This window comes from Cibotium barometz, chromosome 2, assembly GCF_041138505.1.
Source record: "Cibotium barometz isolate CiBa-2024 chromosome 2, ASM4113850v1, whole genome shotgun sequence".
Taxonomy (NCBI): domain Eukaryota; kingdom Viridiplantae; phylum Streptophyta; class Polypodiopsida; order Cyatheales; family Cibotiaceae; genus Cibotium; species Cibotium barometz.
Genome location: NC_141047.1, coordinates 74,517,762 through 74,589,850, shown reverse-complemented (window position 1 = coordinate 74,589,850; position 72,089 = coordinate 74,517,762). Strand labels below are relative to the sequence as shown.

The 72,089-nt window shown below is 40.4% G+C and overlaps 1 protein-coding gene across 1 annotated transcript; it reads left to right on the top strand.

Moving 5' to 3' along the window:
- The first annotated feature begins 32,164 nt into the window (after positions 1–32,164).
- Positions 32,165–53,849, top strand: LOC147641462 (NEDD8-specific protease 1-like). Its single transcript, XM_086821742.1, has 4 exons — positions 32,165–32,507; positions 52,858–52,940; positions 53,034–53,125; positions 53,221–53,849. The coding sequence occupies exons 1-4, from the start codon at positions 32,268–32,270 to the stop codon at positions 53,466–53,468; spliced, it is 663 nt and encodes a 220-aa protein (XP_086677868.1). The 5' UTR covers positions 32,165–32,267; the 3' UTR covers positions 53,469–53,849.
- The last annotated feature ends 18,240 nt before the right edge of the window (positions 53,850–72,089 follow it).

The window sequence follows — 72,089 nt, the reverse complement described above, 5'->3', positions numbered from 1 at the left end:
CACCTTCTCCACATAATTCATTACTATGAATTTAGTAGTTTCAAATTAATTGAAGCTCCCTTATTTATAGGAGCACATAGGTGTGGGGATTTGCCATCTATTGTATCACTTCAGTAATACAATATTCTTTTCTATCTGTTATTGTGCAATTTGAGTTTTAAAGTTCCGTGATGTGAAAGATTCTACTTCTTATGAATTCTTATGAATGTTCTCTTGTATACAATGCATGCGGTAATCTCTTACATGGACTTGATCCTGCTCTAAATCATACAAAAATAAAATAAAACTCAAACTAAGAGGAATGGGCTCTTTTAGGATCTATGAAATGACTACAAGAGGAGCAATCCGCTTAGAAACATTGAAGGGAGTCTAAATGAAAGGATTCCTCAATGGAGGTAAACTTAGAAATTTCTAGAGACCTCTGTCCTATGAGCAACTTGAAGCCATCCACCTGGCTGAAAAAACAAGAAAGAAGTAAATCAAAAAAAGAAAACAAACTCAACAACACATGTCTTATGAGGAAAAAGCTAAACACGAGAGAGGCATCCTGCTTATCCACATGGCTACTGTAAACAATGATGATAGTGATGAAGTAAAGCCTGCAAGACTTTTCCTGGATTTTCCAACATGTGTAAAAAGTATAGCCCAAACTTACTCTATTAGATATAGAAGAAGCTAGAAGAAACTTAATGTCCTATACAAGACTTGGATCTTGTTAGGATAAATGAGCCCTCGAGCCTACAAAGGAATTAGTGTTTGGGACTCAGTATAATGAATGTGAAGGTGTTATAAAGCTTGATTTTCCCATAAGCATATATCCCATGGAAGGTAGTTTCTTTGTCTTTGTCATGACTGTAGGGACTATGCTAGAAGAAATTATCCTTTGTCATGACTGTAGGGACTATGCTAGAAGAAATTATCCTTGGAAGAGGGTGGATTGCCAAACATGACTGCATGGACTATGCTAGAAGAAATCATCCATGGAAGGTAGTTTCTTTGTCATGACTGTAGGGACTATGCTAGAAGAAATTATCCTTGGAAGAGGGTGGATTGCCAAACATGACTGCATGGACTATGCTAGAAGAAATCATCCTTGGAAGTCGGTGGATTGCTAAATGTGATTGTAGCAATGATTGGAGGATAAGGACTGTGACCACCACATTTGAGCAACAACAAACCATGAATGCTCTTCTTGAAGTTCCCTCGAAGATCCAAAAATCACTTGTTTTATTGTAAATAGGTTCAATCGGACTAGTAAGTTCGATAATCTACAAGCTCCAAGCTTCATCAAAATAACCACAAAACTTCGCAACTCTATCTAAAGAGGGGCCAATAAGATAAAATCAAAACCTAAGGAGGTGAATCCCAAGCCAAAATCTAGAAACTGCAAAAGAAACAGAAAAACAGCGAAAGACACTTCAATCTCTGTGTCACATCCATTCCACCACCAATACCTAAAGGTAAATTTTGGCAAGTATGGGTACCAAATTCCCCCCTCCTAGCTAATGTACCCTATACTTTGCCTACAACCAAGGTCAAAAGGACAAAAATGTGTGGATCCCAAAAGCTAGTATACTAAGCCTACCGCGAACTGCATGTGACAAGCTAGTTTGGATCCCAAGGAGAGGGAGGAGGAGGATGTAGATGCTAGCCAACTCCTACAGAAAGTAGGCCTCCTGAACTTCTTCACACTTGGGGCATGGATTAATTGAGATGTTGAACCATGTAATGAGCTCCTACAATTGAACCACAAAATGTTTTCCTATCTAGGTCCAAGAATGGTAGATGGTCATTCTTAGACTAACCATGGTTGAAGTGTAGAACTCCCGAATACTGTCAAGAGTTAGCCATGCATGGATTAAGCGCAATGCATCAAAGGCAAAACAGACAACCATGTTTGGCCACACAATGGTCACAAATCCCCCTTAACCAAACACTAGGCTTTAATTTCTTGTTATCGTGAAGCTCTACTACTGGGAAAATCAATTTGCGCATAGTTGAAGCCCTACAGCACATGGAAGCCCTTCAATAGTTGAAGCCCTACAGCACATGGAAGCCCTAATAGTTCTAGAAACCCATGGAGAGACTAGTAGAAGGGTAGACCTCTATTTAAGGACAACTCCCCCACCTACATAATAGGAAGGAAATTGACTCCTCAAGGATAACTCCCCCACCTGCAAAGAAGCCCAAAGTGGAAGAGGCTATGTAGATAACTATTGAGAAGTCTCTTGAAGCCAAAGGCTACATGAAAAAGTTAAAACTTAGACATTGACTTGATCTCAGAAATAACACCCTCTCCACACATCCCACAACCACCACAAGGAAAGGGTAAGGGCAAGTACCGTAAGGGCCAATCAGTCAAACCTAGTGGCATTAAGGAGGGCACTACCAAAAAGAACTGGGAGCACAGTGCTTATGCCCAAGTGAGTTCGCTGATAACATAGATGATAGGACCTATGTCCATTAATCCCAAGAAAACGGCCAAGTAGAAGGCAAAAACCGCCGAGTAAAAGGCAAGAGATGTGTGATAGCATGGCTACCTTTTTAAGACACTAGTAAAATAGTGTAAGTATAGATGGGTTGGAAAAAAAAAATTATATTGGCCTAAAACTTTAGGAAACTTGGGCGAATCTTTGAAATTCTTATCTTATATAGAATTTGTCTCCATAACCCACTAAAAATAATAAATTTTAGGCAATTTTTCTTAAAAACGTTTTTGGTGAAATAGCCCAACAATATCAAAAGACCCCCTCTAAAATAGCCCGTAGGCTAAAAGTAGCCCTTAATTGTTTCCTTGTTTGAAATCCAATGCCTTGCTAATGGACTATCAAATATATCCAAGCTAGATGTATTGAGTTGATCCAGCTACACAGCTCTCACACATATGCGTTAACATTCACGAAATAAACCTAAATCAAATTGCACATAAACTAGACAAGCATCAAGGCTAGGAATGGTCCTTTGAAGTAGTACAAGTAACCCATATATGTGCAAATAAACTACACTTGGAAGCATTCAATCAAATGCTAAGTCCTTTTAAACCAAGAGTACAAATATATGAGAGAATCATCGATTAGATTTCGCCATGGCAAGACATTCATCAAGGCTAAGTTCCCGTAATTATTGCACTCAGTAGATCAGAGTTGAAGTAGAGCAACTAAATTCACATTGCAAATCATAAACCAATGCTTGTTAATTAGTCACATGTGTTACTGTGTAAATTCATGGTTGCCACATCAAAGCTAGGAACCCATCTTTATTGCCTAGAGCATGCTTGGCTAAGTCCTCTTAAACCTTGGTCATATGTATAGATTCACAGCAACCAAATTACCAATGCATCATTTAAGAGGACTTAGCCTAGGCTAGGCTAAGTCTTAGCCTAGCGTACGCTATGCTCGGCTTCTCTTAAACCAAACGTTTGTTTATCAGTCACATGTAAATTCGCAGGCAACCGATGCATCGCTTCAATGTAGCAATTAAGAGAAATACCAGCCTTATTAGCTATAGTAAAGGGTGAAGTTACATGTGTTCACATTGTACATTATATGGGTGTACAAGAGATGTTGCTCTCTCTCTCTCTCTCTCTCTCTCTCTCTCTCTCACACACACACACACACACACTCACAAGAGATGTTGCTCTCTCTCTCTCTCTCTCTCTCTCTCTCTCTCTCTCTCTCTCTCACACACACACACACACACACACACACCATAACAAAGTGATGTTTCTCCTTACATAATCTCCAGCATACATGAGGTCTCAAAATATCAGGTGAAAGTACATGACATTTCTCCACTTTGGAAAAATTATTAGGCATACCCTTAATCTCTCGAATGCTACTAAGAAACATGATGTACCTCAAAAAATAACAAGTGAAAAAACATGGAATTTCTTCACATTTCTGGCAATACCAATGGGAAATTAGCATAATAGTGAATATAAAACTCACAAGCAATTAAGCATAGATCTCGATGCTGTTAATTGCAACAAACTCAACATTTTCAAAATTTTCCTCAGTCAGCCCGTCGCTAGAAACCAAAATGACAACATAAAGGACATTGTGATCAGAAGCCAGCTTAGAAATGCAAAAAATATTCCAATCTGATCCCTAATACACATACCCTCAGCACAGTGGTGTAAGCCTTTATCCAAAAATATTGTAACTCCGGCGGCTGCACATGCTACTGCTAGGGAGTATGTTCCCAAAAACTATAAGCAAGGCATAAGTAAAAAGAAGTGTTAAGAAGAAAAGATATCAAGAGAGAAAAACCAACCGCACAAAGAGAGCTAGCTACTCACCCAATCACCAATCACAAACATGTGCACTATACGAAAATCCCACGGCCCTCTCCTTTTTGATAGCAAAGCATAAATGTCGAGAATCCCCATGACACAGCTCCATATGCAATCTATTCTCATTCCTTCTACCAAGAAGCTATAAACCACAAACACAAGACAGGAGTTGTGATATTCTCAAAACACACCCACCCACCCATGCACGAGTCTGAAACATTTGTTCACAGTAGAGAGACGCACAGTAGACAGAAGCTATCAAAATAAAATAAAATAAAACGGATCATCGTCGGGGTACCTGTACGCGCTATAATAGACGTAATTTGTGGTCTTGATCGTGACGATGAGCGCAACCATCGCCGACGCCAGCTGCCCAACCCGCAAAACCACGCTTCCGACTGTTCCAGGAGTCCCCGGTGGACCCTTCATGCTGGAGCTGCGTCCTCTTACTGTGTTGGTGTTGCTTGAAGAGATGGCCCGCCGTCTTCACGAGACCAAGTTTTGGAAACTTGGGGTTCGATGCATGCCAGTTTACCAAAATAGGCGACACTGCCAGGGGAGCAATTCAGACGCATCCGCCCGGAGGACAAGGATTCCTGGATGAATTTGTCCGCGCTCTCATCATCGATGCCCTTCACACATGTTCTTGAATCTTAGTCACTCTCCTGTATTAATTCATTTGATTTTCTAAGGTGCAACCTTATGAAAGAAGGAATATAAAAGTTAAGTTATCTCAATAGTAAATTCCAAAGATACATAAGAACCTTCATCAAGATAAGTATAATATATTGGGGTAAATTGCATAAACATCATAAAAATTTTCACATTTCATCGAGATTTCATCACACAAACATTATTCAAACAAACAAAACGTATCCATCATCGCTTCATCTAACAACTCCATAGAAAGGCTTTCTAGTACCAATGATCGCACATGGGCCGTTAGATTAGAAATGATTCTCATCCAAGATGAGTTATGGGATATGGAGATAGATCTATCTTATGTTCCGACTCTAACAATACCACCACAAGCCACACCACCCACTAATGTCATGGGCATCGCCACATGGTATTGTAAAAATGATTCCAATGCCCACCTGGATATAATTCTTAGTCTAGGAAATAGATGACTTCATTTAATTCATACCCTACGTACATCCAAATAAATTTGGGACAAACTTCAGGTCACATATGAATACTCTAATATAGCGTCCCAAATAACCGTCCACAAGAAAATCATGAACACTAAACGAGGCATCAGTTTTGGGTCTTTCTTTCACTAACACTTAATTAATCACCATGTTACTTAACGCTTTGCAGTGAATGTGGTGGGCATTTCTTACTGCACAAAGTAGCATTCCATAACTACAATTTTTCACTTTAATTGATAAAATAATTCAAGAAGATATCATGAAAAAGAGTTCTAATTCAACCAAGGAGGTTGAATTTACTCCACAACTACAGTTTTTTGCTTTAATTGGTAAAATAATTCAAGAAGATATCATGCAAAAGAGTTCTAATAATTCAACCAAGGAGGTTGAATTTACTCCAATGGAGTATGTAGGATCCTCAAGATTGCTAAGAACATTACCTCAAAATTTTAGGAAAGAAGTAAAATGGGAAGATCACTTTACAAGTGTTTATCTGCAAAGTTCACGGACCTTCCTTGCTAGTGATGATTAGATTGGGAAAGATTAGTATAATGTGGATATAAGGTAAAATTACAAATCTAACGGTTGGATTTTTGTAGATTTACTTTGAAAAATTTATTATGACTGTCAGAGGTCCATTAAATCAATAGTAATTTAATTCTAGAAAATTAAATATTAAATCTTTCAATCTAAAAACTCAAGGGATCAATACTCTTGTTGCCATGAATTTATTTAAAAAAAATTGGCTTGATTTGAGTATGGGAAGGTCCATTTTCAATCCTCCCAAGTGAAAATTCCCATATTGTGTCCACTCTCCCCTTTTCAAGTCTAAAACCAATCCTAGTTAGGTTTGGAAATCTAGGCTTGGTAAACTTCACAGCTTAGGTTTCATTCTATGTGTGAGGCTTGGGTAGGCACAAATCTTATATATGCATGTCCACATGAGCATCGAGAGGATCCACATAAGCAGCTTGCCACCTCCACCCTCCATGTCAACATGGTCAACCTAGTTGACTCCCCACCTCATCATCCTAGTCATCATTAATGCCACATCATCTTGCCACCTCGCACTTGGTGACATGGCATGCCACATCATGGAATTGCCACATCAACCATAATAGTGCCACATGTCAAGAGAATGCCACGTGTCATGCACGCATGTGACACGTGGCACCTCCTTCCCACCTCCCCTCTTTTTTTAAAAACATATTTTTGAAAAAGTTAATTTAGTAATTTAGAGAAATAGAATATAAAATTTTAAATAATATTATATATATATATAATTTATTAAATAAAAGAATTTAAAATCACTAATTTTAAAGGATTATATTTTGGAATTAGATCAATAATATTATTATTAAAGTTCATATTATTAATTTAAAAAAATTAAATTTTTTAATTTAATATTTCTTGAAAATTTTTTATGTAGAATAAACCTTTGAATAAAATTTTAAAAAAAATACTTTATTAAAAAAAGCAGTTATATAATTATAAAATAAAAGATATCTTTAAAGATATATTTATATATCTAGTAATAATATATATTTAGACTTGTTTAATAAATATTATTAATAATATTAATTTTTAAGTGGATAATAGTTTATCTTTAATTATCTTTATGTTTATCTTAGTTATCCAATCAATCTTAGATAGGAAATCCAATGAGATTTGAAGTGGATAACCTATTTTTCCTATATAATCACACATCTCTAGTACTATCCCACACTTATCTCTAGTACTATCCCATCATTGAGCCTTTATAATATTTTCTCTCTTAGCTTCCTTGAGAATGGGTTCTCAAAGTTGCAGGAGTCGGAAACGTGATAGGACTAGACTCCCCCCCGTCCACCAAGTTCAAGAGGAGGAGAGGAGAAGAGTAGCTCGTGAGAGAAAGAGAGAGTGGAGAGCACGTCAACGAGCAACACCTTCCGTTTTGGCGATGATCCAAGCCTTGCTCCTCCTCTTCCACTTCCTCTCCCTTCGCCCTCTTCCCCCCACTATCCCTTAGTTTAGATAATCCACATGAACCCGCCCTTCTTGAGTCCTCTCTTCTACAAGAACCCACCCCCCTCCTTTGGGCGCCCTTCGTGTGGATAGGAAAGAACTATCAAAGTCAAGGGCACATCGTCGTGCCCATGCAATCTTCCATTCCTATTCCAAAGACCTCACGCCTTCATCACAGGCATGTTGCTTGATGCTTTGATTGATCTACCCAACATGGCCAACTGCAGGGCGCTTTCCAACATTGGAGGTTGAAGAGAGAGGAGAGCTGGCATGGTGGTGCTACAAAGTGTTCGTCATTCCTATATAGTTAACAAGAAGAGGAACTCTGCGGACGCTTTGGCTGCTCGACGAGCTATTGTGGCAGCCATAAGTAGCTCCCAAATGAAGGGTAAGGTTAGTGTCACATCTCACATCCTTTCCATAGCACCACACGCACTTAGAGTTGGGTCTATTAGACGACAAAGTTTAGATGCCAATGAGGTTGGTGCTTTGTGGGCGAGTAGTGGCGTGTAGCTAGGCATGATCGCCTACTAGATGAAACCACTAGAACCTTGATAGAAAGTTTTTGGGAGGAGAATTGTCGTGCCTCGCCAATTTTCAAGAAAGCTTTGTGTAAGAGAGTGACAAGAGGAGTGTTCATTGAGCACGGTGCTTGCTTTCTTGAAATGACCCAAAGTGAGTTGTATTCTCAGTTTGCGGCTTCGTATCCAGAGCTTAAAATTGGGCAAAGGTCATTTGAGGGGTGTAAGCCTTGGTTTGTGAGGTACTCACGTCAGTGTGACACATGTTGTTGTCGCTACCATGTTGAGTTCAAACTTTTTTATGATGTGTTCCGTTCTCTTAGTGGGCAAAGAGAGTTGCCTCGTAGTCCACGTGATTTCATCCACTCTCTTTTGTGTGCACGCACGGAGGATGCCCAGTTCCATAGGATGCCTTGTGTGGAGAGCAATTGCACATCATGTGGTTCACTTGCACATCTACAGATGGTAGATCTTGATGCAAGTGACCAAGAGATAGTGGCATGGCAACGTTATGAGTATGTGACAGCTCCAGAGTGGTGGACAGTCCAGGAAGTTGTAGCTCGTGGACAAACATACACCACGTTGTCACTTCACAGCCACATTTAGGGAGCAGATCTACCCCTATATACGGCACAGTCATTGTGCCAAGTGGCAAGATCGTCAGTTCCGAGCATGCCTAGCAGAGTTTCCTATTGGTGTGGTCGTCTCTGTGATTGATTTTGCAGAGAACTACACCTTCACACCTTTTCAGGAGATACAATCTGAGTATTACTTCTCAGAGTAGGTAATGGTTATATTTTGTAATATTTGTTTTATGTTTGAGCTACATTACTTATTTGATTTTTTGTGTCCTAAACGTATGTATTGCTTACCTCACCAGGTTGCTATTATGGTCCACATTAGCTATCGACATGCATACGCCCATGTAGATGGGATAGCGAGTACCCCCGAGACCTGTGTCATTATTCGAGAGTATCATTTCTATATCAGTGATGATCGTTCACATGATGCACATTTTGTGCAACACTGTTTTCGTCTCCATGACGATTTTTTAGGAGATTGTGGGATCAGACGTGTCCAGCGATGGGTTCGATCGGATGGTTGTGGCGCACAGTTCAAGTCATCACGACAATTCTATTGGCTCTACAGGTAGTACTTATGGTTTTCTTACATTTACAATTAAACTAAATTCACTAGAACATCTTAAAGAAAACAATAACTAAGACTATCTTTTATGGATTTATAGGTGGCATGTGCAGTCTAGTATCCCAGTGATTTGGTCATTCTTTGAGACTGGTCACGGGAAGGGAGAGCATGATGGTGCAGTCGCGTGTGTGAAACGTGCCTTGAGGCGTCATCAGCTGCGGCAGGATGCTCAGCGGTTCAGAGATGCGGGCCATGTAGTCGAGTGGTGCTCCCAACATTTGTGTGGGAGTGCAGCATCATCGTACCCCAAACGTGATGCTCGGATTGTCAGGAGATTTTTTTGGCATGTGGATGGTGGCATGATTGACCGTAGAGCCTCCCATGATTGTGACACAGTACCTGGCACCTTGGGCTTACATTCCACCAGGAGCACGTGCATGGTGGCCCCCACGATTTACACACGACAGTTTGCATGCTTTTGTGGAGCATGTATGGATGGCGATTGGTCACATTGTGCCTCGAGAGGATGGGCAGATGCATGGATACAGACATTCCTCTCCCCCGAGCATCCCCTTCACATCCAGTGCTGTCTGATGAGCACACAGGTCCTACGTTCATGGTCAGTTATGATGACCTGATAGATTTGCTGCAGGAGGGTGATGTATTTGCTGTTATTGCCAGTGAGGGAAATAGCGAGGGAGTAGACTACTATCTGATGAGTTGCACTAGGCCAAAGTGCATCCTTGACCAGGATACATTGGATGATCATGGGTTTTCTTATGACGCCCATAGCATGATTGTGGCAGGCCGGTTCTACTAGCAGATTCGACTTCATCGGGGGAGTCTTGAGTTCCAGCAGTGGAAGTGGGAGTTAGAGGCATTTCAGTTCTCTCATCTAGTGGTTGCTACCAGGCTCACTCTTGTTCGAGTATACAGAGCCGAAAACACAGTTCTCACCCTCATTTTTAGCTTCGAGTGGATGACCATGAGAGCATTCTAGAGCAGTTGAGAGCGAGAGAGGGTGCTGCTGACTAGATCTCTATCTTGATAGTGACTAAACTCAGACTAGCTGGGTTATCTCACTTACATTGTACTTAGATTTTTGGGCAGTGACTAACCTCAGACTAGCTGGGATAGCTCATTTTCATTCTGATGTACTTATTTGATGTTTATATCATTATGAGTTTTTTAATTATTGAGGATCATTACATTTTAGTTGATGTTCTTGATTTATTATATTTTTAAACACTTTGGCTATCATATTGTTTGTTGAAAATCTCCTTGCTCCGATAGGGACCAAACTTTGCAAGCATGTGGCGGTGGGTCCCCCCCACATGCTTGCAAAGTTTGGTCCCCATCGGAGCATGTTTGGATTGGTAATTAGCGCCCAGTGCGGGTTTTTGAAGTCTCTTGGTGCTTAAGAGGCCAAGGAAAATCCGGGCCCCCCATACCATCGTACCCAAACATGCTCCGATGGGGACCAAAATTTACAAACATGTGGGGGGGACCCACCCCCACATGCTTGCAAAGTTTGGTCCCCATTGGAGCATGTTTGGATTGGTAATTAGCGCCCAGTCCAGATTTTTCAAGTCTCTTGGTGCTTAAGAGGCCATGGAAAATCCAAGCCTTCCCCATACCATCGTACCCAAACATGCTCCGATGGGGACCAAACTTTGCAAGAATGTGGGGGAGACCCACCCCCACATGCTTGCAAAGATTGGTCACAATCAGAGCATGTTTGGATTGGTAATTAGCGCCCAATCTGGATTTTTCAAGTCTCTTGGTGCTTAAGAGGCCAAGGAAAATCCAGGCCTTCCCCGTGCCATCGTACCCAAACATGCTCTGATTAAGACCAAACTTTGCAAGCATGTGGGGATGGATCCCCCCCCCCCCCATGCTTGCAAAGTTTGGTCCCCATCGGACCATGTTTGGGTACGATGGAATGGGGAAGGCCCGGATTTTCCATGGCCTCTTAAGCACCAAGAGACTTCAAAAACCCGCACTAGGCGCTAATTACCAATCCAAACATGCTCCGATGGGGACCAAACTTTGCACCCCCCATGCTTGCAAAGTTTGGTCCCCATTGGAGCATGTTTATGTACGATGGTATGGGGAAGGCCCGGATTTTCCTTGGCCTCTTAAGCACCAAGAGACTTCAAAAACCCGCACTGGGCGCTAATTACCAATCCAAACATGCTCCGATGGGGACCAAACTTTGCAAGCATGTGGGGGGGACCCACCCCCACATGCTTGCAAAGTTTGGTGCCCATCGGAGCATGTTTGTGTACGATGGTATGGGGAAGGCCCGGATTTTCCATGGCCTCTTAAGCACCAAGAGACTATAAAAATCCAGATTGGGCACTAATTACAAATCCAAACATGCTCCGATGGGACCAAACTTTTCAAGCATGTGGGGGGGACCCAGCCCCACATGCTTGCAAAGTTTGGTCCCCATTGGAGCATGTTTGTGTACGATAGTATGGGGAAGGCCCGGATTTTCCATGGCCTTTTAAGCACCAAGAGACTTGAAAAATCCAGACTGGGCGCTAATTACCAATCCAAACATGCTGCGATGGAGACCAAACTTTGCAAGCATGTGGGGGTGGGTCCCCCCCACATGCTTGCAAAGTTTGGTCCCCATCGGAGAAATCCAGACTGGGCGCTAATTACTAATCCAAACATGCTCCGATGGGGACCAAACTTTGTAAGCATGTGGGGGGGACCCACCCCCACATGCTTGCAAAGTTTGGTCCCCATCGGAGCATGTTTGGATACGATGGTATGGGGAAGGCCCGGATTTTCCATGGCCTCTTAAGCACCAAGAGACTTGAAAAATTCAGACTGGGCGCTAATTACCAATCCAAACATGCTCCAGTGGGGACCAAACTTTGCAAGCATGTGGGGGGGACCCACCCCCCACATGCTTGCAAAGTTTGGTCCCCATCGGAGCATGTTTGGGTACGATGGTATGGGGAAGGCCCGGATTTTCCATGGCCTCTTAAGCACTAAGAGACTTGAAAAATCCGGACTGGGCGCTAATTACCAATCCAAACATGCTCCGATGGAGACCAAACTTTGCAAGCATGCGGGGGTGGGTCCCCCCCGCATGCTTGCAAAGTTTGGTCCCCATCGGAGCATGTTTGGGTACGATGGTATGGGGAAGGCCCGGATTTTCCATGGCCTCTTAAGCACCAAGAGACTTGAAAAATCCGGACTGGGCACTAATTACCAATCCAAACATGCTCCGATGGGGACCAAACTTTGCAAGCATGTGGGGGGACCCACCCCCACATGCTTGCAAAGTTTGGTCCCCATCGGAGCATGTTTGGGTACGATGGTATGGGGAAGGCCCGGATTTTCCATGGCCTCTTAAGCACCAAGAGACTTCAAAAACCTGCACTGGGCGTTAATTACCAATCCAAACATGCTCTGATTGTGACCAAACTTTGCAAGCATGTGGGGGTGGGCCCCCCATGCTTGCAAAGTTTGGTCCCCATCGGAGCATGTTTGTGTACGATGGTATGGGGAAGGCCTGGATTTTCCTTGGCCTCTTAAGCACCAAGAGACTTCAAAAACCCGCACTGGGCGCTAATTACCAATCCAAACATGCTCCGATGGGGACCAAACTTTTCAAGCATGTGGGGGGGACCCACCCCCACATTGAAAAGTTTGGTCCCCATCCGAGCATGCTTAGGTACGATGGTATGGGGAAGGCCTGGATTTTCCATGGCCTCTTAAGCACCAAGAGACTTGAAAAATCTGGACTGGGCACTAATTACCAATCCAAACGTGCTTCGATGGGGACCAAACTTTACAAGCATGTGGGGGTGGGTCCCCCCCCCCATGCTTGCAAAGTTTGGTCCCCATCGGAGCATGTTTGGGTATGATGGTATGGGGAAGACCCGGATTTTCCATGGCCTCTTAAGCACCAAGAGACTTCAAAAACCCGCACTGGGCGCTAATTACCAATCCAAACATGCTTTGATTGTGACCAAACTTTGCAAGCATGTGGGGGTGGGTCCCCCCCCCATGCTTGCAAAGTTTGGTCCCCATCGGAGCATGTGGGGGTGGGTCCCCATCGGAGCATGTTTGGGTACGATGGCATGGAGATTTTCAACAAACAATATGATAGCCAAAGTGTTAAAAAATATAATAAAATCAAGAACATCAACTAAAATGTAATGATACTCAATAATGAAAAAACTCATAATGATATAAACATCAAATAAGTACATCAGAATGAAAATGAGCTACCCTAGCTAGTCTGAGGTTAGTCACTGCCCAAAAATCTAAGTACAATGTAAGTGAGCTAACCCAGCTAGTCTGAGTTTAGTCACTATCAACAGCAACCCAATCAAAATCGTCATCTCTAACTGCCGGTCGACGTGCGCGTCGAGGCTACTGTACACGTCAAGGAGGCTGTGCCGGCTTGCGGGGGTCGTCGAATGTCTGCACGGAGGTCTGCCTCAAAGGCAAGATCGTGAGCTGGTGTCGGTGTACTCCGGAGCTCACGAGTCCCAAAAGCTGCTATAGCCCTCTCTCTCTCTCTCTACGTCATGCTAATGCAAGACGTCTATGTCTGTAAACCCAAAATCTATAATCTACAATGGTACGTGTCTACCACTCTGCTCGTGTAAGCTCCTTTGCTATAAGGACACGTTGCTGCTCATGAGAAGCAGCACTGCTGCTAGCACCATCACCCGAGGTGCCACTAGGACCAGCACCACCCACGCGCTCATATGATGTGATCTGGCTCTCATGTAGTAGGACTCTCTGGTATGCATCAAACTCATGTGAGCTCCACTCAATCTCTGGAGGCACCTTAGGCTCCTGATCTCTATCGTCGAAGGCATCGAGTCCCAAGTCAATAGCTGATGTAAAATCAGCTATTGATGTAAAGTCAATAGCTGATGTAAAATCAATAGGCCTGCCAGTCTTAGCATCTACTCAAACGAGGCCTGGGTGAAGATCATCAATGGCCAAAACTCTGTATGTCGCTAGGTCGACGCGTGCACGGCAAGAGAGGCATGCTGAGAACCGTACTAGCTCCTGGGTGATGCAAGACAAATGGAAAAATGTCCACATCCCAGGGCATATCCACCAGTACTATCAATGTCCTCGATACATAAAGCACAGCACGCATCACATAGGAAGGGTGGTGCATCCTGCGGGAGAGGTCGTTGCAAAAAACCTCTGTAAACAGGCCGTGGATATAAAGGTAGGTAAGGCACTCTCACATCCGAGGATCTGCGAAACTCTCAAACATGCAGCATCAACTGCTCTGCCCTATGTTGGGCAATCCGCTCCATAATCTGATGATGCTGTGCCTCAGCTCTAGAGCTCTCTACCTCGGTCCGAGCCTACGTAAAAAAGTAAAGCATTAAAATAATTGATTAGTCTCTCTCATTAGGTATTACTTAAAGAAATTTATAACTTAGGACCTTAATTATAACTCTTTTACGTGCAAGAGAAACCTACCTGCTGGATGTCGGACTCTCTCAGATGCTGTGCCTCTGTAGTAGCTGTCTCTGTCATCTGTAATGCAGCTCTGAGGCGGTCAATCTCTGCTCTCGCCTCTACCAACTCCTGAGTGAGTCTCTCAGTGGTAGGTGTGGGACCTACCAATTTTGGCCTAGAGAGAGAAAATCTTCTAAAGAGTGATAATTCCATTTTTAAATATTTTTGGATAGAAAAATATCTCATCTTATTAAAATAAGTTCCCCTGAAACAGAAGTTCAAAAAGATTTTCAGAAGGTGCATTAGAAATTAAGTATAATCTGTTCAAGAGGCATTATCCTGGGGGTCAAGATTTTTTTGAAATTTTAAATTAAGGTTCCTATGGACCAATAAGATTCATCCAAATGTAGGGAGGAGATAAATAGAAGAATAAAAGGAGAATCCCCCGAAAATGAGTAAATACTCACATAAGATGAAGAGTTGACTAAGGACAAGGTTAATAGTTAAAAAAGAGGGATATTTAGGTGAAATGATGCATTTTCGACACCTCAGTATGGGGGAATTTCCCTCATGAAGGAGGTGCCTATTTCACATGCTTGAATGAGTTTTAAACTCCCAAATAATGAGATATTTTTATCTCTCCTGTTTCAACTAGATCCAAAAAGTGGACTAAACTGACCCAAAAATGGTCAAACATTGACCAAACTGATCTGGAAAATTCTAGAATCAATTGGCTTGGTTAGAAGCTCACTTTTTCCTATAAATAGAAGCCTTCCCCTTTGTTGAAACTCAATAGTGTTTTGCAATGTTACCCTGCCTCTCCCAAGTGCCAAAAACTATGAATTTTACTCATAATTCATTAGTTTTTGACCTTCCCTCTTCTAAAAGTTTGGTGGCCACTCTTGTTTCAAACAAGAGTAGAATCCTCAAACCATCAAGCCAAAGGAAAGCTCTCAAATTATCTATGTAAGTTGGAGATTCTTCTCTTTTCTATTTCTTTTATAGTTTTTTATGATTTTTGTCTTCTCTCAAAACGAAATGATGTTATGCCTCATTGAAAAAAGGCATTCCCCTCTCTTCTTTAGTAAATCCAACCATTCTTTATCCTAGATTATTGATTATTGGATAAAATCAAGTTTTTCATAATGTTCTCTTAAATAAGTAGAAAATGTTTACACTCGAATGATTTAAATACTCTTGGTGAACTTCTAATTAATTTTAATGAGGAAAACAAAGGAGGTTATGGCAAAATTTTCAAAAAATTTATGAAATAAATTTCATCTTTTATTAATCAAAAAGAGTAATCCCCATCGTTAGAGTATTCTAAAAGTGTCATTTTCATTCATGCATAGAAAGATGCATATTGATTAATTTTTATAAAAGAATGATTTTCAATAGAATTAAATTCTATGAAAGATACTTATTGATAATTTTTTTATTATGAAAGTGTTAACAACTTTCTTCATTATGGATTTTTATGCATGAAATAATGCATAAAAGTATATTTTTTTAATTACAAAAGAGTTACTTTCATCATATTAGTTTCTATGCATAAAAGAATATTTTTTTATTATAAAAGTGTTACTTTTATCATTATTGATTTCTATGCATAAAAGTATGCATAAAAGAATATTTTTTTTAATTATAAAAGTGTTACTTTTATCGTTATTGATTTCTATGCATAAAAGTATGCATAAAAGAATATTTTTTTATTATAAAAGTGTTACTTTTATCATTATTAATTTTTATGCAAAAAAGAATATTTTTTTTATAAAAGTGTTACTTTTATCATTATTGATTTTTATGCATAAAAGTATGCATAAAAGAATATTTTTTTATTATAAAAGTGTTACTTTTATCATTATTGATTTCTATGCATAAAAGAATATTTTTTTTATTATAAAAGTGTTACTTTTATCATTATTGATTTCTATGCATAAAAGAATATTTTTTTATTATAAAAGTGTTACTTTTATCATAATTAAATTCTATGCATAAATGGATGCATAAAAGATATTTTTTTATATTAAAAGTGTGATTTTTATCATAAATGATTTTTATGCATAAATGGATACATAAAAGAAATTCTTTTATATTAAAAGAGTGATTTTTATCATAAATGATTTTTATGCATAAATGGATACATAAAAGAAATTCTTTTATATTAAAAGAGTGATTTTCATCATAAATGATTTTTATGCATAAATGGATGCATGAAAGAAATTCTTTTATATTAAAAGAGTGATTTTTATCATAAATGATTTGTATGCATAATTATATGCATAAAAGATATTTTTTTATATTAAAAGTGTGATTTTTATCTGGTGAAAAATGTGTGTTTATTGGGTATTCCCTTGAGCAAAAGGGATATAGGCGCCATAACCCCGCTACACGTGAGTTGAGAGTAAGCAGGGATGATGTTTTTCATGAGATGAGCAACTGGTATGCTACTGAAAAAGAAGCTATTAGGGCTGATGTGAGTGGAAATGTGGTTGCACAGAATGCAAGTTAGCAATCACAGTCTTTGAGTGGGCTCATCTAGTGGTTCAATTGATAGACCATGGAGTGGCAAGCTGCGTTATAATACCAGTCCTACAAATGTGATTGCCTCACATTTCTGCAGGGCATTCTCATGTTGCCTGACATGTTTGCAAGGCATTCTCATGTTGATGGAGAGTCTAGTGGCTCAGAGATGAGCCTTGATGAGGATCTTGGGATACCAGCTATGAGAACACCTGGTGTAAAGAAGGCTATGGAAGCCATGAATGCAAAGCTGCGAAGATCTGGGAGAGTGAAGAATCCTATGCAGAGGTTTACCTATGATGGTTATGTGGCACATCACTACGCATACATGGCAAAAGTTGTGCAGGTTGTAGAGCCCACATGAATTGATGAGGCTATTGGAAATGTGTGTTGGGAGAAAGCTATGAATGAGGAGATGGATGCACTATATGGAAATGAGACTTGGGATTTAGTGCAATTGCCTAAAGGCAAGAAAGCCATTGGATGCAAGTGGGTGTACAAAGTAAAACATAACAGTGATGGAAGCATAAGCAGGTACAAGGCTAGATTGGTAGCCAAAGGATATGCGTAGACATATGGCATTGATTATGAGGAAACTTTCAGCCTAGTTGCCAAGATGGCAACAGTGAGAGTTGTGATAGCAGTGGCTACGCCAAAGCAATGGTCTTTACATCAGATGGATGTAAAGAATGCATTTTTATATGGGGATTTACGCAAGAAGAGGTGTATATGTTGCAGCCACCTGGTTATGAGGATGTGAGTCACCCCGAGCATGTTTGCAGGTTGAAGAAAGCCTTGTATGGCTTAAAACAAGCACCAAGAGCATGGTCTGACAAGATTTCTGAATATCTTGTCACTATTGGCTTTCATGTAGCCAATGCAGATTTCTCGCTGTATGTGAGACACAGTGATAGAGGGGTTGTGCTTGTTGTCATCTATGTAGATGACCTGATCATTACGGGGGACCATGATGCAGAGATCTTTGATGTAAAGATCTTGCTTAGACAAAAGTTTGAGATGAAGCATCTGGGGGAGCTCAGATATTTCTTGTGCATCAAGGTGATTAGGTCATCACATGGTATTGGGTTACTGTAGAGACAGTATGGCTTGGAGATGTTGTCCAAGTATGGTATGACAGGCTGTAAGCCTATCTCAGTGTCATTGGATCAGAATGGCAAGTTGAGTGCAGATTCAAGAGAGATTTTGGAGGATCCTACTATGTATAGGCATATAGTAGGAAGCTTGATCTACATGATGATCACCAGGCCAGATTTGAGCTATGCTGTTGGGTTGGTGAGTCAGTTTATGCAGGTTCCTTGGAAGCCGCATTTGGTTGAATCAGTATCCCCAAAAATTCTTGATCAGAATTCTGAATTTTATACCAGAAATCCTCGAATTCTATAACCTTGATCCACATATCAATTTGAGGTTCTCAAACTTAGTTTCAGATTTGGTGGAAAATTTGAGTATATTTTTCTAAGCTGGTCACACATTCTTTCCTCGAAACTGACGAAAGAGTTTGGTCTTGGTCATAGTCTGATTCAAGGTTCGAGTCGGATAAGATTTTTTCTGAACTATCTTTCTCGAAAAGGTTTGATAATTTAGTTACTATTTTACTGAATTTCTTTCTTTGAATATTCACTTAATTGATTTCTAAATTAGTTACGAATTCCAATGAGGAATAAATTAATCATATTTTGATCTCAATAGATTTCCTGAATTTGCTTTTTACAATCCGAGTGAATATAGAATGATAAACATTTCTCTCTTAAGAGTATTTAAATATTCATTTATCAAATACTCATAGAATTTAAACATAGAATTTAAGAGAATTCTAATTTTGATATAAAATTCTTTATGCATCTATTTATGCATAAAAATCAACTTTAAGGGAATAACACTTTTATTAAAAAAATCCTTTTATGCATCTATTTATGCATAAAATCAAATTTAATAGGAATAACACTTTTAAAATAAAAAGAATCTCTTTATGCATCTATTTATGCATAAAAATCAATTATTATAAGAATAATGCTTTTATAATAAAAAATTTTCTTTATGCATCTTTCTATGCATAAAAAACAATTTTAATAAGAATAACACTTTTGTAATAAAAATAATTCCTTTATGCATCTTTCTACGCATAAAAATTAAATTTAATAAGAATAACACTTTTGTAATAAAAATAATTCCTTTATGCATCTTTCTATGCATAAAAATTAAATTTAATAAGAATAACACTTTTTAAATAAAAATAATTTCTTTATGCATCTTTCTATGGATAAAAATCAAATTTAAAAAGAATAACACTTTTGTAGTAAAAATAATTCCTTTATGCATCTTTCTATGCATAAAAATCAAATTTAATACGAATAACACTTTTGTAATAAAAATAATTCCTTTATGCATCTTTCTATGTATAAAAATCAAATTTAATAAGAATAACACTTTTCCTTTATGCATCTTTCTATGCATAAAAATCAAATTTAATAAGAATCACTTTTGTAATAAAAAAAATTCCTCTATGCATAAAAATCAAATTATAACTAATATCAGTGATAACTAATATCAGTGATATCCATGCATATTCATAGGTAAATATGTACATGGAGTAATTTGAATATTTCTTTTAGATGCAGAAATGGTGGGAATTACTCTTTTGAAATAACATAAAAACAAACTTTCTTTTTCACAAAATTCTAGAAAATTTTGCCATAACCTCCTTTGTATGGCTAACCATTTCTCATTTTTATCTATCATTTACTTAACTTGATTAACCCAATTTAGAATTATAGAACTCTAATCTACACAATTTTTTAAATTCAAGAGAGTAAACAATAAGAAGAGTTTAATTAATCACTTAGTTAATCTTTCTAGGATTAAGAAAGGTTGGAACGTAAAGAAGAGAAGAGGGTGGCCTTTCCATCAAAGGCATAGCATTTGAATTTAATTCAAACATCTACAAAACATAGCATTTGAATTTAATTCAAACATCTAAAAAACATAAAAATCAAGAAAACCATAGATTTTTCATAAAACAAAGTAAGAAAAATAGCTTACATGGAGCTTGTAAGCTCTTCTTTGGCTTGAGGGATTGAGGGTTCTACTCTTGTTTGAAGCAAGAGTGGCCACCAATTCACTTTGGAGAGGATTAGGCCAAAAACAATTGAATTATTAAAAAATTCAATGTAGATGGCTCAGGAAGATAGGAGTAGAGTAACGATGCATAAACACCATTAAGATTTTACAAAGGGGGATGCTTCTATTTATAGGAAAAAGTGAGCCTCTAACCAAGCAAATTGATTCTAGAATTTTTCATATCAGTTTGGTCAATTTTGACCATTTTTGGGTCAGTTCAGCTTATTTTTTGGTGGATCTAGTTTTTAAAAAGGAGAGAGGAGAGATGAAAATATCTCATTTTATTGATTAAAAATTGGGGGTAATGATGATAAAAAGGCGCCTACTTCATGAGGGGAGATCCCCACACTGAGGTGTCGAAATTCAGTTTTTTAATTGTTTTCTTTGGTCCTTAGTCCACTCTTTATCTTATGTGAGCGTTTACTCAATTTGGGGGTTTTTCTTTTATTCTTCAATTTATCTCCTCCGTACATTTGGATTAATCTTATTGGTCCATTGGAACCTTAATTGGACCATAATCCAAAAATTTCTGAAAATCTAGACCCTTAGGCTAAGGTCCTTTTTATACCTATTTTCAATTAATTCCAATTGCACATTGGAAAGTTCTTTTTGAATTTCTGTTTCAGGGGAAACCATTTTAGACACTAGGAGGATTTCTATATCCAAAAATATCTCAATTTTGAATTACCTCCCTCTAGACATTTTCTCTCTCCAGGCCAAAACAGGGTAAAACACGATCAAAGGGAGGAATCTTACAACCTTATCATTTTGAGAAAAAAACCCTCAGTAGCACAAATGGAGTAGATCCTTATGGACGAGGATCAAAGAAAAGTAGTCATGAAGAACATCCATGGTGGCAGCAAGCAACAATGACAAAGGCCTTTTTACATAGAGGTAGAGGAAGATCAAATAATCAAAGAGGAAGAGGAAGATATAATAACTACCAGCCCAATAATAACAACAATGATCAAGGTACTCTCATGAAGGTACTTATTCTTCTAATGGTAGAGGTGGCTATTCCTCTAGAGGTAGAGGAAGAGTTAGTACTTCCCATAACTCCATTTTGTCAAAAATATGGACATTTTGAGAAAGATTATAAGAAAAAGCAAGTTGTTTTGAAGGGAAAATTTGTTAGCTATGCTAAAGATGGAAGCTTAAGCTTCACAAATTCCAATACTTTTCTCTCTATTGAAGAGATCATAGGCCAACACTGCCTGATCAAAGATCCTCAATGCAGCTACAAAGTCATCGGAAGAGGTTAGAAGCATTGCAAACTACTCAAGAGTTAAGCGGATCAGTAACAAAAATGTCACAACAATGCCAGCTAATAGCTCAACCTCCTTACCTCCATCAAAATTATGGCATAAAATGTATAGTCACCTGAATTTCAATAGTATGTGTTTGTTGAAATCAAAAGGTATGGTTTTGGGCATACTAGCCCTACAAAAAGTTGATAAAGTATGTAAAGCCTATTGTATCGGAAAGAAGTCCAGAGCACCATTTTCTAGAAGCACCAGTAGAGCAAGAGGATTCATTTGTATGTGAGTCAGCCTACGCTTCTTCACTTGGTGGTAATACATACTATGTTTCCTTCATATATGATTCCTCTAGATATGCTTGGGTTTTCTTCATGAAATCCAAAGCTGAAGTATTTGGCATTTTCAAAGAATTTTATGTTATGGTTCAGAATATGAAAGGTAGAAACCTCGAGGTCCTTAGGTCAGACAATGGAGGTGAATACCTCTCAAAAGACTTTAGAAAATACCTTCTTGAGCATGACATCAAAAGCGACTGACTTGAAGCTATACACCTCAGTAAAATAGAGTTGCTTAGAGGAAGAACAAAGTCCTATTTGAGTAAGCCAGGTGTATACTAAAGGAGAAGAACCTCTCCAATACCTACTGGCCTGAAGTTGTTAGCATAGTATGCTATTTAATGAATAGATATCCAAGTGAAGAATTCTAGGGCATCACCCCATATGAAGCCTTTCATGGACTCAAGACTCAGATTTGTTATCTCAAAATATTTGGCTGTTTAGCTTTTTCTCATATTCTAGATATAAATAGGAAGAAGCTAGTCCATAAAGTGTGTGTTTGTTAGTTATAGTAGTGAGCATAAGGATTACAAACTCTATGATCCAATTAAGAAGGAGACATTTGTGTCAAGGGATGTGATATTTGATGAGCTTGCCAGCTGATCAGTTGATCCATCAGATGCAGACACCCCTTCTTCATCAGTTGCCCTCATCCTCTAATTCTTAAGTTCCATCATCATAGTATGCCTCCTTCACATGGTATGGGCCAAAACACTATGGTAAATACTTCTTACCAACCCACCTTTCACGACAATGTGGGGCCCCTCCATACATGCACCCCGGCGTGGATAGACGCCCTGAGCACATTCACATACCCTCTTCTCTATCCATCAAGGATCCATTCCCATCCCCCACCCTAGAACCACCTCCCCTTGTGCCACATCTTGACATTCGAAGCTTAGCATAAGCTCTAGGAAGGGGAGTGTCACAACACTTGCATCCATAAACATCACATACAAAACCTATGTGGGCAAAAAATTTCAAACTTTTGCCAAAATTTTGCAGAGTTGGAGACTTTGTATTCCACAACTAGGTCTTTAACCAAATCCCAATGCCATCCTTGAGAAGCAACGTATCAGGAGACCCAAGCACTGGTGTAGAGTACTACCATGCTCACCTTGAACCGCCACCCGTTTTTTTCACCTTTGATCCAGTACCTGAATGTGTGCCGTCCCCCATTGAACCTCAACCTCTGCACCAGGTCAGGCACAAGAGCCCCCACAAATTATCAAGGTTGCAGAAGATCCGTTCGCCAACATGATGTTGACAAACGACGGTTTTGCCCCTCATGCACCTCCTCATCCTCCAATGCCTATTCTACAAATGACCAAGCCCAAATCCCATGTTCACATTGAACAACTCAATGCGAACAGTGACACAGAGTCTGACAGTGACTCATGAGGTCCACACACCAAATTTGCTGAGGTATTTTATTCTCTTACTGCAACCAACTCTCAGCCTCCACACCCGTCAAATAAGGACCAAATTGAACTTACATATACTATTGGTGGTCCACCCTATGATCAAGGCCCCTCCCCTCAAGAAGCTCTTACTCATCAATGTGACTTAGCCAACCTCTCTACCTTCCTTTCCTCTCCCAAATCCAAATGCACATAGAAACCTTGTTAAAAGGTAGTCCAAATTTACGGAATGACCTTTGGGATTGGATGGAACACAAACTACAGGCTTTTATGGAGGAGGAAGCTCCCTCAGATTCCTCAAATGAATCTAAGCCCCATCATCTAAACTTACTCCATCACCTCCACCTATAACCCAAAGGTGCACCAACAATTCACGTCATTGCGCTAGGACAATACTTTGAAGGTGATGACACAAACGCAGCATTGCCCATTTCCTATAACGGACATGTGGTCAATGGCATCCTCGATAGAGGTGCTGGTGTAAGCATCCTCACACAAACATGTTGGGAAAACTGGGGCTTTCCTTGGAAGAAGCTGGGTCTAGAACACTACAAGTATAAACAACTCCGCTGACAACATAGCTACCCTAAAGCTCCCCCAGGGCAAGGTAACAATGATCCTCTGGGAGACGGCGAGTGCCTCAAATATGACCCTCTACCCGCACCAATGGCTTCCACAAAGGGTATCCTTACACCCCTCACAATAAAACTGGTAAGCATTCCACTACCCTTGAAATACCACCAGACCTCAACCCACCAAGCATATGGATTGGACTCCTGACTGCAAATGGTCTACAACGGTGGCAACACCACATATATCATATGGTCAGCACCAATCTCATATTCTTAGAGGCATGGAAAGTTCTTCGAAAACCCACATAAACAAAATAAGACACTTACATTCAATTATCACAGCTCATTTCTCACACAGATTGCGCTTTTACTAATTGAGAGAAATTAAGAAAAAATCCATCACCTCCCACCCTTGATTATAGAATTCAGATAGTCTTACTGGTTTAGCAATCATGCTATGACCTTCCATGCTCCTCTCCTTGCTCTTTCAATCAGTATGGACAGATTAGGAAGAGGATTAGTGTTGAGGAAGGTGGTTTTGTGGTTTTGAGAAACCCACTAATAGTTTTCCACCTAGTTTTACCCTTTGGGCAATAGGTAGATTTGGGCAATAGATAGATTGATCGAGATTCCTAGTTTTAGCCTTTGGTAGAGAGATTCCTAGTTTTAGCCTTTGGTAGATAGATTGACTGAGATTACCTAGTTTTACCCTTTTACCCTTTGGGTAATAGATTCATGGAGATTGGTTATCTAATGGTTAAAAACAAATCTAATTTCAATCGATGAATAAACATAAATGAATAAACCTATTCTTCTTTAATTTAAATTCAAGAAAATTACACCTGTATTTTTCTTCAATTTAAATTCAAGAAAATTACACAGCTAGCTAGTAACCCTGTCTATCATGCGAGGACCAAACACATAGAGATCCATTATCATTTCATAAGGGAGAAAGCGTTGGATGGACAGATTGATTTGTCTTATGTGAAGACAGATTGGCAAATGGCTGACATATTCACTAAGTCACTTGGGAAGGACAAGTTTGAGTACTTCCGAAGACAGGCTTGACAGGCTTGGAGTACGAGAGATGGATATGATGAGCTTGAGGAGGAGTGTTGAGAAAGAAAAGTGTTGATAGCCCAAGCTCATCTTCTTCATCTATGGCTATACATCATGAGCTTGAGAGGGGCTCTTGAGATTACAAGGTCAATGACAGCTACAGCCAGGCACGATATGTGCTGGCATGGTTAGATAGCAGCATGTGTGTGACAATAAATGGCCACGTCCAGCTGGCCACAGTGTGTGGACATTAGATAGGGTTATTTGGTGTGTGAACACAACAAATAACATAAGGCAAGAGAGAAAGAATAATATCACCATCAACACAAGACTGGGTGCAATCTCCCCCCGACGTGTGTGGCTCCACCCCCACGCTGTATTTAAATCATATTAATAAATTTAGCCCTTGGAGCCATAAATAGCATAACTTTTCCAAAATTGGGCTTTTACAAAATTGAACCTTAGTCCAATGCTTTTAAAGCATCTCATAAAAAATAATCCTTGCCCAACATATGTACAATGGACCAAACCATACAAAGTTAAATATTTAGCACACATGTGCTTGGCTAGATAATCTCGTCTAATGTCCACCTTGGTTGTCTTGAACCCATGATCTATAAACATAATCCACAATGTTAGATCACAATTACTTTGGAATCACTCACAAAAATAATTATAACAAATGGAAATCATTCACTACCATGCTTCACACATGAACCATGCATCACACATAATTAATTGGATTTACTCCCATGATAAAATATTCTGAAAAATCTCACTCCCGTGACACAAAGTGCTTGCAAAAAACTTGTAGAGCTATTATTGGTCTTAAGATGACCTCAAATCCAAATTTAAAATCACCATGAAGGGCACCTCAAGATGTGATGGTGTACCGTACTATTGTGCCTACTTACTGCTCTTGTGTAGTAGCCACTTTTGCAAAGATTTGCTTCTAAATCAAAGGAAAAGAGATGATTTTACCCTTATCCATGTATTCTTCCTTTGCTTGCCTCTTGCTTCCTTTGCTTGCCTATTAAGATTTTCACACGAAGCAACACTTTGATAGCATGAGAAGGATGCGAGGGAGAGGATGAGCTCCTTTTGCAAGCAAACACACACACATGAGTAGAAAAGCACACATGAGAGATGGATGGATGAATTTTCTTCTATTCTCTTCTCTTCTCTATAGCCATAACATGAAGAGATAAGTGAACATATTATAAGGGAAAGTAACTCTCCTACTATAACGTATAAAGGTCAGCCTGTAAACTTGGGGACATACCCAAAGATATATAATGGGTCCAATCACAATCACATGTGCTCTACATTAGACCCATCATATATTTGCAAGTGTGCCCCCATTTTTTAAACCCAAGTTGACTCCTATTTTCCCAATGTGATTGGTAATGACTAATCCTTTGCAAACAATGACGAGTCATCTTAATGTTCTGTAGATGCTTGAACTTGACACTCAACAACCATTATAGCCCCTAGAATTCCAAACTCTAGAAATATTATATAATCTAGGAAGGGGGGTTACGCAAGGATGCACAAGGAATGAATGGTGATCTTAATTTAAAAGAAGCTATGCATGGACCAAGTAACTCATCTCAAATCGTGGACATAGATATCTCTAAGATCATGGTGGAAAAATGATGGATTAACTAATCGTGTTCAATTCATGCAATAGTTTGAGTGCTCGATGATGCAAAGCTTTTGAAAATCTAAATTTCCCCACCAAGACATATACATTGAATTTGTGCTTAGTGAAAAAGCCTAGTCAATGGTTCATCACTTTGATACTTTGCGATTAAGAGATTTTTAAACTCTAAAGATAATATTTATTTATGAATTCACTAAGCAAGGCCCTAGGTAGAGTGCAATAATAGAGAACTCTATGTGATAGAGTAAAAACCCAAGGAAATAGTAAAGAATACATTTTGTGCCTTGTGAGGACTAGGAGAAACTCAAATTATGTGAGGACCAAGAGAAACTTAATGATGCACAAATGAACCAATGTTTCCTCATGGGATTGAAAGAAACATTTTGCACTAATTAATCACAATCTCAAATCCAGATATGTTGCAAAAACAAGTAATCCATTTGAATTGGTTAATTTTACATGCTCAAAGCTACCAATTTTAATAATGCATGAACAAAAGGTACACTTTCAAGCTACCAATTTCAATAATGCATGAAAAATCATGAAATGCATGAACAAAAATCACACCTTTATCACTCTAATCCACACCAAATGGAGCTTACAACTTATGGTTTTTGAGTGGATTACCATAATTACTAAGCTATTTCTTGATTCAATGCAAAAAATCAAAGCCTTTTGCATAAAAATCATGCAAATCACTTATTTTCTTGATGATTTACAAATACAATGATCGTAAATAAAAACTAACTTCAAAACAAGATCAAAGGCAATAATACTAACTCATCAACACCTTCAAAACTATATATTTTTTCAGAGTGCGACCTTCTAATTAGCGGTGCCAAACATGTTCAAGATAATAGCTTACCTTAGCCTATGCCAAAACAAGTGTCGTTTCTCCCTTTGTTCATAGAGCTATAAATGTAACTTCCCTTGTGGTGGATACATTAGCTCATCATTCATCGAGTCTTCACTCTATTTGTTGCACCCATAATGCTTCCATGGCTATGGGGTGAAGAAAGAGCTCTCTTTACCTGGATGAAGGCAAGAAGAGAAGAGATTTCAGAGTGGTTGTCTCTCACAAGAGGTGGGTAGAGAAGAAGCTAATGAGAGAGAGAAACTTACACTTAAATCTATTCAAGCAAATAAACCATCAAGCATGTAACAATCCAACAAAAAATAAGAAGCAAGCAAGAATAGAGAAGAGGGAGAGCTCACTAAATGCTTAATGTCAAATTCGTCTTATGTTCAAATGGCTATGGGGGTGAAGAAATAGATCTCTTCACCTAGATGGAGGCAAGAAGAGAAGAGTTTTCATGGTGGTTCTCTCTCACAAGAGGTGGGTGGAGAAGAAGCTAGTGAGAGGGAGAAACCTACACTCAAACCTATTTAAACATGCACGAATCCAATAAATTAAGCAAGAGTAGAGAAGAGGGAGAGCTCACAAGAATTCTATTATAAGGGAATGAATGCTTAATGTAAAAAATTAACTTATATACAAATGACTAGCTTTCACACTAGGCCATTCCCTTGTAATAGAATGCTAGTCATTTGTATATAAGTCAAATTTGACTTATATACAAATGACTAGCTTTCACATGGCCACTAGTTCTAGTCTTAAGAAGTAAGTATATACATGGAGCTTCTGATTTCCCTATTTGGCATCAAGCTTAGGGGTGGGGTTACTTCATAAATTTGAGTAATTTCTTATAAAGAATATGCTTCTATTACATGTAGGTAAGATGGTAAAGCACCTTATGCAGGTTCACATGGCCACTAGTTCTAGTCTTAAGAAGTAAGTATATACATGGAGCTTCTGATTTCCCTATTTGGCATCAAGCTTAGGGGTGGGGTTACTTCATAAATTTGAGTAATTTCTTATAAATAATATGCTTCTATTACATGTAGGTAAGATGGTAAAGCACCTTATGCAGGTTTACATGCAAGTAAGATGGCAAAACACCTTATGGTAAGACAATGGGTGAAACCATGTTAATCGTGGGGCGAAGTAACACAATGCAATGCCAAACCACTCTCAAGAAAGAGAGAAGAGAGGATAAGCAAGAGAAGAAGGGGCGATTAGAGTAAAGCATGCCCAAACCCCAATCCTAAACACATTCACACATGCTAGATTATAGTTATTACAAGAGAGATTAGAGAGAACACTAAACTCTATTGCAAGAGTGGGGATTATTAAGCTACAAACATGAGAAGTTAGCTTTTATAGTTGCAAGAGAGATTAGAGTGAACACGAAAGTCTATTTCATGAGTGGGGAGTGCATGAGTGGGGGATTATTGAGTTACAAACATGAGAAGATAGCTTTTATACCTCATAAACCTTTTCTCACTAGGCCGCACGAGAGTAAGTGACCCAAGACACCCATTATTAACTACATGGCTTTTTCAAGTGTTTGGCCTTTCTGCCTTTCTAGCCAGGTTTCCTAAGTATAAGATGTGGGAGCACCTTAAAAATTCTCACAATGCCAAATATAAATTTTGATATAAGTAAATGATGAGAATTACCTAGGCCACCCAAGAGTAAGTGATGTGAGGCCCCCATAACCAATTATAAGACTTTTACAAGTGTTTAGAGTAAGTGACCTAAGGCTCCCATGACCAATTATAAGGCTTTAATAACTTTCTAGCTAGGTTCCTCATGTTATGACCTTGTAGTACAACACCTGGGAATGTTTAAAGAGCAGTGTTTAAAGAGTGCTTACAACGTCAAATGTTGAGAACTAGAGTATAAGTAAAGATGCTCATTACAAATTATGCAGATGTTATCACAATGAACCATGCAAACAAAAAGTGGTTAATAATATGATGTATAAGAGTTTGTGTATTACCTCTCGAAAAAGTACATATATGTGAATTTTGAAGAAAACCTTGGATGTATTAGAGTTTGTGCATAGTGTAATTTCTTATTAGCTCTTATGCATATTAACTTATGCATTAGCTCTTATGCTTTAAGAGAGTTTGCATGTAATCTATACTGCATTGAGAGCTTGTGTAATCTCTCATATGCATAATTTCATGCATTGAGAGTTGATGTAGAAGCTCTTATGAATAATCTAATGAATAAGCTCTTAGGAATAATCTAATACATTAAGAGATATTGCACAAGAGAAAACATGTAAACCCTTACACATTAGCTCTATGCATAATCTAATGTATTTATTAGATCCATATAAAATCTAATGTATTAAGAGCTAATGCATAAGCTTTAAGCTTATGCTCCAATATCTAAGAGCTACATAAGCTCGTATGTAATACACATAAGAGCTTACGTATATTGCATTAGCTTATAAGAGATAATGGATAATCTCTTATACATAAGAGCTTACGTAGTAGCTCTTATGTATAGAGAAGGGATTATGTGTTTGTTTTTTGCATTATGCATATAAAATTAAAGAAGAATTCAAAACCATAGTACACACAAGGGTGCCATGTTAATATGATTATTGGAAAAGAGAGGATGAGAATCTTTTCATAGAGTTTTTAGTATGGAGAAGAGACATGTTTGAAAGCTTTTATGAAAACCTTCAAATAAAATCTTATTGTTATGATAAGTTATTATTATAACTTTATGCATATAGCTAATGCAAATTGTTTGAAAGCTTTATGAATACGTTGCAACGACCATATGTTAGTGTAGCGGTTAGAATGGAGTTTTAGAGTCCCCAAGTTGTGGGTCTAAATCTCCCTTATGCGAGCGATGGCACTTGTGTGTGTGTGTGTGTGTGTGGGTGATAACATGTGTACTTTCTACTTTCGAGCCAACACAAAAAAACTTATTGTTATAATAAGTTATTATTCTATGCATATAGCTTATTCATAGCTCTATGTATAGAGCTCTTATATAAATAAAAAAGAAAAATTAATTAAAATCTCAAATTACACATTAATATTTAAAGCTTAGCACATTTACCTCAAGGGGAAGAAGCTACAAAACAATTTAAAGAAAATTATCATTAATTAGTAAAAACCAAGGGGATTTGCCATTATTTAGAGAGAAAGAAAAGAAAAACAACTCACCTTCCTTGTCGAGTGCGGAGCTTTAACCTACAAGGGAGTGAAGGAAGAAAACAAAAGGTAGGAAATAAAAGAAACAAGGGAAAAAGGAAGAGAAAGCTGAGTTTGTTTTACTTTTTAGTAACAATAGAGTTTGGGGCTTACCATACTTACTTTGCTTATGTACTTAATTCTTGGTTTTTAACTCTTGAAAACTCGCTTTCTATGTAAAAAGAAGAAGGAAGATTGGAAACCTTAATCCCTATTAAGAGTAAAAACAAAAGCAAGGGCAACATGCATATGATTCACTACACATAATGATTGAGGAGAATAGGAGGGTAAGTTGGAGCTCTAATAGTTGGAGAAAGAAATGGAGGGCAATATGGGAAACCGATATTCCTACAAAAGCCGAGGTTTTTCTTTGGAGAGTATGTATGGGAGCCTTGCCTATTGGAACTAAGCTGGTACAGAGATATTTCACCAGTGGGCTGCAATCCCCAGTGTAAAACTGCTCTTGAGGATGGAAAACATATCTTTTGGGACAGCCCTGCTATCAGAGATACTTGGACCAAAATTGGAAATGGGTTTATAGTAATATAGGGATACAAGGTCAATGGGGGGATTGGCTACTAGGGAGATGGGCAATTAATGATGGACATGCTGATTTGATCTTCAATGTAATCAGATTCTGTTGTCTTTGGGAGATATGGAACACCAAGAATTGTATAGTATTTCAAAAAGTATGTGACACAGGGATAGATGCATAAATGTATATATATATGTTGGTCCATACATTTGGTAAATAAGTTGAATAAGGATGAGATGATACAGATGATTCAGGCCTTGTAGACAGCTATCACTTGACTCCTATTCTTGAGAGGGAGACTATCATTTATATTGGGTTGAGCCTAACAGGTTGTTTGTATGCTTTCAGGGAATCACAGGACTGAATCTGAAGTCAAAGCCAGTTAAGTTTGGACCAAAGACTAGAAGATGGTATAGGAAAGTGAAGTAGATGGATTACACATTTATGGCTTTTATTGAAAACCCGTTTGGAACCAGACTTATAGTCAAAATCTGGTCTAAGAAGGGAGATGTTCTGGAAAAGCAGTCATCTAAAGGATGCACTATTGAAGCCATGATTGAAGCCTGCATTCAACTAGGGTATCAGATCTCATGGGAGAAGTCTTACTTTGTATTGGAGGATGATAGATGGTCTTTGATCTTCTGCAGTTTACTAAATAGGGTCTGAATGATGATAAAGTGATGTAAAGTTGCTTTTTGGTAAATAAAAATATATATCTATTATTCCCAAAAAATGCATTGTCTCCAAAGTGAGCATAGATTTGAATAGAAATCGCCTTAAGACAAAAAAAAACTCTTTACAAGAGTCGTTTGGCATCCCATTTACAAGGAGAATGATGATAGGGGGAGTGTCGTTTAATCCCCTCGTTTTTGGTCAAGTACCCTTTACACACACGAAATGCTCAAGAAAAAGTGGGACAATGGGATCCTCTTTTCAAAAAGGGGGCTTTGTGTTCATTGGTCCTTTTCTAGCTCGCGTTAAGCCAAAGCATTGCCTTTACTTTGAAGGGTTGAAAAAAACATTTTCGAGCACTTGGGGTTTACCTTAGAATGCGTTAATTACTGCCCTTTTGTAGGGCATTAATATATATCGATTTTGGTCACTAATCAGATGACAAGTTCTGGAAAAGCAAAATGGCTGCTGACAGGAAGGTGTTCAGCTGCGGCGACGTGGTGTTGTGGAGCTCGGATGTGGAGGCGCTGCGCTGCCGTGACTTCCTGAACGACCGCCTTATCGAGTTCTTCTTCGCCCACCTCTCGGCCCCCGATCACCTCCTCCTGGTCTCGCCCGCCATCACCTTCTGGATCTCCCACTGCCCGGACACCCACACCTTACACGCCACCATCGATCCTCTCCGCCTTCTAGAGCGCGAGGTATGCCATTCATTCCTTCCGCTCGAAACATTAAGGCATTAGGGAACCCTTGCTTTTCACGGGCATGTGCAGAGAAGAAGTCTATACATGTGACAAGGAAGAAGAAAGCGAATGTGCAGTTGCCCTCATGGTGTTACCATGCACTACATGTAAAAAAGGAGACACGAAAATGATCAAGAGATCAAAAGAGATGTATTTCTATCGAAAACACTTGAAAGCTTACGGCATGCATCAGAAAAGGATGCCCTCTCACTATGCATGTGGCTAGGGCAGAACAACGAAGATGTGTAGATAAGAAGTTTGCTCTCATTGTGTGACCATGCAAACCATATAATAAAAGAAACAAGAAGCCACTCTGAAGGGGGATACCATCATCGTCATGGTTGCACAGCAGAAAACATGTCTGAGGGTCCCTCGGTAGAAACATATTTGAGCCTTATAATTTTTAGTCCTTTTAGAGTAAGGCCTACCAGATCTGAACAACTTAGCAACATTGGATTATTTCCCGCACAGTTGACATGTCAGAATCTGAATCCCCTGTATGTCAATGAATCTTGGAGTGCTGAGATTTTTGTTTTGGTGGCGTACTTTGTTGATGTGGATATGGCTCCCTCTTGTACAAACAAGGAGGATAAGTTAAACAGTACCAACGATGCTCATTTGAAGTTGAATATGCGGATCTGGTTCATTCATAAAGGTTTGTGGGAGATTGTTTAGGGCAATGAGAAAAAGCCTAAGTGTCTTAGAAATCGAGGCGTTGGACTCTATTTCAGGGTGATGAATCCTTTGCGGAATTATAAGACTGGGAGGATTGTGATTCTAAGGTACACTCGGTGCTTGTGTGGACCATTACAAAGGAGGTCTCACCGGCTGTGTAAACTCTTGCTAGTGCACATCAAGTTTGGTCCAAGTTGGAGGATCTCTATACTCGAGATTCATCGATGAGGGCAGTTACTTTGCAAGGGCAACTCTATAGTTTGGTATTTCTTGCTAGTAGTTCTATGCAATCGTTCCGTATGAAGGCCAAGGTTATCCTTGACCAGTTATTGGCAATGGGTGTTGCCTTGTTCTTTGCGTAGTTGGCTGCACTAATCCTCACAAAGCTTCCTTCGGAGTACGACGTGGTTTCTTGGGCTTTGAGATGACCGTAACTCCCTTCTCTTGGAAGAAGAGTTTTTTCTTGTTTCTGAGGGTCAGATCAAGGTGTCTCTTAATAGTCCGGATGAGGCACTTGCTTCAGTACAAAAGAAAGGTCAGAGTTGTTGCTACTCTTGTGGGAAGAAAGGACATTTGTTTAAGGACTGCCTGTCCAAGAAGAAGGGCAAGGACAAGAGCAAGGTAAGGGCAAGGGCAAGGCTTCATCCTAGAAGAAGGACAAAGATACGACACATGAGAGTGATACAGATACTTCTAGTTACTCATCGAGGGTTCCCAGGGCGATTTCGATCTAGGAGGACTGTGATGGTGTTCTTCTCTAGCTATACAGATTGTTTCCCCCCATGTGCTTCTAGCCAGAGGAGGCCTGTGAGTCGGAGAGGGGGGGGCTATTAGCAGCTCCATTGTGGTGCATGGGAACCGTGAGTTGGAGTTCCAATCATTAAAAATATGGCAGGACAAGGTTAGCTTGGTGTAGTAGAGTTATGGGCTCGATGAGTTCCAAGTTCATTGTTCGAGGTTTTTTGGACGTGTTGTGTTCACAGTTCACTATTGGGAGATTATGGGTGTGGTTTGTCCGACAGCTCATCATTCTATATACTTGGAGTCCACTACACACTGGTGTGGGAATTCGGAGCCAAGCAAATTTCTTTGTTGTTTAGGGTGGCATTTTGTTTCGAGGAGTTAGCAGGTGCTCTTTCCGAGGTGTATCCGGTACTGGGTAATGCTCGAGTGTCTATGGTTGTTGTAATATGCAACGAAAGTCTTTGTATTGGAAGATTCTGTCACACAAATGCTCACATCGTCTTCTGTATCCTGAGTTTCGTGAGTTTAGCAATTCACTTTAATACTTCAAACTTTAAAGAGATGAGAGAGATATATGAGAACTGTACACCAGATTGGGTCTCAAATTACCCACTGAAGGGCCGCCTATCCCGATAACGTGATAGTATTTGCTTTATTACTATAGAGAGAATGACTGTGGATTGTAGATAAGCCAAACGCAAGATCTCGGAGGATCGGAAGCCTGGCTGAACTGTACACGGCTGTAGAAACATCTCGATGAACTGATCTCGAGCCTATGCACTCTTCCCAAGGACATGAGGAAGGGCTGCACACCTGAGGCTGAGAAAGGACTGCGGTGGACTGTTCTAAGCTATGTAACTATGTTGTAAATGCTTATGAATGATATGTTACCTTCGCCCATGAATGATTCTCTCCAAGTGGGTTAAGGGACTTGACTGACTGACCGACCCGCTAAGGCTGAGGAATGACCTATGTAGCTCGTGCGTGACTTATCCTGGACTGAGGATGTACAATGGGATCATGGCGTACGACAAATATCATCCTACTGGGTTCTAATAATGTACAAATGTTGCACTGCTGATGATGAGCCGGTTTGTCACCATGCACTGAGTGCAGAGTGCATGTGACATTCCCTCCTGCTTAGCTTGGCGGCAGGTTCATGGCTTCCAAGTAGTCCGCCAACAACTTGAGGTACTCCTAGAAGAACTCCTCATCTAGCCATACGGCTTCGTGGGTACCTCGATGTCGGAATTTCGTATAGAACTGACGTATCCATTGACCGGAACCATGCTTGCAACGATGAAGAAGGATATGCTCGGGCTCAATAACTTCTGCTTCGTCTACCACGTCTGGCTGCTGTTCATCTGAAACATCAAACACTTCTGGACCAACATATGGTTTTAGCCAAGAAACATGGAAAACATCATGCATTGTCCAATTGGTAGGCAATTTTAACTTCATGGAGACATCACTTAACTTTTTGACTATTGGAAAAGGGCCAAAACTATGGAATGAAAGCTTGGGACAATGTTTGTCCACTTGTTTCAATCTTTGTTTCATGATGCAATGAGAGACCCAATTCCCTTCCTTGAAGTGGATATCTCGTCTAAACTTACATGCTTGTCTGTGAATTGAATAATGGCCAGGCTCAAAATTGAGGGCCAAATTGGGTTGAGTACCAAACTTTGCGGAATCGACATATTGACTTATAAGTCTTTTCCAGAGATGTTGAGAATGGTAGACTCCTGACTGGTCTGGATGCTGGTCTTTCTACTAACACCATCTACTAATGGGTTATGCTGACCAGGGATGTACTTGATCATTCCTCCAACCTGGTGGAAGAGCTGACATTGTCTAGTGTGTTGAGCACTCCACTGGGCACTTGGCATCGTCGGGAGCCACTTAAGTGCTTGGTGCATAGTCACAGGGGACGGAGGGGACGGCAGCTTGGAACGCCAGGACGGCGGGGATGGACGGACGTCCCCCACGGCGCGTTTCTCACAGGGGACGACAACGGGGACGGCGCAGGGACGGGGGACGCCGGTCGGGGACGGCATTGTGCGGGGACAGCATAGAGCCGTTGCTCGCGTTTTTTGCCGTTGCGCCTTCCCGTTTCTAGGCGTTTCACTTCCCGTTTCTAGCCGTTTATGGCTGTTGGCTCTTTGAGGCTTGGCCCTCTCTCTCTGTCTCTCTTGCCCTTGAGGCTTTCCTCTCTCTCTCTCTCTCTCTTGCCTATCTATATAAGAACAAGCCTCTACAAGGCTACAAGCACACACAAGTTCACAACTCTCAAGGCTCAAGCTTCTTCTCTCTTCCAACTTCCAAGTTCCAAGCCTCTAGGCTCTCACACAAGGCCCGCGGGCCGCCGCCCTACTATCTAGATTCTAGAATCTAGACTCTCTCTCTCTCTCTCTCACCTCTCCCTCAAGCCTCTTGAGTCTTGACTCTTCCAACTTCCAAGCCTTATTCTTCAGCAGTAAGAGAAGCTGGCATTACACCCCTTTCTTTGATAGGCTTGTGCTGCTTCTTCTGGAGCAACACATTATAGCACTGGGTTTGCCAAATGTCATAATTATGTGAGCCTTCAAGCTTCTTGATGTGAAGCAATGAAGAGCTCTCACCTGTAGTTGCCATAGCTATATGCAACCTGTCACAGTCAATGCCTGACTCCCTGCAAGATGTGCAAACACTGCACCAAAAGCACACAAAGTGCTCACAGTTGTTCGCCCAAAGTTTATCTCCCACTGCGGAAGCACAAATGCAACTCTACTCCCACTGTATGTGATGAAATCACCAAAATCTGGTTGCTGCAGATTTAGGACAGCACCTTAAATGTGCTCTGTTCCCCTTCCAAAGTACTGTACAACAGTACCAAGTGCTCACCAATGATGTACCAAATCTGTACCGGCAAGTACAGCAGCTGAAATTGAGCCTTTTCCTCACTCAAATCAATGTGCAGCCATGCCAAAACTTGTACAAGGTTGTACCAAATCTGTACCAGCAGGTACAGTAGCAATAAATGCTCTCCTGGCTGTCCAAATGAGTGAAAATCAGCCTTTTACAGTCCCCACCACTGCATAAAACAGTCCCGAACAGAAATTGGGCAAAAGCCCCTTGACTGCAAGTGGATTTCTGAGGATTCAAGGCATAAAAGTCTTGCCTGCTGCTTTGCCAAGCTCAACAAGCATAAAATCTTGAAAAGCCCCTTGATTCAAGATCAATTTCTGATCATACATGGTACATCTAACTGTCTACATAGTGTTCTGGCATCCGGTATCATACCAGATACACAGAGTCACTGACATCATTCCAGAGGGAGACTCACAATGTGGACTGGCACTGTTTCATGTGCAGGACAATGCACACCTGACCTTGGGCTCATGTGCAGGACAAAGCACACCTGACCTCGGACGACTAGGATGGAACCTTGGCTGACTCGTCCCAGATTGGGCTCACATGGGACCAGTTTACCATCCCAGGTCTTGCACCTTCTATATAGATATGTCTACGTCGCATCCAAGTGCAAGATGCACGTGACACTAAATGATAAACTAGAGTAATTGGCTGACTGTTGGTCGGCCAGCCGCTTAGACATCTTTTTCATCATGGAAGTACCCGACCTGTTTTACTGCAGCTGACAGCCTCTTCATGTATTCCACTCAGCCGAAAAGTCTGCTTGTCCACTCCAGTCCATCCCTTGCCATAACCTGCACATCAATGCTCCAAAATCCTGGTTCTATTTGGTTCGTTAATCCTTCTTTATTTGGCTGCACTCTAGGATTGGTCCTGAGATTAGCATGTACATGTGCATGCACATGACATCCCCCTCTGCTAAACTTGATGACGGGATTCCAATCTACTTCTTGGATGACTATCATCATCCCATTCTATTCTCGGAGCCCCTCTGTCATCCTTCCTACCTTGGCAAGCTTTTCACCGAATACCCGGCCTGGTCTTTAAATCCACTCTAACTCTGAAGAAGATCTATGCATCTGTTCCATCCAATCCCCATTCTGTTCGTGGCCTGTCTCTGAACACCGTCTTGGTCTTCATTCCTGAGAAATGAGTTTGGCACTCTCACTCACTCCTTGGAGGATCATCCTCCCTTGGAACAGTTGCTTGAAAGCCTTTCCTGACTCATAGGACTGCCATCCCCTTTGGGATTTGTGGAACACCACCAACTAACCTCGTGGGAGTTCTTCCCGGTCTTGTGTTCCTTGCCTTGGGCCTCGTACTCGTGCACTTTCTTGTACCTTGGACTTGTACACCTCCATATGGGACTGAATCAATGTTTAGCCTTGCTGAATGATAAAAAACAACGAGCAAAAGAGCCTTTTATAGGCCTTGGACTAACTAGAGAAACTGGCCGACTGTTGGTCGGCCAGCCGCTTGGACATCTTTTTCGTCATGGAAGTACCCGATCTGTTTTACTGCAGCCGACAGCCTCTTCATGTATTCCACTCAGTCGACAGGTCTGCTTGTCCACTCCAGTCCATCCCTTGCCATAACCTGCACATTAATGCTCCAAAATCCTAGTTCTATCTGGTTCTTTAATCCTTCTTTATCTGGCTGCACTCTAGGATTGGTCCTGAGATTAGCATGTACATGTGCATGCACATGACACTCTTGGTACCTATTTTCCAACTATGTACTCCTTTTTGTTTTAGTCAATGGCTTATATGTCTCTATTTTGACTTTTGTGAAGAGTCAATCGTAAGCAAAATCGCCATAACTTGACCAACCGGTGTCCAAATTTGATCAACTATAAATTGATGGAATGCTTTTGAAAAGTACTATGCATCCATGCATATTCTTTGACCAAGTTTGACGAGTAACTATCCTCTGTTTTTCAAACCAGCCGGGGAAGCGGAACAATAGACAGACACTTCAGATACCAAACAGAGCTATGAAAAATACGATGAAAGAACCATAAACAATCACCAAAAGAACACAACAATGAGTTGGAACGGCCGGCCCCCTGTAGGAACTTCTTTATTCAAAGAATAAACTGTTACAACAGACCAAGGTGTGGGTGCTCCACAAAGCTTCCTCAACATATACTTGCTCACAGATCTAGGTACGAACAGCACCAAAAACCAATAAGAATCAGCCTTGAAACAGCCCAAAAAACAGTGGCCAACTCCAAAAGAAGAGAGAGAATGTGCTGCCCTGTTGTACGACCAGCTCTCAGAGAGGGAAACTGCTGTACGACCAGCACTCAGAGGAGAAAGAGCGCTGTTGCTGCCCTGTTGTATGGCCAATGCTGAGAAGAGGAAGGGAACAGGCTGCTGCTGTACAGCTACCGCTCAAAAAGGGAGAAGAGCATACTACTGTTGTTGTACGGCAGCGCTCAGAAGAGAAGAAGAGCACGCTGCTGTTGCTGTATGGCCAGCGCTCAAGAGAGGAGAGGAGCACCAAATGGCTGTTGCTGCACTGTACGAACATCGCATCAAGAGAGAGAAAGCAAGCTGTTGTGCAGCCGGCCAGAGAGAAAAGGGTGCTTGATGACCCTCTGCTGTATGGCCAGCACCCAGAAGAGAGCAGGAAGAGGTTGCTACCAACCAAGGAAAGGGGCGCCAGCTGATCCCTACAAAAGAGGAACCCATCCTTGCTTTTATAAAGTCGACCAGCCCCCAAAATAGCTATGCTTTTCCCCTTTTTGGCCAAAAGTGACTGAATAGCCAGAAATATCAAGTTTCATGCTTTTCTCCAGCTTGTTGGTCAAGATTCCTCTAGGTGCCTCCTTTTTGTCCAAATATGCATGCCCATAGGTGATGAATCCGGCCACACTTTAATGATGTGTGAACCTGTTGCCTTAAAAATCAAACCAACAAATAAAATCCCTTGTAGCTCATACTCTGTTGCCATCTTTTAGGCCAAAATATGCTGGTGAATGGTTTAGCTTTCTTCTGTGGAAAATCCCCGTTCACACCTTGGCTCCATTCAGTGTGTGAAACACTGATCAAGATTGGTGAAGGGACCAAATTGGTGACGTCCCCTCCGTCTTATAAGACAGTTGTCCGCAACGCAACTGTATAAGCCTGATACGAGTGGAAATACTCTTCAAGTATTGCAGATGGACTGCCATCCAACATAATCTGATTATTTAAAACCATAAGTCTAGATCCACTGTAACCATAGAATACTCAGCAGAGTTGCTGCTTTTTTGAATGTTCAGGACTTCCCATAACATAAGTACGAAGTGAGCACTAGGGTTTCTAGTCCATGTCAGGCTGTATCTGCCATACATGTACTGTCATGTCAGGTTGCATATGCCATGCATGCACAATAAGAAAACACACCATGCTAGGCTGGATCCACCATACATGTACTGTCATGTCAGGCTGCATAAGCCACACATGTTCTGTCATGTCAAGCTTCATAAGCCACACATTTAATCTTGCTATGTCAGTGGGCTCATACCAAAGTCCTTCTTGGGGATCCATCCACATACCAACAAAAGACATAAACTCCTGTTGACATGTTAGTGTGCTCACACCGGAATCCTTTCTAGGGATCCATCCACATACATGTAAAAGGCACGTGCCGTGCCAAGATCGGTGAGAGAGTCCTTCCCCACAAAGCCTCCAAAAACAAGCACATGTTCACACAAGCCAGGGAAGCTCAACCGGCACACTATAGTCCAAGACAGCCCTGCATGTGGTTGACCAGCCAGACAAGCACAGAATACCTACCATGTTAGGCTTCAAAACAACTCATAGTCTAGAATCAGTCAATCCATGTTACTGATAAATAATTCATGATAGAGCATCCCATACCACTAGAATACTCCCCATACGAGATCCTTGCATAGGCGACAGTTCTAGCATCCCATACTGCTAGGAGCCTTGAATACTAAGACCAAAACCATAAACTATTTATCAAAACCATATCGAAGCCTTTTCCAGAATCAGAATGGTTTCCAAAGAAAAACGCCTTTCAAAAAAATAGCTTTCCTAAAACACATCTCATCATTATGTACAAAATTCCAAATATTGGCAAAAGAAAAGCATTAAACATAAATACTTATCTGGATAAAAAGTTTGTCACCAATATATTTATGTACAATCAAAATTTCCCATAAATATCGAGGAGAAAACCAAAATTCACAACACTTAGAATAGTGTCTAAGTTCCCTCCAAAACTTCGTTCTTTTTGTGGCAAAAACATTGGCTCCCAAAACGATCGGGCTTGGCACAACTCGTTGGAGGTATTTCTTAAATCCTTTAAAAGATGACTTTGGATATGAATGATATTTTCCACAAAGCTTCCTCAACATACACTTACTCAGGGATCTAGGTACAAACAACACCAAAAACCAGTACAAATCAGCCTTGAAACAGTCCTAAAAACAGTGGCCAACTCTGAAAGAAGAGAGAGAAAGTGCTTCCCTGTTGTACGACGGCTAGCCCTCAGAGAAGAGAAAGCGCGCACGGCTGCCTTGCTGCATGGCCAACGCTCAGAAGAGGAAGGGAACAGGTTGCTGCTGAACAGCCAACGCTCAGAAAAGGGAGAAGAGCATGTTTTGTTGTACGGTCGACACTCAGAAGAGAAGAATAGCACGTTGCTGTTGCTGTACGGCCAGCGCTCAAGAGAGGAGAAGAGCACCAAGCAGCAGCTGTTGCACTATATGGACAATCAAAATTTTTGGGACGCAATCCCATAAATATCAAGGAGAAAACCGAAATTCACAACACTCAGAATAGTGTCTAAATTTCCTCCGAAACTTCGTCCTTTTTGTGACAAAAACATTGGCTCCCAAAACAATCGGGCTTTGTACAACCCCCCATTGGTCCATCTTCTAGCAGAGGAGCTTGTATATTCCATTTGTTGTGCTCCTTCCAAGGCATCTTCACCTCGAACGATAGGCATGTTTGGAACAGGAGCCATCTTTCTCTTTCTAGAAGAATATGCTCAGCAACCATCTCGAACAATAGGCAGGTTCGGAACAAGAGCCATCTTTCTATTTCTAGAAGAATATCCTCAGCAACCATCGACTGATGAGGCTCAGCCAACCCCAGTTACTGTTTTATCTTGTACTTGCCTTGTGCATCAAGGGCAATATCCGCTTCTTGAAGAAGATAGTGAAAGCTAACTTCCTGGGATTTATTTCCAGCATTGACGCGAAGTCTAGGAAAACATCTGTAGCATTGGATTCCATGATCTTTTTGCTTTCCATAAGTGTCCTTACATGAGGGTCTTCGCAATACATCTTCAAATTTGCATCCTTTTCTTGAAGCTCGACGAAGTTGCCTCGTCAAAGAGTTATGATGGTCAAATCGTGCATCGATGATCTTGATGTACTGCTCCACCATGTGCTTGAGAGTTTTAATCCTCTCCTTGTAGCATGCAAGAGGTTGATCGTCGCAATGCGCAACAAAGCCTTCTTTGTACCCGTGAGTTTGTGCAATTCCACGTAGAGAGAGTGGAAGAGAGAAAAAAGTAGATAAGAGTCAACATAGTATTGGGTCCCATTGTACCTGTTGAAGGTGCCCCGCACCCCCCCCCTCTGTGCAATTAGGAGTATTTGCTTATATTATTCTTTGGAGAACTTACAATGAGTATGAATGATGACGGAGGATTGCCAGATGCAAGGATGATGTAGGCCAAATGTAGGCTGATAATGGCTCTTCAATGACCACTAAGCAACCCCAAAACTGAGGGATGCACATATGCTGGCTGAATGCTGAAGATGCCCTTCGTGGAGATCTTGGGAATGCTTGGAACTGTTTGGGACTGATGCTGACTTTACTAATGATGATCTTAATTTGTGGGAATAAGGCGACTGCTTATATATGAGTTAGGCTGCTGGTCGGTTCAGTCTAGGTGCTGTCGGCCAGCAGCAAATGGACAATGCCCAATTTACAGCATTAAATGCTGCGTAAAATGTTATTGCTGCTTTTTATGCCTAGCCGACTCCCTGATGCTGGCTGTCTTGTTCTAGGTGGTGTATGATGCTGGCTGACTGCAACCTTTTGGCATTAAATGCTAGTTGACTGCAGGAAGAGCACATGTGGGCTGCGGACTGGCTGCCCAGGCCCTCTTATGGCCTGGCCCATAGGCTTGTCTATATACAACTAATGCAAACCTACAGCTATGGCTTGACTTCTACATGCATGAACTGAAGGATTCTCCAAGTGGGGTCTATGGCTGTGGAGACTGACCTACATAGCTTGTGCCCGACATGTCCCAGTCTAGGGCTCACAATGAGGCCACGGCATACGACAAAATATTCCTAAAAAGGTAAATCCTACTGATGAATGATGCACTGATGTAGAGCCGCTGTCACGTGTGTCACATAGCACTCCAGTGCAGGGTGCATGTGACATTCCCTCCTGCTCAGCTTGGTGGTAGGTTCATGGCTTCCAAGTAGTCCGCCCGCTAGGAGCTTGGGGTACTCGGGAAAGAACTCTTCGTGGAGCCATACTGCTTCGTGGGTACCTTGGTCTCGAAACTTCGTGTAGAATTATATCTGTCTTCGACCGGATCCATGCTTCCATGTGTGGAGGAGAATTTATTCAGACTCAATTACTTCGGCTTCGTCTACCATGTCCGGTTGTTGCTCATCTGTAATATCATGCAAAGTTGGACCAATGTAGGGCTCAACCAAGAAACATGGAAAACATTATGCATAGTCCAACTATCGGGAAGCTTAAGCTTCATAGAGACATTATTGATCTTTTTAATGATAGGAAAGGGTCTGAAGCTGCGAAAGGATAATTTTGGACAATGTTTGCCCACTTGCTTCAATCTTTGCTTCATAATCCGAAGATACCTAGTCCCCTTCTTTAAAGTTGACATCTCGTCTTGATTTGTTGGCTTGCGTGGTGTATGCTTCCTATGCTTTGGCAAGGCGCTCTTTGACAAACTCAATGATCTCTGAAAATGTTTCTGTGGTTTTGTTGGCCTCTAAGGAAGGTGATACCATTCTTGTCAAAAGTGATGAGAAACGACGACCAAACGTTGCCTCGTACGAAGTTCGACCAATGTGTTGTTGAGGATGGACTGAACCAAAGGAAGATAATGCTACCACTTTGATTGCCTGTCATGGCAATACAATTTGAGAACTTCAAAAGCCAGTTGATTGTATATTTCTGTCTGGCCGTCTGTTTGCGGATGGAATGCACCGGACAGATGCAACTTGGTCCCAAAGTTATCAAACAATGCTCTTCAAAAATTTGAAGTAAACTTGGGTTCCCTGTTTGATGTTATTGTCTTTGGCAAATCTCCGATGGGGTACCAATGTCAAATGAATAGGCGAGCAATATCTTCAGCTTTGGCCGTTTGCTTGCATGGGATCAACATGCAGAATTTACTGAATCAGTCCACAATGGTCATGCACTGTGTGTTCCAAGATCCAAATGTAACGGGAAGAGGTCCAACAAAGTCCATAGTGATATCCTGGAAAGGACCATCTGGAATTGTCAAAGGTTGAAGTAACCATGCCTGTTTCGTATGAGGTACCTTCACTTTTGGCAAATTTGACATGCTTGGACATATTGATAGACATCCCGTCTCGTCTTTGGCTAATAGAGTGATTGCTCAAGTTTCTCCAATGCACTCTTGATACCACAATGCCCTCCAACGAGAGAATCATAAGCACCATGGAGAAGTGCTTGTCGCTTTTTTCTTAGAATGCACAGCTGGTTCTTGTAAAATAGCCAGCCATTATGAATGGTGTAGTGACCTGGTTTTGACTATAGGGCCAATCTAAATTGAGTCCCGAATTCCAATGAATCCTCATATTGTGCCTTCATACTGTCGAGATTTTTGCCTTGTATTTCAAGCACAATGGACTCCTGCAAGCCTTTTCGATTGAGAGCATCGACAATGTGGTTATTTGAGCCAGGGATGTATTCAATCATACCTCCAAACTGTTGGAATATCTGACTCTACCTGGCTTGTTTGTCACTTCATTGGGCACTAGGCATGGTTTGTAACCATTTCAGTGCCTGGTGATCTGTCTTAACGGTAAACTCTCTCCCGTAAAGGAAGCGTTTTCAATGTTAAGTGTTGTCATCACCCCCAATAACTCTGTCATGCACATAATAATTCTTTTCTGTATCATTTAATTTCTAGCTATAATAAGTCAATGGGCGCCCTTCTTGCTCGAGGACAACTCCTATAGCTAGATTGCTGGCATCGGTGATTACCTCGAAATGATCATCCCATGAAGCCAATTTGAGAACCGGGACTCAACGGCCACTTTTGTCATTGCACGAAATGCTTGGAGTGCTTTGCCCGTGTGACGGACACCTTTTGACGACGCGTCTTCACGCCCTTGAGAAGACTAGTGAGAGGAGTTGCAAGGTTGGAAAATTTGTCCATATGGGTACTGTATGCTTGGCAGAGACCCACAAAAGAGCGGATCTCTTGTGCATTCTTGGAAACATCCCATTCGAGAATTGCCTTTACCTTTTCAGGGTCGAGGCTAATCCCATCTGAATTGATAACATATCCTAGATAATGGATGTCTTCTACTCCAAATTCGCTCTTCTTTGTGATGTATAGTGCATTGTCTCGCGAAAGTTGCAAGACCTTTTGGACATCCTAGACATGCTGCTTTGGAGTTGCAGAAAAAATGAGTATATCATCTAAAAAGATGAACATGCACTTTCCTATGAGCTCCACAAATACCGGAGACATTATCTTGTTAAATGTCGCAGGTGCATTGGTGAGACCGAATCGTTGGAGTATGCACAGGCGGAAGCATAGACAAAACAAGAGAGAGAAGAGGGAACAAAGGAGAGAGAGCTTGTGGACAAGATCACCTTTTATAATAGCATGAAGCTTTACAATGGCAATAGCCAGCAAGAAAGCGTTACACTGTGCTTGGAATAGCTTGATTGACAAGTGAATATGAGAAGCCCCCTTTTATAGTGAAGTGAGGGAGGTGGTCGCTTGCTCATAGAGTTGCGTGATTGCTCACGACTTTTTGAAGTAGCAGAAAATAGATAAAATCTCTTAAAATAGGGAAAGCCCAAATACATTGAGATGCACAATTTCTAACACCCCCTTTGCAGCTCATAGTGTACAAGAGTCTGAAGAAGATAAGTTGATGAAGATGCATGGACCCTCCAGTACTACAGATATCGGAATCACCTCGGAGAGAGCACCCGCCAACTTGTTTCCTCGAAACAAAATGCCACCACGAACAACAAGGAACTTTGCTTGGTGCCGAATTCCCACACACTCGTGCAGTGAACTCCAAGAATAAGATGATGAGCTGTTGGACACACCGCGCTCATAATCCCCAATAGTGGAGTGCGAATACATCACGTCCCAAAAGCCTCGAACAATGAACTTGGAACAGATCCTGTCTAGAATCTTTGCTACACCAAAGATGACCATGTCTTGCCAGATTTTTAATGCAAAAATTGAGTGGAGAGGATAGATTGGCACTGTAGTCATCAGAACTGGGTCACTATACCATCCATGATGGCTGGTTATTTTACAAGAACCGGCTATGCATACTCAGTGAAAAGTGACAGGTACTTCTTCATGATGCCCATGACACTCTGGCCGGAGATCACCGAGGTATCAACAGTACATTGGAGAAGCCTGAGTCATTCTATTGGCCTAAGATGAGAAAGGATGTCTATCAACATGTCCAAACATGCCAGATATGCGAGAGTGGAAAGTGAGGAAATATGAGGGAACACCTAAAATGGGCGGGCACACCCACAACAGAGGCCCTGGTGTATACTATACAGACAGGAGATGACTGCTAACACCCCCTCTCAGCTCTTGGATGTGGAACCAACCCCCGTTGAGCTGGAGTGCTGTTGGAGCATAGCCTGAGATAGAGACTTCGTGGAGAGGTTTGCTGCATTGCCTCCGTCGAACAATAAACAAGCAAGATGTCACCAGCCAAAATCTTCTCACGAACAAAGTGATATTGTATCCCTATGTGCTTGGTCTAGGCATGGAAGACCGGGTTCCGAGCAATAGCGATGTAGCTCTGGTTATCGCACTGGATGACCGTGGGCTTCTCTTGGACAGCCAGGAGAGCATTTATTGCTACTGTACCTGCTGGTACAGATTTGGCACAGCTTTGTGCAAGTTTTGGCATGGCTGTACATTGATTTGAGTGAGGAAAAGGTTCAATTTCAGCTGCTGTACTTGCCGGTACAGGTTTGGTACATCACAGGTGAGCACTTGGTACTGTTGTACAGTACTTTGGAAGGGCAACAGAGCACATTTAAGGTGCTGTCCTAAATCTGCAGCAACCAGATTTTGGTGATTTCATCACATACAGTGGGAGAAAAGTTGCATTCTTGCTTCCGCAATGGGACATAAAGCTTGGGAGAACAACTGTGAGCACTTTGTGTGCTTTTAGTGCAGTGTGTGCACATTTTGCAGGGAGTCAGGCATTGACAGGTTGCATATTGCTATGGCCACCACAGGTGAGAGCTCTTCATTGCTTCACATCAAGAAGCTTGAAGGCTCACATAACTATGATATTTGGCAAACCCAGTGCTATAATGTGTTGCTCCAGAAGAAGCAGCACAAGCCTATCAAAGAAAGGGGTGTAAAGCCCGCTTCTCTTACTGCTGAAGAGTGGGAAGATATGGATGAGCTGGCAAGATCTACTATCATGTTGTCTGTGTCAGACTCTTTACTTTTCAGCATTCGTGAAGAGAAGACAGCTTGGAGCTAGAGTGCTCCTACACAAGAGACCAATAGGCCCCAAAGCGTGGCGCCCCCGGCAGGTATTTATTTATCACTTGAAGTCGGCGTAGCCCTTGTACAACTTCCGAGAAGAAATCTCTTTGCTTCACGTAGAAGGAATCTCCTTGAAACTTTCACCCAGATTTGTGTTGTGTCATACAAGAGCCTTGGTCCCCTTTTTATACAAGCTTGGGGTGAAAAGCATAGCTTTTCCCCCTTTAGAAAAAAAAAACTTCTATGAGTGCTTTTCTTCTCTTAAAAAAAAAAGACTCTTCGAATGCTTTTCCTTTTTTTTTCTCATTTTTTTTAAATAAAAAGAATTTACATGGCGATGCGTTTATTTTTTTTGGATTCCACGCTGCTTTTTTTTTCTCTTCGCGTTTTTGCTGCCTGGCGTTTCTCTCTCTGTGTTTTTGGAGGTTCGCGTGTGCGCTAGCTCGCCTGCTTGAGTCGCAGTCCAGCCGCCTCAGTAGTCAGCGCTTGTGCCATGTCAGCCGCCACGTCACTTGGCAGCCGCCTCAGCCACATCAGTGCTTGTGCCACGTCACCTGGGCTGCGTTGGCTGTTGGCCGGCTATTGCTGCGCAGGGCTTCTACTTGGCTGCTCTTGGCTGTGCCACGTGGCAGCGCCACGTCTCCTAGACTGCTGCCCGTCTGCTGCACTACAGGGCTGTACCCTTGGCCACCTCTATGCTGCCCCACAAGATGCCTTGAGTGCCCAACAAAAGAGAAGAGGTCTCAGTTGCTGCACCTGCAACATGGTAAGAGAAATACCCAAAAAACACATACATGTACATGTACAAACATATGAGCATGCACACACACACACACACCAAGCATGTATCTGCACCCACACACGTGTACAAACTTACACATGCACATACATAGTAAAACATGATCAATGAATGTTAAACATGCTTAAACATAATCATAGTGCTTAAGAAAAGAGGTCAAATACTCAGTCTTGTAACAAGTCATGTACCTGGAAGCACCACTATCAAGAATCCACTCCCGAGTATCCCTGGCGGTGAAGCCAACTACCTCCTCGCTCGAAGAAGATGAAGCATCTGTGTCCAAAATCTTCAAGTGCACAAAGGCGGGAGTCTTTGCAGCTGAAGAACGAGCACTCTTCCTAGTATTCTGCTTAGGACATTTTCTCCAATAGTCGCCTTTCTCGCCACAATCGTTACAGGTCCGCTCGGCCTTTAGTTTCTCACGACCTGAATCGGGCTTCTTCTCAGAAGACTTCCCTTTGCCCTTATTGTTGTTGTTGTTATGGCCTTTCGACCGCTGGCCAGTCAAGGCCTCAGAACCTACGCCCTGTGGAGGGTTCATAAAACACTTTTCCTGGTCCAAGACCATAGGCATAAGCTCCTCTCATGTGATGGTGCTGAGCCTGCCATTGGTGATCAAAGAGGAGTAAAATGCTGAGTACTGAGAGGGCAAATGCGTGATCTCTGAAGATATCTCCTTCCTAGCTTGAGGAACCTCCTGCTGAAGAGCTTGCAACTTGTTGATGTGCTCTCGCATCGTCGAAGACTTTGCAGGATTCATCACCCGCATCTGCACTTCCAAGGAGATTCGCTTCATGGGTAATACCCTCTTATACAGAGAAGCCAAATGCTGCCAAATCCCTCTGGCCAGCGTCATATGCTTTATATGATTAATCACCTGTGGTGTGCAATTAAGGAAGATGAAAGAACGCACACGGGCATTGACACGATCCCACAACTGTGCGTGAGCCTCCGGTTCTTTCTGAGTAGAGGGTAGCAACTCCCCGTCCTCCAACTCCGACCGTGGAACACCAACCACAATGCCAAGTCATAAGACTCCAAGACAGACTCCATCATTACCTTCCATATGCCGTAGTTGTTTCCGTCCAACCGTCGATCCACCGGCAACGTGGGGAGTGTAGGGAACTTCACGTGCTTCTCAGCCATCTCAAGCAAGTCTGCCATCTCAAGCGTTCACAAGGTCTTGTGAAGGGAGGGTGGGTGGGGAAAAAAAATGAAGAAGAGGCTGCAAATAGTATGCAAGGTGGCTGTCCAACGGTGATGGCCGCCTTCTACCTGATCTCCAAGTCTCGAACAGCCCAATCAATCTCCAATCAGCACCACAAATCAGCGAATCCGCAAGGTCCCATTGTCTCCAAGCTTCGGGCTCTCAGAATGCATAGCGGAAATGAAGACAACTGCTGCAGAGAGAAAAACGCAGATGAGAGAGGGGGAGAAGCTGTATAACCTCTCTATATACACTGGAAAATCCCGGAAATGATACAATGGAAGTGTGGGGGGCCAAGGCCAATTTATATGGCCCCAGGTTGCTGGTCGGCCAGCCCATAAACAGCCGACAGCAGCATGGATGCTCACAGCCAAGTAAAAATCAGTTGGCCAGCACTGAGGCTCAAGTCGGGTAGCATCAGATCAGTCGGCTAGAAGATATAGCCGACAACCCTCCCACAACTAGAAAAAATGGGAAAATGGAAAGTGAGGAAAAATGGGGGAACACCTAAAATGGGCGGGCACACCCACAACAGAGGCCTTGGCTACTAACAGCATAAGGGGCGGCAATGGAAACCTGCACAGCATTTATTGCTAAAAAGGCATTTTTTGTCCATAAAAACAGGCCGACAACATTTGTATGAACCGACCAACAGCAAAACATCATATATAAGCAGTCGCCTAGTTCTTAGTGTAAATCATCATTCATCAAATCAGTGTACAAGCAGTTCAAGAGCACTTATGTGTGCCTGGGGCCTCCGGCTTCTTGTGCATACATTCAGCAGTCAGCGCTTTATTGTGCTAGAGTTCTCAAGGCCTCTACGAAGAGCATTCTTCAGCATTCAGCCAGCATATGTGCATCCCTCAGTTTTGGGTTTGCATAGTGGTCATCGAAGAGCTATTCAAAGGAGCTTGGAAATCATATGGTTCAGCGTGTGTTCAATCTACTTTGTCCTTGCATCTTTCATACTCAATTGTACAAAGTTCTCCAAAGAAATATAATTAAATACTCTTGCTTGCATGGGGGGGGGGGGGGGGGGGGGGGGGGTGCTTTCAGTGGGTAATTGGGATCCAATACTGTGTCGACTCTATCTTCTCTTTGTCTTCTCTTATCTCTCAAATAAAATGGAATTGCATAAATTCACGGGTATAAATAAGGCTTTGTTGCACGTTATGACAATCAACCTATTACATGCTAGAATAGCCCTAGTAGATTGTATTGGATCACTTGGTTCCTGTCCTCATGTGTAAGCCTAACGTACGGGGAATCTGGATCATACTGAAATGGAGGGAGCTGGTCCATCTGTAATCCATGTGCTTGAAATTTGGTGAGTACTGTGCCATACCAAGATGAATGCTCTCCTCCGGTCGCTATCTCCTGTGCTGACTGTAGTGCGAGTTGGGGGAGTCGAAGTGGATCCATCTCCCTCACTCTCTGTATATAAGTGGCTATCTGGAACAGGGCCTCCATCAACATATGAGCCGTAGCAAAATCTACCTGGATGATTTGGTGGGGAACAGATGGCTTGCTGTGTATCATTGGTGATAGCATCATGATCTGAGGACGCTCTATGCACTGCCAATTTTCTGGGATAAATCTGGTGCCCAGAATGGACCTGCATACATACATGCCGGGGTGACTAGGGTGTCACAAGGCCAACCCTTCGTCTTCGCCTCCTGAAAATGCACTTGGAAACATTGCCTCTCCAATAAGGCTAGAGCTGCATATCCTCTAGTGAGTCTATCCTCTGTTGCATGTCTCATAAATAAGCGGGGACTAGTGAAGGTAGCTCCAAGATAGACATATGAGTGCACCACCTCAATCTTGCTACCCTTGTAAGTGTCTATGTACGGCTTGCAGCTGGGTAGGAGGTGTGGAATACCATAACCTTGGTTTTCTCAAGGGATTGTATCAAAAGCTTTGCGTACCCAAACTCCAAGCACTCTATCTACTGCAAATAGATGAAATCAAATCAGTCTCAACAACCTTGAGACCCTGTGCTCAAACAAGAGTAAAAAAACACAAAAAAAGGAGAATCTCCACAGTATCAAAACACCTTGTTGGACTCTACAGCCACCTCTGTAGATGTCCTTCAAACACCAATCTACAGTTGAGACAAGTCTTTGGGTTGTACCAAGTTCCAACTTCCAACGGAGATGCAATCAGAGTTATTGTGCTTGCCTCTGCAACCTTCAGTTGACTCTCTGATTCTCAAGCACTCCCTCTGCTCTGGTCCAGCACAAACCTGCTCACACTGCATACCTCTTCAATGGGAGAATGCTTGCTCTTCTCTTCTCCTTCACTCTGGCATTCTACGCGCTCCGTAGCCAAAAAACCGTTTTTTCCCCAACAAACAGACACCACTCTTCCTTTCTAAAACGAAACTACCACCGGTCGCTTGCTTTCCTTTTTCATTTATCTAGATTTCTCCATGTGCTTCTTCATGCACAATTACCTTTTTAGCAAGTGTATGGCCTACCCATACATTCTAGCCGTTTGGTTTCAAACAATGGTGACCGTCCTTGCCAACAAAGGCTCACCCCAAGCTACATTGGATATACTTATTTATCATCTTTGCATAGGGCACAAAAATCCCCTCACACCGTGACCTCTTCATAGTCCTGTGATGATCTCTGCAGCCCCATGTCAGTGATGTCCAGCTCTTGTAGTGTGATATGGTTGTCCAAATCGAGTAGTGGGACGTGTTGACTCCCTGTCCTGGCATTGAAGTCTAGGACTTCCCCCAGCGATGAGAACTCCATAATATCCCCATATAATGGTAAGTACGGTGATTAGCCATGCTGTGCAGCATAAGGGGAGTGGGACGGTGCAAAATAACACATAGGATAGAAAATGGCATCCTTGCTTGTGAGAATCTCGCTTAAACCTCCTGCATTTGACCACAGGGTGCCATTGCAGTTCCATACTGCTAACCTCTGGTGTTTGGTCTCATAGACCCCCGCGTCCCTATTGAGAGAGAGAGAGAGCCTTGTTCTTTATGATTCCAGAATAACCGTGCCTAACTTGGGCACCTTTCTGGCCCAATAAGTACCACATCTGCATCTGAACTTGCCGAAAAACTGGCTGATTGTATCTTCTTGGCACTCACCTGAGTGATGCACGTTACAATAACAGCATGATCTGTTTTCTTCTTGCACACAGATACACTCTTCAAAAGTGTAGATGAAGGATAAATTTTCAGTCTTTTACATGTGTAGGTGGTGATGTTTGCAATAAATGATAATGATGATGTGAATGCTGCGGGCGGCGGATGCCATTGGTCATTACTTGTCTACTACAGGTGCTCTCTTGCCTTACGGTGGCTGCTTATGATTTGGGTCGTGTTGCCTTCTGTTGTATGATGTGAACAAACTGCTGGTTATGTTTTTTCCAGAAAGCTCAACAGATTTGAGCACTATGACAGTATGGGTGGGATGAATGCTGGAGAGGCGAAGGAGTTTGTGTCTACCATCAAAAAGTTTGTGGGTAAAGGCTCACTTTTATCAATGATACTCTAAGAAGGGTGGTCAAAGGTGTCGACAATCGCAAACATTTCGTACCCCATCTATCTGTTTATGCAGGTTCAGATGGTGCATATGCAATGTTTGAGGAGGCTTGGACTCCTCATCAGGAAAATGGTTATGACTGTGGTGTGTATGTGATGGCTATAGCCCAGGTCCTCTGCCAAGCCTATGCAAATGGACTGGCTGGATCTACTGAGTGCAGAGCGCTTCTTAAGGAAAAAGTAACCCCTTCTGCAGTAAGTCAGATGAGGGAAAGTGTGTTAAGTCTTATATTATCACTAGCTGAGGGGCAAAATAGGTCTTAATTCTCGCAATACAGCCTCATGCTAGCTTAATCTCTTTAATCTAAACTCGAGATGGTTCAATTCCACACTGCAGTTTTAGGTAGGTGGTGGTGGTGGTTATCATAGCACCAATTATCAGCTGTCTTCAGAGTATATTGAGGTTCAATCTTTCTAGAGGAAATAGATAGAGAAAATTATAAGGTATATATATATATTGAGAAGATATGTAAACAAGCAATTGCAGGTGGGCCTAAAATTGTAACATCTATTGTATAACGATAACGTTCCAAATTATAGAAGCGTAGGGCTTGCCACCGAAAATATCATGAGTTACATGAAATACTTTGTAATTATATCTTGAGATTGCTTGTAATTTAAAGTGTAGGGATTGCCACCTAAAAATACATTTTCCTCGTGCTACTCGTACATTCAATGTGTGTCTTAATCATATATAAAAAATACCTTTAATTCACCAAGGCAAATAGTATTGTTCAATTTATTAGAGTATCAATTTACACACGCATTATTTTGTACACACTTAGATTGATGCTTACAAAGTCTGTGCCATAAGGTTTATAACTATATACTATGTGTTAGAACTTGTGGTAGTGCATTATTTTGTACACACTTAGATTGATGCTTACAAAGTCTGTGCCATAAGGTTTATAACTATATACTATGTGTTAGAACTTGTGGTAGTGCATGCACCAGTAGAAGAGACCGTGATTGATAGATGTTAGAATTTTAGGTGACATACCATACAAAACATGTCGTGGGTGCTTCAAAGTCGTCAACTTGATTTATTTATTGAAACAAATGTTGAAAGAATAGTTGATACTATCGAACAATTTCGCATGTTATTGTGCTTACATACATGCTTATTTTTGTAGTGTGAGATTACTTTAAAATTTAAACAATGTGTAATTAAATAGCGGCCGGTAATCAAGGTAGATAGTATTCTCATCAACATTTAAGCTTGCTAACAGAGAAGGTGCTTTTGTTGGTGATCCATGGCACTTGGATGCAATCAAAAGAGAAAATTAGCTCCCAAGTGGTAGGAAGAGTACGGAAGTGGTAGGTTTGAGTAGATGTGTGGTGGCTTAATTTTGCCATTGTTTTAGTTTGAAAAGGTGGAACGTGGCCAAAAGGGTGGACAAGCACCCTTTAAACTTTACCTTTAGGACATCTATCCTTTTGGATATGGTAAAAGGGCGAGCTTCCCCTCCCCTCTCCCCTTTCCTTTTTGACCCACTTTTTTTTTTCGTTTTGACCACATTTTTGATGCATCAAAAAACAACCAAAAGGGTGAAATTTTATGCGTCCTTTCTTTTGACACATTTTTGATGGACTTGCTCTTTTATGAAAGTCAGAACGTGCTGTTTTCTCAATAGTTCGTCTCAAGCCAATGGTCCATCTCAGGTTGTATGTTGCATCTTAAGCTATTTCCTCAATAGTCTGTTATCTCTTAGGTTTCTTCCTCAATATTCTTATCTCTATGGTGCCCTAATAGTCTGTCTCTATGGTGCCTCAACTACTTCAATGAGAATAGTTCCACGCTTCTTTGATCTTTGTGATGCGGAAAGGGCCGTCTCCCTTTAGCATACGTGTGTCTCATAGTAAACTGAGCATCTAAGTATGTAATTCTCCTTAGACTTGATCCCCTTGGTACTAAATAACATCTATGTTGTGTGATATATGTCCCATTCTCTCCTTGTTTCGATTTAAAGCTCGTGTGTTGCCAAATGGTTATCCTCATGGTGTGGGGCATGTGTGTATGGAGATAAATGAGCCTCTCAATGAAACCATTCCCAATGATTCTCTCCATGTAGGATTGAAGCTTCAAGCAAAGCTCGATTGGAGTTATGCATGTCTGGTCTATTGTGTATGAAGTCTATGCAGATCTAGATTCATAATGCATTTGGATGTCGTTGCGGTTCCTCAGCTGTTCAAAATGAGGGCTATGACATCACCTAAGAAAGGCCCCTAGGTGCATGAACCCTACCAGTCAAAGGACTCATATATGATACCATCACCCCCAAGATAATCTCATGTGGAAAGTGGAGCTCCTATAACAAGAGGTTGTGAGTTGGGACCGAGTCAAAAACATTAGAGAGAGAGGAACTAAGTGAAGGAGAAACTTCACTATGGGAAGAGAGAGAGAGAGAGAGAGAGAGAGAGAAAGAGAGAAAGCGCCTCTTTCAACTCCATTGAACAAAACTTAGGAGAGAGTTTTTAATTTTTTAATCATTAATAGAGAAGAGGAAGAGTCAAAGAAAGGCCTTCTAGGTGACATAGTGTGAACTAACGACATGTTACAGGTAGTGAATTGGGACCTCACGGCAATGGCAAGGTGGGTGTGCGTGTTGAAAGGTGATGGGTGTTGGTGGTGCTAGGGGTGAGAAGGGGAAATTTCTTGACGATGAGAGGCATGGGTTGAATTAGCGGTGTGTAAATCTAGCTGGCACCGGTAAAAGCAATAGAGGGGCAAGCAAGGTGTGATGCAATGCACAAGTTGCTGCAAATCACATGATAAGGGTATTGTGGTAAGGTATCACGTGCGGATGACGAGGTTTTATTGGCTTGATGATGAGGGGTTAGAATACCATCTCGTGGTAATGTGAAGCTGGCATGGGGTAGTTGTTATGTGTTGTGGGAACTTGCCCTCCTCTCTTTGGTGTGGAAGCTGCACTAAGCTAGATATATCCAATATGTGTGTAATTGTGATACCTTGAAAAAGGGATATATAAGGTGGAAGGGCTAAGGGACCTTGGTGTCCACATGCACTCTTTTGGGGATATTAGCCCTCGTGTTGTTCATCTAGGCTCAAGAACCCCTCCCCGTGGCTTGCACCTTCTTGGCCTACATGATGGTACTAGACCAAGTGTGATTCTTGGATCCTGCTAGTGTGGTGTTGATGGGGAAGATGCATTGAGTGGCTATGCTTGTGCACTTGTTTAACGTAGTGCCCACCATGGGTTGTAAAAGTGTTGAGTAACTTAGGAAGTAAACTATGTCTGTTTAGTAAACTACAAAGTAAACTAGAAAGTAAACTATGCCCGCTTGGTAAACTAGGAAGTAATTTATGAAGATGATTTTTTTCCCAATTTTTTGTAGTTTACTTTACTTGCTTTAGTTTACTTTTTTCGACGGTCGAAAAAGGCGTCGCGATTTTTGATTAATGCTATCCATTGATGCCATCTAACAAGGGTCTTTAAGATCTCGTGGGGACTATAAGAATATGGCACAACGGAAAGAGAGATAGCAAGACAAAGTACAATAGACAATGCAATAGATACACAATGGAGAGAATTAAATATTTTGATTATACTAAAGAGGTACAAGTGATGGTGCTGTGCACCCGTGCGCTCTCAAGTAGAGCTTAGATGCTCGGATTTTTGATTAATGCTATCCATTGATGCCATCTAACAAGGGTCTTTAAGATCCCGTGGGGACTATAAGAATATGGCACAACGGAAAGAGAGATAGCAAGACAAAGTACAATAGACAATGCAATAGATACACAATGGAGAGAATTAAAAATTTTGATTATACTAAAGAGGTACAAGTGATGGTGCTGTGCACCCGTGCGCTCTCAAGTAGAGCTTAGATGCTAATCTAGACAGACTCTCGATGGAGGATGTACTAAGCGTAGAAGGGGGTGGATACTCATGAGCATTGGATACCTTAGCTCATGGCAACCATGTCCATATATAGTACTGTGTAGGTGGTGTGGTAGACGCATATACAACGAGGGTAGTTATACTGCATAGACACGGTTATCGCCCGCGTATCAAGAACGCGGCCCATCGACCACCGACCAATAATGATGGACGAGGGAATATTCTAGGGAATATTCCTCATACTGTTGCCTTGGGGGGTCCCGCCCCTGAACCCCCACCAAGGGGGCTGCTAGCCCCCTTGGGACCCCTCGACACTCGGATGATGCCTTGGGTCCCAGCCTAACACTCGTATCCCTGACCATCTCCTAATTATCATCAATGGTCACAATAATGAGCCCACCATTGGCGTCTAAGTCGGGGGTCCCACTAAAGACATATGCACCATGGCTACTCCTCATAATGAGGGCCTAACAAATGTGCATTATACACCAAAGTGAGATATATGCTGAGAGGCGGGCATTGAGTGTATACTAATAGGGACCCCCTCCATGTAGCCCACAACTTCTTGGCTTACACTGTGTGCTTATGTGGGCCAGTGATAAGGTAGGTTGGGTTCCTTGGGGGTGGCTCATGCATTTTCTACAACTTGAATGGAAATAAGAAACATCCTTTGTGTGGGTGATTACTCTAGTCTTAGTGGGGATCATAATTATCAAGAACAAAGTATTTTCCTACGGCAAGACCTTAGGTTAAAAGAAATGTCTAGGAGGTTGCCACATCGATCCATATTGAGGTTGAAAGGCCGTATATGGGGGGGACTCCCAATTTAGGATAGGCCACACGGAGGTGGAAATGCCATGTGTGGGGGTGACTCCCAATTTGGGATAGGCCACATGGAGGTGTGGCTTGGTGGCTAATGAATTTTATGCTTTTTGGTACTTGGAGCTGATGCAGAAGTTTAGTGCTGCTCACTCTCTAATTTTCACCTTAAAGGGTATAACAACATGAGCATTTTGAGTTCACTCTTCGAAAGTTGCAATTCGTTCTCCATCCAATTTATCAAGCTCTTGTATAGCTCCATACTTCATTTTGTTTGTTTTGTACTTGCATCCAATTCTAAGTTTACTTCCATTGTTATTTTGGTTTTGGTGTGGCTAAAACACTTGTAGGTGGCACCTCCACATGATTGTCACATTCTTTTGTTTCCACTAGGCTTAGTTGACATATTAACACTAGGGTTTTTTTCTCCAGATCGTTTGAGCTTCCAAGGGATTTTCAACAATAGTTTCTCTTATGTTTTACGTTGTCTTCTTGGGCTACCGTTGCTCCCTCCTTGTTGCCCCAAAGGTGTCTTTAGTCTTCTTATCCTAGAACTTTTGTGTCCTCCTAGGGATCCATATCAAAGTGACATCTTGATAATATCCTTGTGCAAGTAGTGTACCTAATAGGTTTGACATGCGGTTGGTGTTTTTTCTTGAACTGACCCTTTATAGAATGGGGAAGTTGAGGATAAGCTTTCCTTAATTCTACTACCTTTGCTTTCTTTATTGACCTTTGCTTAGGTATCCATAACTCTTGTATTCCTTCATAGTACCTTTGTGACCTTAAGAGGTTTTTAGAAACCCATTCATCTTAGTTGATTATATACAACCATTGTAGGATCTCATTGTAAGAGAAAACAACGTGCGATGTGTATACAAGAGAAGCCTCATAAGCAAAAAAATTTAAAACTCAAATTGCACAATAACAGAGATAGAGAAGAATATTGTATTACTGAAGCGATACAATAAATAACAAATCCCCACACTCATGTGCTCCTTTGAAGGGAGCTTCGATCGCTGATCTGTAATTGCTAAGATAGATGTTATAAGCTAGTAGAACTGTGTGGAGAAGGGGTTGGCAATGTATCTATATAGGCATGTATACACGGGGCGGCCGTGAAATGACTACATAGGTCCACAGTCATAGTTGGTGCCATCGTCCATAGTGTAGACTCGGCCCATAAAGATGACCATGGACCACATAGGTCCACGATTATGGTCAGTGCCACTATCTATAGTGTAGACTCGGCCCATAAAGATGTACTATAAATTGCAAAAGCAGTATCCCTACTACAGCCATCTAGGCTCATCTTAGGCCCCGTTTGGGCCCCACAATGTCAGGGACCAAGAGTAAAATCTATGTACTCCATGTTTGGACCATTATCTCATAATGGTCCAGTATAGCATGTAGTCTATTTGGCAATGTGCCAAATCTAATCCAAACCATTTCTAAACCATCTAGTCTCATAGGCTGAGCTAGCTGGTGCCTTAGTGTCTCGGCAATATAATAAGGGGATGGAGCATTGATATCCAACAACCCTCCTCAATGTCCACGTGCAAAGCTGAACTACCTGTGTGATCCAATGTTGAGTCAATGAAGATGTTTCTCCATTTGATCCCTGCTAAGAGTCTTTGTGTGGATGTATGCAAAGCTCTCTATTATTGGGTAATAGGCCATCTCAACCTCCTTGAACATGATGAGCTTGCACACAAAGTGATAATGGATCCCAATGTGTTGTACGAGGATGAAACACATGATTATGAGAAATGGCCTTGAAACTTTGGTTGTGCGAGGATGAAACACATGATTCTGAGCAATGGCCTTGAAACTTTGCCACTCCAATATCCTATGTAGAATCCTTCTTAGCCATAATGTCTTACATGATGGAAAACATGGAGCTTTGTACTCAGCCTTCCGTAATCTACAAACTCTGCTTTTGAAATTGAGAACCACAAACCTAGGTGGTTGCTCCATGTATACCTTCTCCTGGAGGTTCCCGTTGAGGAAAGTAGATTTTATATCCATTTGGAGAATAGCCCATCCTCCTTACACTGCCAATGCAAGACCGATGTAGATTGTGGTGAGCCTAGTTGTAGGAGCAAGAGTTTCTTGAAAATCAAAATACTCAACTTGAATTTTGGCGACCAACCGTGCCTTGTACTTTTCCAAAATACCATTAGATCTGTATTTTGCTTTGTAAACCCACTTAATGCCAATTACTTTATGCCTTAGAGGATGATCTATAAGGTACCAAGTGTGGTTTTTCAGGATGGATTCATATTCTTCTTGCATGGTTGCTTCGAATCCCCTTGTGCTTTAACAAATCTGGTAGGCTCCTAAATCTTAAGTGTCTCTGACATAAGACAAAAATTCACAAGATCCTTTTCTTCCTCTAACCTTCTAGATTTGCGAACATCTTGAGGCACATTCTCAATGGTCGGAGGTTGTGCTCTCCATCCAAAAGTTTCATGTATCACTTAGGGAATGGCTAACCTTTTTGTGGTACATTATGCTCTTGTTCTTCATCTTTAAAATCCATGTCCATACGAAATGGGGCATGCTGACATAAGACAAAAATTCACAAGATCCTTTTCTTCCTCTAACCTTCTAGATTTGCGAACATCTTGAGGCACATTCTCAATGGTTGGAGGTTGTGCTCTCCATCCAAAAGTTTCATGTATCACTTAGGGAATGGCTAACCTTTTTGTGGTACATTATGCTCTTGTTCTTCATCTTTAAAATCCATGTCCATACGAAATGGGGCATGCTGCTATCCATTAAAATATGAGGAAGCCCATAATACTACATATGGAGGTTGTGTTTCTTTTGTGATTTTCTTGTTACATAATGAAGAAAAAGGAAGCTACGTGGTTGTTGTTGGAATGCCACATCCCCCATTTAATGGCCTTTTGTTGCACTCTTGTTAAGAATGGACATAGATGTGTCAAACCTCAACCAAAAAGGATTTAGGTAGATTCTTGCCATTAAGCAAACTCCTTGGCATCTCAGTAATATCACAATTCTTGCGCTCTGCAACACCTTTTTTGAAAAGATGTAGGGAAGAAGAGAGCTTGAGCTCTTGCAAGCACACACACACTCACACAAACCCTAGAAGAGAACACACAAGGTGAGAGGCTAAAAATTCTTCTTCTTCTTCTTCACACAACAAAAGAGGTCTACAAATAAGATAAAGTGACTAACACACATAATAGAGTACATACAAGCGGTCCATAATGTGAACACGCTAAGAGGAGTGGGTAGGTGTGGACTAGTCAGTGTAGTCCAGTTGTAGAATCTCTGGCGAAGATATGTCGGTGCCAGCTACCAAACCTGCCAGTGATGTAAATGTTGAGCACTCATGCAGGTGCCTCGTGAGTGTCAGCTCCTCATGTTGAGCTTGACATCTCAACACTCCCCCTCAAGCTCAACTCTAGCTCATGAACTCCAAGCATATCTCAAAATCTGTGGAGCTTCTCAGCTCCCAAGGCCTTTGTGAAGATGTCAGTGACCTGATCCTGTGTGCTGACGTAGGCCAAGTCGATGTCGCCTGCCAAGACTCTCTCCCTAATGAAGTGGTAATGTACCTCAATGTGTTTCATCCGCGCATGGAAAACTGAGTTCCTGGCCAACTGTATATTGCTAAGATTGTTACAATATATGACATGTCACAATATATGACAACCTTTCTCTCCACATGCAACCCCAAATCAACAAGTAGCTTGTGTAACCATGCTACCTCACACACTGCCACTGCAGCTCCTCTGTGCTCTGCCTTTGTACTCGACAAGGCAACTATGGGCTGCTTCTTGCTCCTCCATGTCATAGCACCACTCCCCAATGAAAACATAAATCCACTTGTGGATCTCCTGTCTGAGATGCTACTTGCCCAATCTACATCTATGTACCCATATAACTCCAATGGTACACCTGCTGCATAAAACAATGCATAATCAACAGTGGCCCTCAAATACCGAAGTGTGCATCGCACATTGTCCAGATGTGGTTTGCACAGAACCCGCATATAAACTGGCTCTCTAAGCCAACAGTGTAACTCAAATCTGGCCTGCTGATCGTAACGTAGAATGGATGTATGTGAAAGAATGGATGTGGATGTATGTGAAAGAATGTGGATATGTATGAGATAGGTAAATTCTGCAAGTTTCCAGTTTGATTTTCTTTGGAATACAAGGAGTATTTCTTTGGAATACAAGGAGTATTTACTTTGGAATACAAGGAGTATTTCTTTGGAATACAAGGAGTATTTCTTGAATCAGTATCCCCAAAACTTCTTGATCGAAATTTTGAATTTTATACCAGAATTCCTCGAATTCTATAACCTTGATCCACACATCAATTCGAAGGGTCTCAAACTTAGTTTCAGATTTGGCGAGAGTTTTGAGTGTATTTTTCTAAACTGGTCACACCTTATTTCCTCGAAACTGACGAAAGAGTTTGGTCTTGGTCATAGTCCTAATTCAAGTTTCGAGTCGGATAAGATTTTTTCTGAACTATCTTTCTCGAAAAGGTTTGATAATTCAGTTACTGTTTTATTGAATTTCTTTCTTTGAATATTCACTTAACTGATTTCTAAATTAGTCACAAATTCCAATGAGAAATAAATTAATCATTTATCTGAATACTTCGATCTCGATAGATTTCTTGAATTTTCTTTTTACAATCCGAGTAAATAAACGATAAAAATTTCTCTCTTAGAGTATTTAATTATTCATTTATCAAATACTCATAGAATTTAAACATAGAATTTAAGAGAATTTTAATAAAATAAAAAGAATCTCTTTATGCATAAAAATCAATTATTATAAGAATAACGCTTTTATAATAAAAAATTTCCTTTATGCATCTTTCTACGCCTAAAAATCAATTTTAATAAGAATAACACTTTTGTAATAAAAATAATTCCTTTATGCATCCTTCTATGCATAAAAATCAAATTTATAAGAATAACACTTTTATAATAAAAATAATTCCTTTATGCATCTTTCTATGCATAAAAAATAAATTTAATAAGAATAACACTTTTGAAATAAAAATGATTCCTTTATGCATCTTTCCATGCATAAAAATCAAATTTAATAAGTATGACACTTTTGTAATAAAAATAATTCCTTTATGCATCTTTCTATGCATAAAAATCAAATTTAATAAGAATGACACTTTTGTAATAAAAATAATTCCTTTATGCATCTTTCTATGCATAAAAATCAAATTTAATAAGAATAACACTTTTGCAATAAAAATAATTCCTTTATGCATCTTTCTATGCATAAAAATGAAATTTAATAAGAATAACACTTTTGAAATAAAAATAATTACTTTATGCATCTTTCTATGCATAAAAATCAAATTTAATAAGAATAACACTCTTGTAATAAAAATTATTCCTCTATGCATCGTTCTATGCATAAAAATCAAATTATAATTAATATCAGTGATATCCATGCATATTCATAGGTGAATATGTACATGGAGTAATTAGAATATTTCTTTTAGATGCAGAAATGGTGGGAATTACTCTTTTGGAATAACATAAAAACAAACTTTCTTTTTCACAAAATTCTGGGAAACTTTGCCATAACCGCCTTTGTATGGCTGACCATTTCTCATTTTTATCTATCATTTACTTAACTTGATTAACCCAATTTAGAATTATAGAACTCTAATCTACACAATTTCCTAAATTCAAGAGAGTAAACAATAAGAGTTTAATTAATCACTTAGTTAATCTTTTTAGGATTAAGAAAGGTTGGAATGTAAAGAAGACAAGGGGGTGGCCTTTCCATCAAAGGCATAGCATTTGAATTTAATTCAAACATCTGCAAAACATAAAAAATCAAGAAAACCATAGATTTTTTATAAAACAAAGTAAGAAAATTAGCTTACATGGAGCTTGTAAGCTCTTCTTTGGCTTGAGGGATTGAGGGTTCTACTTTTGTTTGAAGCAAGAGTGGCCACCAATTCAGTTTGGAGAGGATTAGGCAAAAAACAATTGAATTATTAAAAAATTCAATGTAGATGGCTCAGGAAGATAGGAGTAGAGTAACGGGTGCATAAACACCATTAAGCTTTTACAAAGGGGAGGCTTCTATTTATAGGAAAAAATGAGCCTCTAACTAAGCAAACTGTTTCTAGAATTTTCCAGATCAGTTTAGTCAATTTTGACCATTTTTGGGTCAGTTCAGCTTACGTGACGAGATGAGGACATCTCAATTTCTTTAAGGGGAAAAAGATGTAACATGCCCATTTTTAATAATAATATATGTCCATTCAATATATGAATTTATGGTTTTTTTATGGTGTAAAAATCATCCATTTTAATAATTGAGCTATTTCCATTTGGAATATGAAAAATTTGAGTCCAAATTTGGAATCTGCGCGTGATTTTACCCTAAGATAGGATTTTATAGCACTCAAAAGGGACACTTGAATAAGTCTCTACGTAGATTTTTAGTTGAAGTACGATAAATTTATGACCTTAATAAATGCATATCTGAGTGCCCGATTGCCAAACGGGCTGCACCCCTATGACGAGGGAGACACCCCGGACATTTTCGCTCGAAAATAATTTTCGTAAGCCGTCGAGTGCACCGACACGCATATCGAGGCCGAGGCCCCAAAAATAGGTCCCCGCCCCAAAAAGATGCCATTCACATACCTAGGCACCGGTACAATGGCCATGTAAGGACCAAAGACTGACTGCCCTAGCGTACAGTCCCCACCACTGGCCGTCACGTGGACAACCATGTGACCCGAATGGTACATGTGTACCTCATCTTTTGCCCGCGTACAGGCACCATCCCTTTCCCCCCCAGACTCGTGCCATCCCTTTCCCTAGACTCATGCAACCATAGACCGGTGTACTTTCATCGTACACCATCCTTTGCACCTTGCTTTACTCTCCCTTTCCCTGCACCCGTACTAGCCCCTATATAAACCCCCAGCACCCCCATGGTCGACACCCTGCACTTTGCGTGCTCGACACTCTGTGTAGAGATTGCACTCGACACTCTGTGTGCGGGACTATACCTGACAACCCTCTCTAGCCCCTCTCTCCCAGCAAGCCCCTTTCTGCCCATCTTCAAGTAGGCTCTGCAGAATTTTTTTCATCACTCTTGGTTGAGTAGAGAGTGTCCTTAACTACTCTCTCTCTCTCTCTCTCTCTCTCTCTCTCTCTCTCTCTCTCTCTCTCTTTCTCTCTCTCCCTCCCTCCACGCGGTGTTAATAGACTTAAGGGAGAACTCCCTTTCTCTCCCTCAGGGTGCAGTCTTTTGCCCCAAATTACAGTTTAAGGACACTCTTCCCTTCCCCCCCCATTTGCGATGACTTTAGTAAGGGATCTTTGGCTCTTAGAGGTGGTTCCCACCTAAGAGTTTTATGCTCATAAATTGAGCAAACAAAATTTGAGTGATCCTCTTGAAGCATTGAGTTTGCTATGATGTGGGCTAAGAGAGGGTGGATAAAATGGCTCCTCCATGAAGACGCCAAAATATCACCTCGGGAAGTGTGCATATAACAATGACCCTAGAGGGAATACTGCAGATGCAACCTCAACTCTCCCCTTGGGAGTCCCACAAGGAACTAATGGCCAGGTTAGCTTAATAATCATTAAAAAATAAGGTTTTTTGATTGACTTTTAATGTTAACATTAATTATGTAAGAAAGAAGTTGCTACTTTTCCTTGCTTTGAAAATATCAAAATTCTTATGAAATCGTTGCTTTCTCGAGAAAATGATGTTGTTTCTTGTATCCTATGGTCTAGTTAAGCAATTGTGTTGTTATCTTGATTAAGTTAAAAATACAAGTAAATCTTCTCCCTTCCTTAATGCTAATCCCGTTTTCGTGCTATGTAGTAGGGTAGCGATGTTAGTGAGGCCCGGAGTTGTCCCAAGTTAAAAATACAAGTACATCTTCTCCCTGCCTTAATGCTAATCCCGTTTTCGTGCTATGTAGTAGGGCATATGTAGCAGGGTAGCGATGTTAGTGAGGCCCGGAGTTGTCCCAAGGTATCCCTCCTACTATTGGGAAGATGAGATTTTTTGGTTTAGGTGAGTATTATAATGCTTCCTAGTTATTCGGGCCCAGGCTAGTGCGGTGAATAAGCCCACCCTAGTATATAAACATCACTCTGAGACCAACCCACAAAAATTTTATGCATATTTAGCTCTACAAATTTTTAATAACTAACCCTATTGAACAAATTTTTATATGGCCGGTATGCTGGAGCGACGACAAAAAACGTTGCTTTGTCATTATTGAGACTTTAGTTAATTTCTTTCAGAATAATATTAAACTAATTATATTTTAAAAAAAATTAGGGGTAGTAGATTACTATCTTCTTAGACCAACTCATCATCCTTTGAATTATGATTTCACTTTGTATGATTTTATTCAAAAATGTAATCTACTCAGTCTCTTTCTACCTCATCGAAAATTTCGTGTAAAGGCTTTCAACCACAGAATGATACCTATACTTACTAACTAATAAAATTTTATGTTTGATCAGTTAATATCCTCTTTTTTTCAACCCGACAAATTATGAGATAAGTCTTTTCTCATACCTTGATCACTTTATAAAATAATTTTCTATATTTTCCAAACATTTTAATTTTTGTAGCTTGACTTCGATAAGTTTTGAGTTAAGTTTTCGTATTCGCATTCTAGATTAATTGTAAGATTAATTAAATTATGGCATGCATATTTTGTGTCGTCCAAATCAATGATTTTTGCAGCTCGGCGAATCAAATTCATGCGAGCTAAGTCCTTGACTACTCTCTCTATTTATCTTTATAATTTCAAGTATTTAATTTGATGATCATAATAATTAAATCTCGATTTATTGATTCTTCAAATTATTAATTCGTTAAAAATTATTAGATTGTATCCTTTTAAATCCAAATAATTTTCATTAGTCATTGTTCAAATTATCACTTTTTCTTTGGATGATTAATTCATTTGCATGTGCAAAATTAATTATCTCAACATTTATTTCCTAGTTTTTAATTAAAAATTATTTGAAAACTTATAGTTGCATGCTAGAAAAATTCATAAAATCCAGATTTTAGTTTCTAAATATTTATATTTAAAGGTATTTTTTAATTAATTTTTATAATTTATTTCATTGTATAATGCATTAGTAGATTAAAACTATAATAAAATTAGTAAAAATAGTAGATAAAGACAAGTTATCCATTAAGTTGTTGGAAAAGTACTCTGAAAATCAAGTTTTGTATCACTCGATCGTATCATGCATGATAAGGTAAGATTAAAAGTAACCATCAAGTCAAGATTACGAATTAAAGTATCAATCACAAGAGAGTATAATCTAAATTTTTCACAAGATACAAGTACAAGATCTATTCAAGCTCAAGAGGAAGTTTTATTTTAGTAAAAGAGATGTTCAAACCAAAACTTTAATCAAGTACAAGATTCCTAAAGATTACAGATTTCTTATTCAAAAACAGAGATTTGTTCAAGTCTACAAACATCAATTGCAAACAAGACCTCTTTCAAGGTTTAAAATCCCTGAAAACCATATTAGATCGAGGAGTTTAGTATGTTATGTGTAGAAAATCTAAGTTTAATATAGTATCATACCAAGATCAGTAATAATTATTAAACTTTCATCTTTTTCTTACAGTCAAGTTAGAAATAATCTGTTGATCTAGGCGGCTTTCACGACACCATCTTCAAGACCGAACAGGAAACCGAGATTCCTACCTTAAACACATGCTTATTGAAATCATCAGATGGCAAGTGTGAGAGTACCGACGAACGAGGTGTCACACGAGAGAGATATGTGCTAGGGTACCGAATGAGGTGTCGCACTAGTGAAAGATAGTGTGAGGGTACCGAACGAGGTGTCACATGAGAGAGATGCGTGCGAGGGTACCGAATGAGGTGTCGTACCAGTGAAAGATTGTGTGAGGGTACGGAACAAGGTGTCACACGAGATAAATATGTGCGAGGATACTGAACGAGGTGTCGTACAGGTGAGGATTAGTGTGAAGGTCACCGAACGAGGTATCACACTATGCGAGGGTCATCCGATGGAGGTGTTGCACCATACGAGGGTACTGAATGAGGTGTCGTATGGGTCCTCATGAGTCATACCATACTAGTGATTGCGTATCGTGGGTGACTCCACAATAAATACTAATCATCTAGTGTTATTGATGTATGTATTATTGCCAGTGAATGGTGATTGAACTATATTTAATTATTTGAGTTAACCTTGTTAGGTTGTTAAATCATTTGACACAATTGAGGACAATAGGACTATGGGAGTGAGATTTTTCAGAATATTTTATCATGGGAGTAAATCCAATTAATTATGTGTGATGCATGGTTCATGTGTGAAGCATGATAGTGAATGATTTCTATTTGTTATAATTATTTTTGTGAGTGATTCCAAAGTAATTGTGATCTAACATTGTGGATTATGTTTATAGATCATGGGTTCAAGATAACCAAGGTGGGCATTGGACATTCCAAAGTAATTGTGATCTAACATTGTGGATTATGTTTATAGATCATGGGTTCAAGACAACCAAGGTGGACATTGGATGAGATTATCTAGCCAAGCACATGTGTGCTAAATATTTATCTTTGTATGGTTTGACCCATTGTATATATGTTGGGCAAGGATTATTTTTTATGAGATGCTTTAAAAGCATTGGACTAAGGTTCAATTTTGTAAAAGCCCAATTTTGGAAAAGCTATGCTATTTATGGCTCCAAGGGCTAAATTTATTAATATGATTTAAATACCACATGTGGGGGTGGAGCCACACACGTCAGGGGGGAGATTGCACCCAGTCTTGTGTTGATGGTGATATTATTCTTTCTCTCTTGCCTTATGTTATGCATATGTGATTTGGTTTTTTTAAATTCAATTCAAAGCCTTTGTTTTATTTTTGATATAATTTATGAGTTCTTAATTTATTTCTTCAAGAAGATTAAATGGGTCTCGTGATACTTTGTGAAAAGTGTCAATCTTGATTGTGTATGCCCAATTCTAGGTTCAGTGCAAACTTACGATAGAAATCTGGCTGCAGAATAGTCAGTTCGTAGAGAATATGAGATTTTCAAGTTATTAGTGGATGCATGTTTATGTAATTGCTCCATATACATTTACATTATAGTAGGTTTATAATACCATTGTATTGGAGATTATAGGTCTATATGCATGTTTATGTAATTGCTCCATATACATTTACATTATAGTAGGTTTACCATACCATTGTATTGGAGATTATAGGTCTATTGTTGTAAGTCCAAATGCTTTGAAAGCACTATTTAGTAAGTTTCTATGCATGTAAAGATATCTAATAGGTTGTCATAAATTGTGAGCAAGAAGCTAGAAATGAATAATTTCTAGGCTTGGAAATTTAAGATGACCAATTTCCTTATGGGAAAAGGATATGAGGAGTTCATCATCATCATCACAGGTTATGAAAAGGAGCCAAAGATCGCTAAAGAAAATCCTACCCCACAACACGTGCATGCATATAAAGCGTAGTATGAAAGAGATAGAAAGGTGTTATACTAGTTGTCTACTATCAGTGTTATAAAATCTATGATTGTGCAATGAGGTTTGTTGAAGTTTAAGGTTGGCAGTAATGTGAAGCATGCCATCTTCGTATAAAGCAGCCCAAACATGCTTTCCCATATGAAAAGTATGTCAGTGCAAGGCCATCGACGAATGTTATACTTTTTGATTTATGGAGACAACCAAGACAAAAACAATTGCAGGTTGTAGGTACTATGTTACATTCATTGATGACACTAGGAAAGTGTAGATTTATTTCCTAAAGAAAGTGTGGGTTTACTATGTTACATTTATTGATGACACTAGGATAGTGTGGGTCTACTTCCTATAGAAGAAAAATGAGGTTTTTGCTAACTTTCAAGGATTTAAAGCCTTGGTTGAGAAGGGAAAAGGTATGAAGATTAAATGCCTAAGATTGAATGGTATGAGAGAATACTTCTCCAATGAGTTTAATAATTTCTTGAGAAAACAAGGAATCAAGTAGGGATTCCAAAGGAAATTCACATGCAAGTACAATCCGCACAAAATGGTGTCACCAAAAGGAAAAACATGTATATTACAAAAGTTGCTCATGCTTTGATGTCTAAAAAGAACATCTAATTATTTTTGGTGTTTACATTATAAACAGGACCCCCAATGTAGGTGTTCATATGGCATGATGCTTGAATAGAAGTGTATAGGCATAAAACTACACTTGAAAGTATTTGGATGCGTTACAAATGTGTATGTTCTTGATGAAGTGATGACCAGGTTGGATTCAAAGGTAAAGAAATACATTTTTATTGGTTATGTTTCGGAGAAAAAAGTGTTTAAATGTATTGCATATGCACATGTTTTTGATGAAGTGAGAACCAAGTTAAATTCAAAGGTAGAGAGATGCATCTTAATTAGTTATGCTTTGGAGGAGAAAGTCGATAGATTCTATAACCCTACCACTCGTGAGATTGTTATCTTTGATGAGATGAGTAGCTGGTATACACCACTGAGATGAAGGAAACTAAAAATGCAGATGTAAAAACTAAAGATGTTGTCCCACATGTAGAGTAGCAATCATAGGTGCTTAGTGGACATGGAGAGACCCCTAATAGTGGATCCAGTTTGAGTCCATGGTCAATCAAGTTGAAGAAAAATGCAAGGAATGTAGACACATCATCTCGTGGTACTAATGTGTATCACACAAAGGGAAGGTAGATTAACCTTTTTTGCCTAGATCTATCACATAGTAGGTTATTCTTATGTGAATAGTGACTCTAGTGGCTTTGAGAAGAGCCTTGATGAGGAGGTGAGCATTCTATTAGTGGTTACTCCTCGTGTATCCACGAATATAAAGTGTAGCATGAAAGAGACAGAAAGGTATTGTAATAGTTGTCTACTATTAGTGTTACAAAATCTATGATTGTGCAATGAGGTTTGTTGAAGTTTAAGGTTGGTAGTATGCACAAACTATGTGAAGCATGCCATCTTGGTATAAGCAGACCAAACATGCTTTCCCATATGAAAATTATGTTAGTGCAAGGCCATTGGATGTTATACATTTTGATTTATGGAGACAACCAAGACTAGAACAATTGAAGGTTGTAGGTACTATGTTACATTAGTTGATGACACTAGGAAAGTGAGCGTTTACTTCCTAAAGAAAGTGTGGGTTTACTATGTTACATTCATTGATGACACTAGGAGACTGTGGGTTTACTTCCTAAAGAAGAAAAATGAGGTTTTGGCTAACTTTCACGGATTAAAAGCCTTGGTTGAGAAGGGAAAAGGTATGAAGATTAAATGCCTAATATTGAATAGTATGGGAGAATATTTCTCCAATGAGTTTAATAATTTCTTGAGAAAACAAGGAATCAAGTAGGGATTCCAAAGGCAATTCACATGCAAGTACAATCTGCACAAAAAGGTGTCACAGAAAGGAAAAACATGTATATTATAAAAGTTGCTCATGCCTTGATGTCTAAAAAGAATATGTCTAACTGTTTCTGGGCAAAAGCAGTAGCATTTGTTATATACATTATAAACAAGACCCCCAATGTAGTTGTTCATGGCATGACGCCTGAATAGAAGTTTACAGGCATAAAACTAGATGTATCTCACTTGAACGTATTTGGATGTGTTACAAATGTGTATATTCTTGATGAAGTGAGAACCAAGTTGGATTCAAAGGTAAAGAAATGCATTTTTATTGGTTATGCTTCGAAAAAAAAAGTGTTTAAATGTATTGTATATGCGCATGTTTCGGATGAAGTGAGAACCATGTTGAATTTAAAGGTAGAGAGATGCATCTTAATTAATTATTCTTTGGAGGAGAAAGCCGATAGATTCTATAACCCTACCACTCATGAGATTGTTATCTTTGATGAGATGAGTAGCTGGTATACACCAGTGAGATGAAGGAAAGTAAATATGCCAATGTAAGAAGTAAAGATGTTGTCCCACATGTAGAGTAGAAATCACAAGTGCTTAGTGGGCATGTAGAGTCCTCTAACAGTGGATTCAGTGTTAGTCCATGGTCAATCAAGGTGATGAGAAATGCAAGGACTATAGATACATCATCTCGTGGTACTAACGTGTATCACACAAAGGGAAGGAAAAGGTAGATTAACCTTTTTTTTACCTGGATCTATCACATAGTAGG

Coding starts and splice junctions, on each gene's coding strand:
- LOC147641462 (XM_086821742.1), top strand. CDS start 32,268: ATGGCTGCTGACAGGAAGGTGTTCAGCTGCGGCGACGTGGTGTTGTGG. Junction 32,508..52,857: donor TCCGCCTTCTAGAGCGCGAG/GTATGCCATTCA, acceptor TTACATGTGTAG/GTGGTGATGTTTGCAATAAA. Junction 53,126..53,220: donor TACCATCAAAAAGTTTGTGG/GTAAAGGCTCAC, acceptor CTGTTTATGCAG/GTTCAGATGGTGCATATGCA.